A 72,089-nucleotide genomic window follows, 5' to 3' on the forward strand; every position below is an offset into this window, starting at 1 on the left:
CAGCCAAGTCAGCAGGTATGAGATATACCTGGTGTAAAACGAGAAGACAAGCAGGTGTGTGTACGTATGTGTGTCATGCTTGAATATGTGTGTGTGTGTGTGTGTGTCATGCTTGAATATATATGTGTGTGTGTCATGCTTGTGCTTGGACACCCTTATTTTCTTTCAGGTTAACCTGCTCTTGTACCACCCCCCTCCACACCCCCATTCATCCATGTTAATCATTGTTTCCTGGTTCATGTAGAGAGCAGCAGAGCACATTATGTTATGTCTGTGTGCTAAAATGAAGTGCTAATGGATTTGACGGGGACCAAGAGAGAGAGAGAGAGAGAGAGAGAGTGCAAGCTGTGTTTGAAGCAACCAGTTTGTTTGCCCTCTCAGCTGCCTTTTGTATGAGGCATTTCGTTTGTCTTTGTGGAAGATAAAAACATTACAACTCGCCAGTGTCATCCGCAGACACGCAACACTGGGAACATCTGTGTGTAGGCCACAATAGCTGGGGGAAATCAGTTGTGTGTTTAAAGAAAAAAACTGGAACACAATGCAATAGCCTGACGTCAAGGAATAGGTAACCATCCAGGCACAATACGATTTCCTACATTCGCAATGGAAATGGTTTGCTTCCTGGTTTGCGTAAGGCTTGTTGTCATATCACCCATTTTATTCATTGGGTCTCCACTGTGTGCTGTGTAAGTTAGTACTTAAACATTTTCCTGTCTTTCCGATTCAATGTAAGAAATCTTTGATTTAAAGTTGTCTAGCTTTAAAGCATGAGCCTAAAGTCAACATACCGAGAGCAAAACACAAATCAAAAGAAAAGGAAAACAAATAGTCTGCTTCTTAACAGTGAGCACCGTTTCGCCCCCAGGGCATGTACACACAAGAGTTCGGGCACGGAGAGCAAGTTGCAAATGCATCTACTTGATCTCTAATTTAATCCCGATGAAGGTGGTGAAAGGGTGTCTGTGTAGCTTGGCGGGGCGGAAGGGCACCACGAGCGAAGACGATGATGATGATGCACCACCAGAGAACGCAGAGAGAGAGAGAGAGAGAGAGAGAGCTGGAAGGGATGGATCAGCGCCATGGGGTAATCCCCATATCAGCGGCACCTCATGAGCTCATGAGCAAGCGCCGCGACGCCCCTCTCATCACCCTTCAACCCCCTTATGGCTGACACCCAACACTAACAGGGCAAACAGGGGTTGCACAGGGATGAGTCTGTACGCTAACTTGCATGTGGGTGGTAGGGTGGTGTAGCTTCGATGTGTCAATTATTTACCTTAGAGACCTGCCTCAGTGTGTATTGATAGGTATGAATGAATGGTACTATTTTACCAACAGAAAAGAGAGCCATACGGTACAAGGCATGAACATATTGGAGCTAGTTGGATGAAGAAGACTAATCTCATAAAATTAGCACATACTGATAAGACATCTGCCTAAATTAATTCACACTTTCCATCTAATAAATGGACAGCAAAAATGATATTGACAATGATACATAGAGGCAGTGGTAAGGGGCCTCCACTGTCCTCAATGACCTGTCAAGGCTAAAGGACAAAGTGATGAGGAGGAATGTAAAGGATGCTGCTGTGAGAGACGTCCTTATAGACAGCTACTCACCTGGAACTGCCATTCGTCCAAGAGAGGACACTTAGACGTCTGCCTCGAGGCTTGCAATGGAAAGTTTGGTGCATAAGAAGGGAATATTTATTATTTAATTTTTCAGTTTTTGATTTGTTAAAAAAGTTTGAAATATCCAATAAATGTCGTTCCACTTCATGATTGTGTCCCACATGTTGTTGATTCTTCACAAAAACATACAGTTTTATATCTTTATGTTTGAAGCCTGAAATGTGGCAAAAGGTCGCAAAGTTCAAGGGGGCCGAATACTTTCGCAAGGCACTGTATTTGCAAAATAATTTCATTGGAAATGTCTCTGTCGTTCGAACACTAGAATGTCCTAATCCCTCAACAGGTAATTAGCGAATAACAAGATCATCATCATCATTAATCATGTCTTGGCATTAAAGCTGATAATGGTCTCCAAGTTCTCAGTGACGCACATATAAAAATAGTTTACAGCTATTTTATCACAACATCAGTGCCCTCCACAGGTATCATAGCACTGCCATATCTCAGAGATCTTCAGCATCTAAACATGATAGGTAGTGACATCAGCCGTTGGCATCATGAATCATGCGAGTCAGAGAAAACCATGTGATTTGAGTGTAGTAGGGTCAGGTGATTGTTGCCGCTGCGTTGTGAGTGACACAACTCTAAACAAATGCAAGTGCCAGGAAATGGATGTCAGGGACGCATAAGCAAAAGTGGAGCCAAAAGTTGAAAACCAACCACTGTGAAATCCTATAGCATTCAACCTGATGGTGCCTGTGAAAAACTGTGTGACGTTCCCATAGAGCCCCACAGTCGAGGTGTCATAATACCCATGAAACCTAGCGGTCACAGGGAAATGGTTCCAATCATTTTTACACCATTCATTTTTTCGATAGGTGATTTTAGAAACACGTAAAATAAAAGCTGTATTTCATGTAGGCTTACCCTGGCGCAACGTTTTAATAACCGTGTATATCTCTCTAGGACAAGCTGACTTTTATCAATATATTCATCTCTATTTTCTCTCAAAAATGGTAATTAGCGTCAAAGTAGACATCATGCAAAACTACAAATCCCTGCAAGCTCCTGCACGTATTCTCTAGCTGACACCTTTGCCAACAAGTATTGTGTCAATGTAAAACTTGCACAAGACAGTTCACAGAAGTGTCAATTTAAAGAAATGCAGCAAATGTATTCATTGCTACATTTAGCCAACATTAGATGGTAAGAATGTCTGGATTAACTTTTGCCTCGATTTGGTAATCTCATCCAGATCCGCATGGCATTTCTAGCTCTTTATGATATCCACATTAGCAGCTAATTAGCATTTCATTTTTGGGGGGTAAATACAGGCCAATATATTGATAAAAGTCACCTTGTCCTAGAGAGATTTACACAGTTATCAAAACGTCAAGCCAAGGTAAGCCTACACGAAACCCAGACCTCATTTTAAGTGTTTCTTAAACACCCTATGGAAAAAAATGAAGGGTGTAAAAATGATTGGAACCATTTCCCTGTTTGACTGCTAGGTTTTATGGGTATTATGACTCATACTCATCGCTGCGGGAAATTGTCTTGTCACTCTTGCTGCGGGTGATTCTCTGATCCACCTCTACACAGACGACACCATTCTGTATACATCTGGCTCTTCTTTGGACACTGTATTAACAAATGAGCTTCAATGCCATACTTCACTCCAGCCGTGGCCTCCAACTACTCTTAAATGCTAGTAAAACGAAATGCATGCTTTTCAACCGATCGCTGCCCGCACCAGCCCGCCTGACTAGCATCACTACTCTGGACGGTTCTGACTTGTGTCTGGCTAGACTGTAAACTCTCCTTCCAGACTCATATTAAACATCTCCAATCCAAAATTAAATCTAGAATCGGATTCCTATTTCGCAACAAAGCCTCCTTCACTCACGCTGCCAAACATACCCTCGTAAAACTGACCATCCTACCGATCCTCGACTTTGGCAATGTCATTTACAAAATAGCCTCCAACACTCTACTCAGCAAACTGGATGCAGTCTATCACAGTGCCATCCGTTTTGTCACCAAAGCCCCATATACCACCCACCACTGCGACCTGTAGACTCTCGTCGGCTGGCCCTCGCTACATATTCGTCGCCAGACCCACTGGCTCCAGGTCATCTATTAGTCTTTGCTAGGTAAAGCTCCGCCTTATCTCAGCTCACTGGTCACCATAACAACACTCACCTGTAGCACGCGCTCCAGCAGCTATATCTCACTGGTCATACCCAAAGCCAACACCTTCTTTGGCCACCTTTCCTTCCAGTTCTGTGCTGCAAATGACTGGAACAAATTGCAGAAATCACAGAAGTTGGAGACTTATATCTCCCTCACTAACTTTAAGCATCAGCTATCTGAGCAGCTTACCGATCGCTGCAGCTGTACACAGCCCATCTGTAAATAGCCCATCCAATCTACCTACCTCATCCCCATATTGTTTTTATTTACTTTTTTGCACACCAGTATTTCTACTTGCACATTATCATCTGCACATCTATCACTCCAGTGTTAAATTTGATAAATTGTAATTACTTCACTACTATGCCCTATTTATTGCCTTACCTCCTCACACCATTTGCACACACTATAGACTTTTTCTATTGGGTTATTGACTGTACGTTTGTTTATTCCATGTGTAACTATGTTTTGTTTTTTGTGTCATACTGCTTTGCTTTATCTTGGCCAGGTCGCAGTTGTAAATGAGAACTTGTTCTCAACTGGCCTATTTGGTTAAATAAAGGTTACATTTTAAAAATATATATATAAAAATAAAATACTTCTAATTACTAAAGAAAATATACTTTTTACTTACATACATAAGGGACTCACTAAATACAAATGCTTTGTTTGTAAATTATGTATGCGTGTTGGAGTGCGCCCCTGGCTATCTGTAAATAAAAAATGTCATAAAAATTGTTCCATCTGGTTTGCTTAATATAAGAAATTTGAAATTATTTATACTTTTACTTTTGATACTCAAGCATATATATTTTAGCAATTACATTTAGTTTTGATACTTAAGTATATATAAAACCAAATAGTTTTAGACTTTTACTCAAGTAGTATTTTACTGAGTGACTTTCACTTTTACTTGAATGATTTTCTATTAAGGTATCTTTACTTTTACTCAAGTATGACAATTGAGTACTTTTTCCACAATTGTCTATATGTCATAACTGTGTCAATCTAGAAATGATATGAATCGGCTTGGGGTGAATGTCATCTGTTTTAACATAGGTAGCCTATGTTATGCAGTCGTGTCACTTCCTATAGGAAATATATCCCGTTGGTGATTGCCGTAAACATTGTTTTATTCAATTATATTCTTATATTCTAAACCCCATACATCAGAAAAGGGTACTCTTACCACACTCTCATCATTTCATAAAATGTTGATAAACTTTATTTTATTAGCATATAAAGACCTTTTTGAGACTTCATCCCATACTGTCTTAATGAAAGTAACTGGTGTTTCAGATCGAAAGATGAATAGAAAGAAAAAATACAGTATTTGTGAAGTTGAGTATATGGTTCAATAGAGTACCACTGTATTTTAAAATATTTAAAAAAAAACGTTATTTAACTAGGCAAATCAGTTCATTAAGAACAAATTCTTATTTACAACGATGGCAAGTAGGCAAAAATATAAGTAGTAGAGTAAAGTACAGATACCCAAAAAAACTACTTAAGTAGTACTTTAAAGTATTTTTACTTAAGTACTTCAAACCACTGTCCATAGAAGCAAAAAATAAAAAATTTAAAAGTGTACTTTTCTTGCAACAACTGAATTATTTTTGTAAGTTACTCTTCTGTTCGTTGATGCTTTTTAGAAAAAGGGTCCTGAATCAGATGTAATCTCCGTCTGTGCACTGGAGAAGTATAAAATGTCTGTTTTCAGATCGGATGATAACTTCCCAGATCTAAAGTTAAGATAAAACCCAGTCCTGGCATTGGATAGGCATGTGACATGGAGGACAATTCTCCCAAATATGTAAACTGAAGAAGTCCTCTGGTGCCCAATGAAAAAGAGTGCCTCGTCTCCCCCTGCAATTGCATAATGCAAATACTGACATGCTTTGGTAGCTATAGATTAATTAGCACCACTGTCTTGTATCTGAGATTGTTGAACTTGGACACTAAAGCAGAGACTGGCTCCGTTCCAGAGGGACACCAAGCCAACCTGAAAATAGTGCCGAAACAGTCCCTCCAATTCTTTTGAAATCAAAAACCTTGATAAACCTGATGGATATAATGCCCGCAAGTCCATACAGGAGCACAAGAGCAAATTAAGAAACCGTTCCACAAAGAAGATCCAAAATGGCTGTTCCTTATTTGGAACCTACGCTAGTTTAGGTCTTGGAAAGTTTGTATACAGTTGCATTCTTTACTATCTCCAGACATTGCTGATGCATTCAGAACACATGGTTGTTTAGATGATGTAAAGAAACTGATACTTTATCAAAGCTACCAGCATGAGTTTTTTCCTCCCTCCATTTTGGCTCTGGTCCCACCAGTGTGAGAGGTGCCTACGTGCAGTTCTTCTGCAGTAGTGGTGTGAACTGGCAGTCAATATGAGGCTGACCAGGAGATTAGACTTTCAACAGGTCTAACCTGTACAGTTCGGCATCAGTAGCTTCTGCATTCAAAATAAACTTTTGGCGACCATATCGCTTCATGCACATTCTGCGCAGTGTGAGTAATGATCCTGCTAGCAGACCACAGACAAATGCAGACGAGGTATTGTGACAACCCGGTTCACGCCCCGGTGAAGCTTTTCCAGGTTGATAGAGAGGTTGGCGCCAAACTTGGGGAAACTGTACCAAAAGTACCAACAAGATACACAGTAGTTAAAGATGCAGTCCGGGATCTTAAGCACTTAACGATTCATAAGGGATGACGTATTACACAATTGTGCAACATTTTTGGGGACTATTTTCAAAACAACTACTTGCTGAAATTATAAAAAACTCTGGAGCATCACTTTAATGTGAACTCAGATACTGCCCCGCTAGCACAGCCCATTTGGTTCCTTGGAAGTTCTGGGAACATACGTTTTTGGTTTCCCATTGGTTCTGGGAACGATGTCATCAGTTTCCTGACCAGTTAAACATTTTGAGAACGGAAGTGAACTTTTAGACTGTTCTAGGAATGTACATTTTTAGGTTGCAGGTCGTTCTGAGAACGTTTTACTATGGTCCCGAAAGTTTTCCTGGGAGGTTTTAAGAATGAAAACTGTAGGTTATTTAGAGGGTTTCAAATAACTTCCTTAACACTTTCACTGAATGTTTCAATAAGACTTTTTAATAACAATGCTAGCTTAGGTTAATTGTTTTAAACTCCAAGCACAGATATGACACATGTAAATTAATTTTCTTAGGCATTAATCATGCAAACATGTTTCTTTTTTATTGTGGCACGACATCAGTAAGATTCTAACCTATGATTTTCTGTTCTCTATCCATGGAATTAGGCCACTGCGCCACCAGGATACTCACTCAAAGCTGTTCATTTTAGTCTATTAGGGTGGCAGGTAGCCTAGTGGTTAGAGCGTTGGGCCAGTAACCGAAAGGTTCCTAGATCGAATCCCCAAGTTGACAAGGTAAAAATCTGTCATTCTGCCACCGAACAAGGCAGTTAACCCACTGTTCCTAGGCTGTCATTGTAAATAAGAATTTGTTCTTAACCGACTTACCTAGTTCAATTATAAATAAAATAGACCCCATTTCAAAGGAAAGACGCACTCATTAAGATCAGGTGTGATGACCAACACACTTTAGAAGATAGAGAGTTTTGTTGATGCAGAGAACAGAATGCATATGTTTATATAAAACAAAACTCTCTAAACAACATTCTTAGAATGTTACTGTTTTCTTGTGTTTTTTATGTAATGTTTTCTTAATGTTCTGAGAACATGACTTTAAATAGAACCATGTGGAAACCTACTACAAATGAACTATTTGAGAACATTCCCAATGTCAAACAAGTTGGAGAACATTCCTAGAACATGACAATTAAAGAAAAAATGTAACCCATTTTGAACTATTTGGCAACATCCTGTTAAAATTATGAAATACCAAACAAATAATGTTGTTTGGTTAAGTTCTTTAAATGTGCTGAGAATGATCCAAAGCCAATAAACTATCCTGCACCATTCCCAGAATGTTGTGGGAAGGTTGTATGAAAAATAACCTTAGGACAAGCACGCTCTCACCAAGCTCTGAGAAACATGTGATTCTCAGAACTTTATGTGCTGGCTGGTTGTATACTTCCAAAAATCTGAACAAGATATACAGTAGTTAATGTGAATTCATGAAACAAATGAAAGATAGAATTGTTTTAGTTTGTTGATAGTCAGCAGATAAATGCATCACTGCCTCTGAATAGTTTGATGGACACTGAAGCTTGTGCGTTCCCAGAGATGTATGATTCAAACAATGATTATGTTATTTACAAAAAAGGCAAAGAAAACACTTACAGGGAACTATTTTGAATGATGGCATGACAGCCACTTGCTTCCACTGAAAACCTGACACACAGGAAATACCCCTGTGCTCCTGGAACTATTGGGTAATATTTTGGTTTGGCACTCCAGGGGTGCATCTCAATGATCTAAAATGGTTTCCTTTCCTTGTATCCTTTCCATTTGCACTGATATGAAAAGACATTGAAAAATGAAAGCAACTCCCCAGTAAGCAATAGATAGCCTATCCATCCAGCATATTGCTTTCACATACCCTGCTTTCAGATCAGTGCTGATGAGGGATAGAAGACGAGAAGAGGGGACAGCTTTAGTCTATTGATATACTGTACACACTGCGTTTCATACTGCTGTGTCCTGTTAGGATTTTCTGCTGTAGCTAGCTGCCTGAGAGGACACCAGCGCCCCCCAGCCTCGAACCCTACCCTCAGGATAGCTCAGCTCAGTCAACTAATTCTGAGACGGCCCGATGCAGTGGGGTGATAAGGCCAAAGAGGACACCTTTCCGTGAGAATCCTTATCTGAGAAGGAAGCGAAAGCCAAAAATGTACTGTCTTCTTTAAGAGGCATGAAGCTGCTGGTTTAAGCCACCGCCTCCCAGATAGACATCTTAAAGTCAGGATATTGTGCATCGTTCCCGATAAGCAATCTGCCAGCTGCCATGCACCATGGATTCCACTAGGCTCATTTGATTTCTCCCCGTCTTGCACCCTCCCTCTCAGACCTCCTTCTGTTTTTGATCATCACCAAGTGGCCCACAAAGGAAAACAGCCATTAGTGCAGAGCCACATCTGAGTCACAGGCAAGAGGGAGGATGCATTTCATCCCAATATGGTGATTTATTTATATGCATTGACAGAAAATAATTTGCATGATGAAAAATAGAGATTTGCTGATTAAGCCTTGCCACGTTTCATCAACATTACAAGCGGGAAGATAAAAAAAAACCTGCAAAACAATCCCCTTGTTTTGTAATGGATACCCTTAGACTAGGTTGGGCCGTTATAGACTGCTCTTAGATTTAGGACACAAAAGGCTGTACTGGGTGTATGGATGAGGACTGTGTGATTCGTCTGGGTAAGTTCTCCAGCCATAGGGGCCATTAAGAACTCCAAGATGAAGGGAGAGCACAGATACCAGCTGTGCAGGGGGACTCCAACTAAAAGACAAGAAACAACAGAATCAGATACAGGCAATAAACCTGATAGAATATGTCCATACTGTAACTCCATGTAAATTGTAAATTCACTGAATATGTTAACACTGTGGTAGATTTTCTAAATAAACAGGGGCTTATAACCACCCTAAAGGTGTAAAAGGAGTCCATTGAATAATGTTATTTTTCCCATGCACAATAGACCATACAATTGATCCCACAATAAGAGCCACTTCTATGGAACTGGGCTTTGATATGTTTTGTTGATTTGCACAGTTGCTTAGATGATGTTTTCCTGCGTGGCCCCTTGCACACGTCAGTCTCCACATTATCCCTGCCGACCCACAGATAGCTGATTGCCAGAGATACCTTGGCTGATTTCAGCTCGAAGGCCTTTGATGGACCCGTTGTGATGGTTTCTCCCCTATTGTGATAAGCATCCGTTGTGATCTTCTTCTTGTTGTTCATTCTGATGAAAGTCGACGTCGATGCCTAATGCACAGTCAGAAGGATGAAAGCTGTCTAGGAGGACGGTAGTGTGATGGTAGGGTGTACAGGGGAAGTTGTATAGACGGCAGTAGGGTGGACAGGGGAAGTTGTATATCGACGGTAGTATGGTGGACAGGGGAAGTTGTATAGACGGCAGTAGGGTGGACAGGGGAAGTTGTATAGACGGCAGTAGGGTGGACAGGGGAAGTTGTATAGACGGCAGTAGGGTGGACAGGGGAAGTTGTATATCGACGGTAGTAGGGTGGACAGGGGAAGTTGTATAGACGGCAGTAGGGTGGACAGGGGAAGTTGTATATCGACGGTAGTAGGGTGGACAGGGGAAGTTGTATATCGACGGTAGTAGGGTGGACAGGGGAAGTTGTATATCGACGGTAGTATGGTGGACAGGGGAAGTTGTATAGACGGCAGTAGGGTGTACAGGGGAAGTTGTATATCGACGGTAGTATGGTGGACAGGGGAAGTTGTATAGATGGCAGTAGGGTGTACAGGGGAAGTTGTATATCGACGGTAGTATGGTGGACAGGGGAAGTTGTATATCGACGGTAGTAGGGTGGACAGGGGAAGTTGTATATCGACGGTAGTAGGGTGGACAGGGGAAGTTGTATATCGACGGTAGTAGGGTGGACAGGGGAAGTTGTATATCGACGGTAGTATGGTGGACAGGGGAAGTTGTATAGACGGCAGTAGGGTGGACAGGGGAAGTTGTATATCGACGGTAGTAGGGTGGACAGGGGAAGTTGTATATCGACGGTAGTAGGGTGGACAGGGGAAGTTGTATATCGACGGTAGTAGGGTGGACAGGGGAAGTTGTATATCGACGGTAGTAGGGTGGACAGGGGAAGTTGTATATTGACGGTAGTAGGGTGGACAGGGGAAGTTGTATATTGACGGTAGTAGGGTGGACAGGGGAAGTTGTATATTGACGGTAGTATGGTGGACAGGGGAAGTTGTATATCGACGGTAGTAGGGTGGACAGGGGAAGTTGTCTATCGACGGTAGTAGGGTGGACAGGGGAAGTTGTATATCGACGGTAGTAGGGTGGACAGGGGAAGTTGTATATCGACGGTAGTAGGGTGGACAGGGGAAGTTGTATATCGACGGTAGTAGGGTGGACAGGGGAAGTTGTATATCGACGGTAGTAGGAAATACAGGGGGACAAGGTGAAGCGATGGTTACAGTTCAGAATGAGGACGTGGTATAACATAAAGGTTCTCAACCTTGAACCTTTCTGAGAAAGACCCACTCAGAATCTGTGTAAGTCGCGGGTCCCCTTTAACAGTCTTTACCCTTTAATATGCTATATAACCACTTTTTTGTAAGAAATGGTAGTTGAATCCAACAATGTTTTCCATAGAAAAAAATGAAGCATGGCTCAAGGTTTTTCTTAAAAGTAGCATGTCGAACAAGTAATTTTTTCAGCATAAATTGCGAAACTTTTTGCCTTGCTCCCAATATTTTTATTTATTTGTTTGTATCCGGGCTAACAGATTACTTAAAAAAACATAGCTCATTTTTTCTTGTCCTTGCCATTTCATTACCACTTAAAAGGACACCGTGACTCCATATCTACAGTGAGGGAAAAAAAGTATTTGATCCCCTGCTGATTTTGTACATTTTCCCACTGACAAAGAAATGATCAGTCTATACTTTTAATGGTAGGTTTATTTGAACAGTGAGAGACAGAATAATAACAACAAAATCCAGAAAAACGCATGTCAAAAATGTTATACATTTATTGGATTCTTTTTTTTGTTCAAATACTGTTCAAATAAACCTACCATTAAAAGTATAGACTGATCATTTCTTTGTCAGTGGGCAAACGTACAAAATCACCAGGGGATCAAATACTTTTCCCCCTCACTGTATTAACACAAATCAAGCTGTAAATGATGCCCTTATGTCACAATACACTGTCCCAACTCAAACATACAATGGTCTTTGAGAGAAACGTCTTAAAAAAGACTAGAAAAAAACAGGGGTGAAACTGTAAGGTCCGGCAGAGCGTCCCGGCAAAATAAAAAGTGGGGGTAGCCTACGCCGTACCGGTAAAACATGAGCCTATAACAATAATTAAAACAAAAGGACACTGTAGGATATTACAACATTATTTATCATTATCATGTCAGCCACATGAAACATTTGCGAATGGACTTAAACAGGTGGTAGCCTATACGCTCCAAAATGTGGTGTGGTTAGATGAGAACACTGAAGATTTTCCAAGGCAGAGCCCAGCTAGCACATTTGGTTAATTGGAAGGTATGCGAACGTATCTTTTTGGTTTCCCATTGGTTCTGCGAACGAAGCCATAACTTTTCTGATCTGTAAAACTGAACGTTTTTTCAATGTTCTGAGAACGGAAGTGAAAATTGTACCTGTTCTGGTAATGTAAATGTTTAGGTTGCAGGGAGGTTCTGAGAACATTTTACTGTGGTTCCCTGAAAGTTTTCCTGGGAGCTTTTTTTATTAACACAGAACAGAAATGATAGGTTATTTTAAGGTAATTATATAACATTCTGAGAACGTTTCAATAAGATTTTAAATAATTTCTATAGACTCCCCTTTTTTTCTACTGTGTTATTGACTTGTTAATTGTTTACTCCATGTGTAACTCTGTGTTGTCTGTTCACACTGCTATGCTTTATCTTGGCCAGGTCGCAGTTGCAAATGAGAACTTGTTCTCAACTAGCCTACCTGGTTAAATAAAGGTGAAATAAAATCAAATCAAATGAAAAAGTAATAATTTCTAGCTTAGTTGAACTGTTTTGAACTCCAAGTACAGATAGGACACATTAATTTGCTTTGGAAATAATCATACAAACACATTTCTTTATTATGGCACACTTCAGTGAAATTGAAAACTATAATCTTCTGTTCTCTATCCATGGAATTAGTCCACCATGCTAGCATGCCATGTTTTTTAAACTCATGCAAAGCTGTTCATTTTAGTCTATTCATACAGATCCATGTCAAAGGATATAAGGCCAACACACTTAACAAGACCGAGGATAAAGAGAGTTTTGTTGATGCTGAGAACGGAATGTATATGTTTTTAAACAACATTCTTAGAATGAACGTTACTAATGTTGGGTTTTGAGAACATGACTTTAAATAGAACCATGAGGAAACCTGTAGGAAACATTATGCTGAAGTACTGAAATTCCCACAGAAGAACGTTCTCTGAACTATTTGAGAACATTCCCAATGTCAAACCAGTTGGAGAAGGTTCCTAGAACATTACGAAAATTGAAATGAAATGTAACCACGTTTGAACTTGTATGAAACGTTCTGTTAAAGTATTGAAATACCAAGAAGAAAAAAAGTTCCTTAAATATGCTGAAAATGTACCAAAGCTAAGAAAACTATCCTGCACCATTCCCAGAAAGTTGTGGGAAGGTTGTATGCAAAATAACCATAGGACAACCATGCTCTCACCATGCTCTGAGAAACATATGGTTCTCAGAACATTATGTGCTGGCTGGGAGATGACTGTCAGAGACTGATGCACATGGACAGCAGTAGACACATCAATTCAGGCTACAAGTGTAGGCATAATGACAATCGCTAATATGTCCTTACACTTTTTAGTGTTTGTTTCATCAAATGGCAGGTGCACAGAGTACATTTTGTCTGCTGGAATTCATTTTTGAGTGGACAAATATGCGCGGGTAGCCTACATCTCAATGGGTACAGACCTCAGTTCAACGTCTAGTTTAGATTTACATTTGGTTGAGTTTTCAAATAATGTGAATTCAAAGTGAAACCAACAAAACATTTCACCATGTCATTGGATTTAGGTGTGTGTGTGTGTGTGGAGGGGGCATGAAATGCTTTTATGTTGACGACTTTTTGCAAATCCTATCAGTTCTTACTACTTGGCCCACAGAGATCCTTTTAAAATTATAGGTTTTCTAGATGTAATTCTAATTGGCCTTTAAAAAATATTCACAAGCACATACACACATAGGAGGTTCTGTACCGGGAAGAAATTAAATCTACTTTTGGCCCTGATAACAAGTAATACAAACGTACATCTGTAAAGAGACCAATATTAGTCCACAAAAGGGCATTGAACATTAAAACAGTGTGCGGAAAGTATTCTTACAGAAAAGTCGGTCCCCACTGTTTCCACGTTATTTCAACCAAAAAATGTGATGATGTTGAATCAACGTGAAAAACTGTTTGGATTTTAAAAAAGCCATCAGCATAAGGGAATTTCATATTTTTTCCAACAAACTTTTAACCTAAATCCCATGACATGGTGACATTTTTTTGTGAGATCTTTTGATAACTCAACCAAATGTAAATCAAAAGTAGACGTTGAACTGACGTCTGTGCCCAGTGGATCCTCAGTGTTGCGCGTAAACAAGCACAGGAGCCTTTTAAGAGTCTGTGACCACTCCTAGGTCCTCCAGCAAGTGTTTAGAGGACGGGTGTAATGAGGGAGAAAAAAAGAAAATAACCAGAGATACCCATACAAACACGGGAGGGGAAAGTATTCAGTGCAAACTATGTGCTGATTACTGCTGAGCTCAACCAACGGACCTTAATTCTACCCTTTGTAATGTGAGACGCATCATAAACACTGCCAAACTCAGCAGGATTAGGCACACCTGGCTACTGATATTTACCTCAGCCTGTCACTTAGTACCTGCCTGGCTGACACTACTAAAGCTAAATGTCAATGAACTCTGGGCAATGTGATTAATTTTGTGATTAAGTTTCATTCAGACATTTTTTAAAGTCATTAGATTTCAGTTATTGTATTGTTTAAAGGCCCGGTGCAGTCAAACAATGTGATTTATATATAGTTTCACACTAGAGGTTGGAATAATAGTGTGAAATTGCGTAAATTATGATAATGCCTTTTTAGTATATGAGGTGTTTGAAAAGACTGCCTAAAATTTCTGCCTGTTTTGGTGGGATGGAGTTTTAGCCTCCCTGGTGACATCACCTGGTGTTAAATTAGTTAATAGACCAATAAGAAAGAGTTCCAAACCTCTCTGCCGATAACAGCTAGTTCTCAGTTTTCCTCTCCCCACTCAGACCACTTCCAGACAGTCCTAGCTAAGTTCTTGCTTGAGAAATTGCTATTTTCTGTCAAAAAAATTACCATTTGAATTGAAAACGATTACATCTAGTGCATCTAATTTACAGATTCAGAGCTGAAAAAGGAGACACCATTGAAGTATCCCCCGAGTGGCACAGCAGTCTAAGGCACTGCATCTCAGTGCAAGAGGCGACACTTCAGTCCCTGGTTCAAATCTAGGCTGAATCTCATCTGGCTGGGATTGATTGGGAGTCTCATAGAGGGACGCACAATTGGCCCAGTGTTGTCCGGAGTTGGACGTAATTGTGAATTTGTTCTCAACTGACTTGCCTAGTTAAATAAATACAGATATTCAGGAATAAATGTTTCCGAGGTCAGAAAGCAGAAATGAAAATCTATCCCAAAACATCACTTCTTCTGCACACAATAGCCTTCTCAGTTTGTCCTTACAAAACATATCTAAAATTGTAGCGAGAGGTATAGTAAATCCAATGTTTGATAAACAATGACTGTGTGAACCAGTGACACATAGCTACTACAGTCACAGCCATGTTAGATATGGGGGTTTAGAGGTCAAATGGAAAACGCCTTGGGATACAGACCTTGAGAGCTCTATTCCCACGGGTGTGTGTTGAAAACCCACTAGGATCAGCGCTTTTGGATCCAGTCTGACACGCACTCACAAACACACATATTCACTGACACAGTCATACACACAAAAAGCCCCACGCAGCTGTGGAAGGCCCACTACTACAGGCAGGTGGAGGAACTGGGTGAATAGATAAGCATCGGGCGGGGGCTATTCTTCACCACTGGTGTGTGCTGTCAACTGCAAGCAGAGGCCTTTGAGCGCTGTAGAGTGTGAAGTGCTTGTCACTGAGCCCTGAGAGTGCTTCCCGTGTGGGTAATAACACGTATCTCAGGTGTTACCCTCTGCAGGGGTGATCTTTACCCCTTTACCCCAAAAAACAGCCCCCCCAATCTCCCTCTCAAGTCAAAACCTTTACTTTCTTTCATCTTTTTGGGGGGTTTCAGCATGTGAAAATGTGGTAAGCTTACACTTAAGTTCTTGCCACATATGGAGATTAAAGTGGGAGAAATGTCCACCTATTCCAAACAATCTCATTGTTAATGTTTTTGTCAACCATCTTTATTTTACTTGATGTCCCTCAGACCATTACATTTGAAAGTGCCAACATTGGGAAAGTTGTTTTTTGGGGACAATTGTTCATTTTTATTATGATCCGTCCTGTTATTCACTGAGATGGTGGATAGATTACCTGTTTTTGGGGTACTGCTAGTCAAACACTTCTTGCGGAATATGCGCTAGGCTATAGGCTGTAAAATGCAGACACCTTCTCACTGCATGGCTTTTGTTGGGGAAACAAACGTGGTCCATTTCATGCTTGAAGATGTTGACTTATTATGAACCAAACACTGTTTGCTTTGCTTAAGGTGCTGTACCTTTTTCTTGAAAGTCATCCAGGTCAGTGACCACCTTGCCCCGCTGGGTGTCAAGTGCCGTTGGAATCACTCCGTCTCCTCTCCTAAGCAAGTGCAAAAATCACCTACGGCAAAACATCATTACTTTTACTGTGACAGTAAATAAATACCCCACCAGATTTCCACTAGTCTAATTATTTATGGTAATGTGTGATGCCTTTTTAAAAATAAGAAACAAGAGTTAACCAATTAAATAAATCCAAATTAATTTAGTGTAAGTAAGTTTTATTCACCATTAGAATACTTTAATCAAATTAGCAATACAAACACTACTAAAAACCATTTTCACAGACTGTTCCTTTCCCTATTTGTTGTCCAATCCAGATTTTTACAAGCTACAGTGAATTTACATGTGAGTTCTTCTGCTCCTTTGAGCATGGAAACAAAAAAGGGAATTGTATGTTCCATGTAAGTCATGCTAAGGTTATGTTGTGTGTGTGGCCCTTAAAACCCCAGTGTCTCATGGAGGTGCCCAGGAAAAGTATGCCCCTATGAAACCCAATCCTCACATCTGCAGGATATCCCCCCCTTGACTGTAATGGTTAATGAATACCAATGCAAAACCAAATCATGTTGAACATTTCCCCGATTGATGGATTACTCCTGCATAGAGAAAAAGCAGATGAAAACGTGCTCATCCTTTTATTCACCCCATGCAGCTCCGGTGTTTGCCAAATTGCATGCTGGTTAATAGAGTGTTATGGAGGCACCAGGCTTATCAGAAGACAGGTTAATCAACTGTTTAAGTAATCTAATATATGTTATTAGTTAGTACATATGTAGGATCTTAATTTGAGCCAATTTGTTATAGAAAGAAAATAATCCTGCAGCAACAGGAAATGTGAATTATTACGTGGATTATAAATAATGGACATTTTTGTAGGGGTTGCTACATTTTCTTTAAGGGAAAATCAAGTGTGAAATGTCAAAGTGTAAATTACAAACGGAAGCCTTTTTAAACCTCAAATACACTACATGTTTTCAATTTCCTGCATTGCAGTAAAGTTATCCTGCAACAGGGTGATCAAATTAAGATCCTACAGCTGTAGCACTAGGTAGAATTTACAGGTGTATGCTTGCCAAGTTGTCATTTAAAAACCAAGGTAATAATATATTTAAGAGAGAATAGTTTTTGACTGCACCTGTTTAGATTTGAACAAAACTTTCTATATATATTTGCCCATTGTAGAAGTGGTCAGAAATGAATGCCCAAACATAATAGATAAAGATGCTCAATGGTGACCCATTTTACATACCATGAGACATCCATGTCTTCATCCCTGGAAAAGATGAACTGTTGAGTTTTATATTATTTAAAAGCTTACAAACAAGGTTGTCAAACTATTTTATAATTCCATTAAAAAAATATTTTAAAATCAAAATGGACATTTTTTACCTCAAACGTAAATTATCTAAAAACATGTAAACTAAAACACGCATATGTTGTAGCTTATGTCGTAGTTTAGACCCTATTTAATATAATCTGAGGTGTTTGTGTTGTGCCCACCATCAGTTGAGACACAGCATACTCTTCAATATAGGGTGGGTGTCATGTTTGGGCTGATAAATGTACTAAAATGGGGATACAATTTAAAATTTCAACATTCAAATGGTAGCACAAAGAGGGTTGGAGACCCACACATCAGAGAATGTTGACATGAATGGGAATATAGGAGTCGTTTTACATTTTTACTGTCAATCTTCCATAGGAATGATAGAAATATAGATCATCGATTTTTATTCAATTTGAATAATGTCCCAGCTAAATTGTAGTGGTCTGAAGGCATATATTTATTTGATTGAGGTCCATTTATATTTATTTGATTGAGGTCCATTTATATTTATTTGATTGAGGTCCATTTATATTTATTTGATTGAGGTCCATTTATATTTATTTGATTGAGGTCCATTTATATTTATTTGATTGAAATGACACCCACCCTTTATTGAAGAGTATGCTGTGTCTCAGCTGATCGAGGGCACAACACAAACACCTCAGATGATGTAAAATAGTGCCTAAACTACAACATATACCAGGGGTGTCAAACTCATTCCATGGAGGGCCTAGTGTCTGCTGGTTTTAGTTTTTCCATTCAATGAAGAAGAGCAGGTGAGAGAGTTCCTTGCTAATTAGTGACCTTATTTCATCAATCAAGTACCAGGGAGGAGCGAAAACCCGCAGACACTCGGCCCTCTATGGAATGAGTTTTTTCACGTGACATGTGAACCCCCAAAAAATCGGAGTTTATGCTTTTTTAGATAATTGACGTTTAAGGTTAAGACAACCCTGTTTGTAAGCTTTTAAATAATATAAAACTCAACAGTTTATATTTTCCAGTGATGAAGACATTGATGTCTGATGGTAGGGTGGGGTATGCAAAATGGGTCAACTTTGAGTAGCTCTATCCCGTAAATGTTTTGGCATTCAGGTCCAAAAAGTTACTTTCTGACCACTTCTACCATGGGCAAATATGTATGGATTGTTTTGTCCACATCGAACGGATTGAAATCAAATGCAACGACCCAAATAAGTATTTAAACTTTTCTTGAAATCCAGGATATATTTAGTTATTATAGATGTTTAAATTCGATTACATTTTTCACTTTGTTTCAGGCATATAAGACGGAAATAATATACAAGTGAATAGAAAAGCTTACATAGACGCCCTTATCAGAGGTGTTGTTTCATGGGGAGTGAGGGAAGACTTCTCCTAGGGGGAAAAAATAATTTTAGGGGAGTTATACACTGCTAATAAATGTTACAAAGGTATCATAATACTCAATAATAGCTCTGCGCAGGTATATTGTGCCAAAAGGAATAAATTATCAACAGTAGGCTAAAATATTTTTAGGTGAGGATGACCCATGACCATCTCTCCCAAGAAGTGTTATTACAACAACCTCATTAAATCAACAGTTTGAACAGCATTCATCAATTACAAACACTGAGACACTGAAGTGTTTCCAATGCGGAGTTACGACAATTCTTCCAATGTCGCCTTGACCGGAGAACCACTATAGAGGGGGACTATACACTGAGTGTAAAAAACATTAGGAACACCTTCCTTATATTGAGTTGAAGCCTCTTCAGGCCTCAGAATAGCCTCATTTCGTCGGGGCATGGACTACAAGTTGTCAAAAGCGTTTCACAGGGATGCTGGCCCATGTTACCTCCAATGCTTCCTACAGTTGTGTTAAGTTGGCTGGATGTCCTTTGGGTGGTGGACCCTTCTTGATACACACGAGAAACTGTTGTGAATGAAAAACCCAGCAGCCTTGTAGTTCTTGACACACTCAAACCGGTGTGCCAGGCACCTTCTACCATACCCCGTTCAAAGGCACTTAAATATTTTGTCTTGTCCATTCACCCTCTGAATGGCACACACACAATCCATGTCTAAATTGTGCCAAGGCTTAAAAATCCCTCTTTAACCTGTCTCCTCCCCTTCATCTACAGTACACTAATCAAAGTGACTTCAATAAGGGATCAGAGCTTTCACCTGGATTCACCTGGTCAGTCTATGGCATGGAAAGAGCAGGTGTTCCTAATGTGTTGTACACTCAGTGTATGTCCACTGCACCTGAGTCTTATGATAAAAAGGCAGACACTCCATCTCCAACCACTAGTCAAATAAAGGATGAAACTTCAATCAGTAGAGTGCTGCTGGTAGTCAGCTGGTGCTTCTTACTCAGAGAGCTCAGTCCATGCTAAAATCACTTAAGAGGATGGGGATGTTAAAAAATCCATTTCCCTGTGCCTTTCCTCCTTGTCCCTTTTGACTGGTCTGTCTGAAGTGTTACTTTGGACACTGAGTGCCTCAGCCTGAGAGAATTGGGTCCCTTGCTGCCACTGTCAGAGCCGTGTTACTCTGTTTTGCTATGATAGGTGAAAAAAACAATGGAATAGTGGACAAATTGATCAATATAATGTGACTGAAAATTAATGCTTTTCTAGAGGTACGTTTTGAAAATAATTATAGGAGGGTCAACATTTTCTTTGTTAGATTAGACATTTTAAATTATTTATATTGGATCAGGAAACTGGCTCCTGTATTCCTTGTATTGGAAAACGTTACTGTGAATTTCAATTTGTGTATCACAAACCCTTGTGGATTGAGAAACAAACAACCGGTATACATTATCTCAGTACAGTTCCACTTCATGCCATACGACTGAATAATTATTTGGGTCCAAGCACAATGACCAATGATGTGATTTTGACAAAATAGTTGTTTAAAGCTTAGAGCCCTTAATTGAAACAAAAACAAAGTCGTCACCCCACCTTCGTTTCGGGTAAAAGCTGAGGAATGGGCCTGGAGAAATGTAACCACTTTCAAATTCATATACAATCTATGATATCAAAATTAAAGTGTATGTTTACATTGGTATTGTTTAAAAACAAGCTTAGGTTGGGTTTTGATGAGGTACGACATTTGAACTAAGCACATGAGGCATTTATAAGTTATATTCTTCAAGAATCCATGGGTAGGCCTACCTATCATTAATTTAGAAGCCAAAAAATGATGTAGCAACTAAAGATTCTAAGGACTCGGCTATTGCGATGAGCGAGGTGCAATACCTCGCTTTCACACAGTATCTGCGCATGTGCATGGATTCGCTTTACGCTGTAGGGCGTGGTGGGTACTGCACCAAAACAGCTGAGAAGTTTTGCCTTGTGCGTCAACGTTCTTTAGTTGTTGGTGCATTGCCGCGTTGAAAACAACTGGGAACTCGGAAATCTCTGACTTCCGACTTCAGTGTGTTCAAGACACATAGAACTCAGGAAAAAACGAGCACCAACTGGGAAAAATCGTTTTCAGCGTTTACTACAATTAGGAAGCTGTGTTTTAAAATTTAGAAAAGTAAATCATTGCTTTCAAAACGGTTTTCGAAAAACATGTGAAAAATAAGGTGCATGTCTGCATATCAGATAAATAATTTTTCAAATAAAAAATATACACTTACTGTAGCAGTTTTGCACAGATCCACAAGCGGCATGCCTACACTTCCTCCCCAGTTACACTTACACACAGGTGTTCGGAGAATGTTAGATCGCTAATTAGCAGAGGTGGCAGCCACTGAGGAGGTCTACATGCCCACTAATAATTCGATATCGAACTGACTATGGCAGTAGGCAGATTATGCAATAGTCATGTAAATGCCTTTCTCTTTCTGAGCAATCTTTAGAATGATTAAAACAGTAAACGCCTTAAATCGGTGTTCCAGCAGTGTATTTGATCTGCGCATGTGCTAGCCTCCCTCTTTAGCTGTGTTCGGAACAGCTGAATGTATGCGTTTTAGAAGTCATTTTCACACGCAAACTTTATATGTCCGAACTCCGAAACAAATATACTTAAGAAAAATAACATTTTCGCTGTGGTAGAATGTTTAATTTGATTGGTGATTTTCTGCATTTATCAGGTTGCCTGATTTCAGAGGTGTCCGTGTAAACAGGATTACTGGGGAAATTGTTATTCTTGCAAAGCATTTAAACGTTTTAAATGGAACTATTATATTAATCTGACAATCATCACATTATTGTGTGGAGGAAACCGCACTCTGTCCTCCATCTGTATTCAGTAAACAAGCCATGTAAACATGGAGATATGACCCTGTGGGAAGACTAACATTATAAAAGTAGTTTAACCTTTTGTTGAAAAAAATTTTATTGCTGATCTGAAATATGTTCCTTATGTTTCCAAAAACGTACAGAAAATGATGTTAATGTTTAGAGCCAGTGTTAGGGATTTTAACAAAACTCCCCAGGTCAGGAGATAATGTAATCAATATGCGCTAAAGAAGTTAGCCTCTAATGCAGTAGCATCTTTCTAAAGCTCCAACGGTCACTGACGTCATGATTTGACCTCGTTTTTTCCCTAGTTCCCAGTTGTCATGAAAGCACCAATTGACCCACTGGAAACTCGAAAGAAAAGGAACTCCGACTGGGAAGAAATTGTTTTGAGCAGTCAATTCAATTCAAGGGCTTTATTGGCATGGGAAACATGTGTTAACATTGCCAAAGCAAGTGAGGTATCCAACTCGGAATTCCAATTCGGATATTCGGGCATCTTTCTAGAGGTCTGACCTGAAGATCACTGGCGTCATGATTTTACCTCGTTTTTTTCTCCAGAGTTCCAAGTTGTCTTGAAAATGCCGATATAAATTAAACAGCGTCTATGCGTGTAATTGTAAAACACGGCCTTCTATATTCTTATTAAAAATAATTCAAACGTCGGGAACGAACTACACTTTTGTGCGAAATGGCTGGCAAACACTTACCTGAGGGAACTGAAGGCGCAGAGATAAGCCTGAAAGGTTGCCTAGGTATGCTGCTCTGTGTGTGACATAATATGTAAAGAATAATAGCGCCATCTGGTGGCAGCGGGGCCATGGTGAGGACTATTTTACTGGTATTTGGTTGACTACTTGTGTACTGTGTGCCATGCTAACGCAAATATAGAAGCCTGTGGTTTCGTCGGCCCCTGGTTAGCCTTGGTGGTAGGCCTCGACTCTGAAGACACACTCAGGCACGCGACAATAAGTCCCACAAACCATTGCGTTTCCACCTGTCATCCTTGGTCTGTGTACGTTGCCAAGGAGAAGCGCCACACACCTTATCGGAACACTAAGGACGCCACTTGCATTTTATCTCAAGAAACTTCAGCGCTATCTACAAGCTCAGAAAACAGTGGGAGGAACAACACCCTAAAATGGTGAGTTCCGAGAAAATATTTTAAAAAGACAGGCAGCCAAGAAGAAACGTTTTGGCCAAGAAAGAGGGACAGTTGAGAGGACTGTTATTATGGGCATATGTCAACACATGTCCACACATGACAGAACATATAACGTTACTGTTGTGTAGGTTCATTCTAAGCCAAAAATAGGCCTGTATAATAGGCTATAATAATTAAGAGACAGAAGTTTGTCAAATATAATATTATTCAAGGCCTGAATATTCTTTAATCTTAGAAATGTGAAACACTTGGTATCAGCATAGCTTCAATTTAAGGTTAGGTTCTAATATAATTTGAGTTTTATTCATTTGAAATGCAAGGCATCTTGACATATTGGGCCTGTGTCCAATTTTATCATGTCAGTGACAGTAGTTTTTTACCCAGGAAATACTGTCTCCTAATTAAAAACTCTAATTCCATTGTGGTTGTTAGGTTATCCTAGCACTTTTGGTATCATAAAACGTGTGCATATTTCAGCTTCATCATCGACCTTCAGGAGCTTCTTAATGTCATGTGCCTTTAATACATCTTTGTAATTCCTCCTAAACCCCTCTCTAACAGATTACAATACTGCGAAAGCTTAGTGGACTCCAGCAATCTGTTACAGAGGCCCTTCCTTGCTCACCATTCCCTGCCTATTTTAGAGGCATATGGTTTTAAGAAAGGGAGTTTTGCTATAGACTGGAGCAAGCAATTAAAATCATAGAGAAGATAGAACATAATACTTTTATGCAGTTTTCTCTGTTTTCAGTTATTTTATAAAGTGATTTAGGGCAGACTTTTGTCTACTACAAGAAGAGTGCAAAGTATTTTCAAAATATTATTTTCATATTTGATGGAGAGTAGTCTCTTTCCTGTCTTGAAATTCAATTGAGTGGACCAGTCTTATTTAATCCTAGAGAATAATCTAATTCCGTGGCTTTGAATCAACTAGCCTAAATACAGACAGTATACACATATAGTGGTATTATTATTTACCCTAGATGTGCCCATTTTGTTGTTCAAATATGGCTGTTTAGAAAGCTGTTGGCGATATGACTATTCAAATTTCCACCAAATGGCTTCGTCAATCCTACATTGTCTAATTCAGATAAGAAATCTGGTTTGAGATGTCCATTTTAGTCTCCTTTATTGAACAAACTCTAGATTGAGGTAGACTTATATAGCCTCTCTGTCATTTTAGTCTTTTGATAATGGTTTGCTATATTTAGACTATATTGTATCGTCCCCTCAGAATATAACACAAAGCAACTGGGGTCATAGCCTACATGGGCAATGCTGTGTCTCTGTCGTAAGCATGACATGACATGTTTACCTTAAACAAACCTCTGTACTATAGCAGCCAACACTCTGATTACTGTTGCTGTGCCCCTTGAAATCCAATTGCCAGTCATGCAGGGTTGGGAGCTTGGGATAGAGTGAGTGCTGGTAAGTGAGCATGGTGGTGATGTAATGCCCTATTTATATCCCAGTAGACCTAATCACCGGCAGGCCACGCCTGGCCACGGATTTGTCATGTCCCTGGGTAGTGTGACGACGGCGTCAGCTCAGGCTCAAGCCCTGCTGTCACACACTTAATCCACCTCCTCAACCTCTTTCTCAAGAAGAGAGGACGTTCTCTACTTCTTTACTTTCATTTAACAGCCCTTTCATTGAGATATTTAGGACTATAATTTGGGAGCTTCCACTACTGAAAGTCCTATTTTGTCGTTGTCTTATGATTTCCTGTAGGCGACTGGTTACCTTAAAGTTGACAGTATTGTATTTTTTCCTGTGTTGTTGAAGATATGCCAGCATCAGGAAGGAGTGTAACATTTGGCTGACCTCCAGTGTGGCGATCAGGAGAGAGCAATGGTACCGTTCCTGTGTGACCTGTTGTGAATCCCACCAATGAAGAACATCACATATTGACATAGTGAGCAAGAAAGAGAGGACTGGTAGAACTATCATTTAGGAGAGAGAAGCACCCTGCAACTCCCCCAAGCTGATGATTCTGAGACAATGAATCGCTACACGCAGCTGAAGCAGTTGGGAGATGGCACTTATGGCAGCGTGCTGATGGGGAAAAGCAACGAGTCGGGAGAACTGGTGGCCATCAAGAGGTACGTATAGTCCTACACTGGTGGCCATCAACAGGTATGTATAGTCCTACACTGGTGGCCATCAACAGGTACATATAGTCCTACACTGGTGGCCATCAACAGGTACGTATAGTCCTACACTGGTGGCCATCAACAGGTACGTATAGTCCTACACTGGTGGCCATCAACAGGTACGTATAGTCCTACACTGGTGGCCATCAACAGGTACGTATAGTCCTACACTGGTGGCCATCAAGAGGTACGTATAGTCCTACACTGGTGGCCATCAACAGGTACATATAGTCCTACACTGGTGGCCATCAACAGGTACATATAGTCCTACACTGGTGGCCTTCAACAGGTACGTATAGTCCTACACTGGTGGCCATCAACAGGTACATATAGTCCTACACTGGTGGCCGTCAAGAGGTACGTATAGTCCTACACTGGTGGCCATCAACAGGTACGTATAGTCCTACACTGGTGGCCATCAACAGGTACGTGTGTATAGTACTAATAAACTAGTCAAGGGTCTGGGTCGTTTGTTTACTCACATGGCTTTGTTCTGAGAGGCTAAAGGTGTCAGTATGCTTCAGTTTGGCTTCAGCTAGGCGAAACCGAATGAGTGTGCTCACATACTCCCTTAAAAGACTTTCGCTTGAAAAACAAGAAAAAAGCAGCAATAGTACTGTTTGTCAATTTTGAAACGACATAGCCAGTATACACTTCCTTAAAATAGTCAGAATTAATCTAATATAACTCAAGAAATCTTTCATTAATTTTGACATTTTTGCAGAGGAGATCTTAGTCCTGTAACTTTACATTAGATGTATGGTGCAGTATTTCTCAATTCAAAAATGTGCATGAAAACGAGTCGTCTCTTGTTGAAAGACTTCATTGAAGAATCCTTACTGTTGACCTATCATTGACGAAGGGGTGTCGACTTTGGCTACCGACTTCGGCTTGCCTCGAGAAAAAATGTGTGCCCGAACATCTGAAAAACCCTTATACCGAAGTCCAAAACTAACAAAAACATCACAAAATGTCACAAACTCTTCCATACTGTTTCGGGAGGGAGGCATGCAGACTCCTTAAGTGTTCTCACAAGCGGCCATTTTGAAGCACATAAGTGCACTACCATCCTAAAATACACCTTCATGAGTCATGATGACTGAAACACCATGCCTGGCACAACGTAGTAACAAGGAAGTGTATATTCAGCCGACAGAAAGGGAAGGGTTAAGCATAGGGATCAATATTGGTTAAGTTCCGGATTAATGTTAGGCTTAAGGTTAGGTTTAAGGTAACCACACTCCGGAACCATACACAATTCTCTGGCTGTATAATGCCTAACTACAAACAAATCCGGCTGAAGTCTCACTTTAGGCTTCCCCATGACTAAGGCAAGCCAGCTTACAACTCTGCCTTTCATCATGGAGGGTAGGTTGAATAATGGATACGGGGGGGGGGGGGGGTGAACGCTTCGTTACCATGCAAAGTGATAGCCATGGTGACGGTGAAAGGAGTGAAAGTAGTCTGCAGTGTTGTGTTGCTGCGGAGAGAGGCATTGGCGGATGCACGGGAGGAGGAGGAGTGTGATATCTGCAGGTCCCAGTGTCCAGTTACATAATATCAGATGGGAGTGTCAGAATAAAGGTCCTCGACGGATTAGGTTGTACTAGAGTGTCAGTTATACCAAGTGGTGGACCTACTATCTACCAAGCATAGCAACATGTATTAGCTGACACGTAATGGACACCTCCAATGTTAATTGGGAATAAGGTTTAATTTCATGTACAGTACATCTGTAAATGACGCCCCGACGATGCACTAACGCCTTGTTTTACAGTCCTTTTTCAGTTAGTGTTTACCTAGCATTTATTGAAAAGATGTGGTCACTATATAGATAGATACACTTTTGGCACTTTAACTGAAAGAATTAGGCCTAATAATAATTAATATCTTAGCATTACAAATTTAGTAGTGGTGCTTGTAGAGATTACAAAGAAACTGAAATGTAAAGATTAGGATATTCTTATGTTATATATTAGTGTGGGATTTCTATGTAAATAGTGGGCTGCAGAGTAAATAATAAATATAGTATGTTCCTGTAGAGTGAGAAAATGGTATTGAAACTGTAAACACCATGTCGTTTGTCTCGTTTTACAGAATGAAGAGGAAGTTTTATTCGTGGGAAGAGTGCATGAATCTGAGAGAAGTAAAGGTAAAGATTGGTACACAACACATGATTAACAGAATGTTTTAGGTACATTTCATGTTTCATACAGGATGGTATCAGCACTAACTGGAAGTGCTTACAATTATCACTAACAACAATGACATCCGTGTCTTGCTTATGGAATTTAATGATTACATTTCAGTTGATATTTTATGATGATTATATTCTAGAGAATGTTTGTCACTATATTTCATTTAAAGACATAATCATACTTCATCATCTTGGTCCATCCCATGATGTATTTCCACAGTCCCTGAAGAAGCTGAATCATGCCAACGTGGTGAAGTTAAAGGAAGTCATCAGAGAAAACGACCACCTGTACTTTGTCTTTGAATACATGAAAGAAAATCTCTATCAGCTCATGAAGGACAGGTAAGGGCATTTCATTTCAAACGACAAAACCTTGAAACCCTGAAAATGGTTTAATAGATAATGCTTGTTGGGGAAGTAATTTATTTAAGAGTGGGAATCAACAGGATTGTGTTCATTTGGCACCAAACTGAAGAAAATAGAAAAAGCTGTATTTTTGTTTTCCGTTACAAAACGTTTAAAAATGTTTTTCATTCCGCGCCATTATGAACACAACCCAACATTTATTTGAAGTTTCATATAGAGTCTTATCAGTTGACAATTCTATCAATTCTTCATTTGCAGAAATAAATTGTTCCCTGAATCAGCGATCAGAAACATAAGCTTTCAGATATTACAAGGCCTATCATTTATCCATAAACATGGTAGGTCTCCCGCATACGAACCACTTGACTCTGTCCTCTGACACACCAAGGACAACTGGGGCTACAGAGGTCTCTGCTGTCACGGGCACTCCCATCATTCATAGAGTTGGCTATTGTCTGTAAACACTGACAAATATTTAGCCTTTCACACGCTAGCTAGCTAGCACCTGGCTGGCTGTCACCCTTGGTTAGACCTCCGTTGTCTTGCTGTTTCGGTGAACGGACATGTGGATACCTCACTTGTGCAACCCAGCGTTGAAAAGCACTTTAAACTTTGAGGTAAACAGGTTTCTAGTCCATCTGGCCTGTTAGAGAGTGAGTGACTTGGCAAGAGTTGTTCTTTTCTCACACCACGCTAACTCAGTCTGTGTTTGTCCAACACGGCCACAGTTTCCACTTGTCCTATGGGCTGCATGCATCCTGGGAGCTGTTTCCCTATCTCATCTCTCTCTCTTCTTATTTTGTCTCTTTTCTCCTCCCTCCTTTCTTTTTTTCCTCTTGTGTGCCTTTCCTTTGCGCTGCCAGGGAAAATAAGATGTTCACTGAGAATGAAATTAGGAACATCATGTTCCAAGTGCTGTCTGGTATGGCATTTGTGCACAAGCATGGTAAGATGCTTTGTCCTCCTGCTGCTCTTTTGTCTATTGTTTGCGTGACATTGCTTTTTGTAAATTAGCATACTACTCCATGTCGCAAAACCCCATATGATGCATATTAAAGGGATGGTTCACTCCATTGTCTTGGGATTAAAGGGATGGTTGGTTCAAAGTTAGTCTGATATTTTCCTCAAAAGTGGTCTCAAGTCAAGCAAATTCCTTATTGTATGCTTGTTGTGTGTAGATCCCAGTATATTAGAATCCATCTATAGATGTCAATCCCAAATAAATGTACTGAACTATCAATTTAAAGCCATTTGAATCTATTTTGACTGAATGATTCATGTAAAACTAAAATCCATAACAGTAATCAAGTATGAAATGTGGTCTTCACCTAAACACTCCATGGTCAATATAAATATTTAAAACGTCCTTCTGGATGACCTGTGAAGAGGTTGAGCTGAGTGTTCTCCGTGACCCCTTGCATAGGATTCTTCCACCGGGATATGAAACCTGAAAACCTGCTCTGCATGGGCCCAGAGCTAGTCAAGATAGCCGACTTTGGATTGGCCAGAGAGATCCGCTCCCGCCCCCCATACACGGACTACGTGTCCACAAGATGGTGAGGTACCCTCCATAGTCGGGACTTTTGGTCCCCTCTTATTTTAAACAATGCATAACGAATTTGAAATAACGCTGCGTTGTCGTCGTGTCCAGGTATCGCGCCCCAGAGGTGCTGCTCAGGTCGTCCATCTACAGCTCTCCCATAGACATGTGGGCAGTGGGCTGCATCATGGCTGAGCTCTACACACTTAGGCCTCTATTCCCCGGGAACAGCGAGGTGGACGAGATCTTCAAGATCTGCCAGGTTCTGGGGACAGTCAAGAAAGTAAGAGAGGGAAGAGCAACCAATCCTCTGTCTACAGAGAGATATAGTACTGGTGTGTTATAGTTTAAATGATGGCCTGGTGAAAATGTGTGTGTTGGAAGTAATCCAGTAAACTAGCTATTCATGCTCATTTAAACTGATTAGAATAATACTGTTTTCTATTGACATTTGTGTAATGGAATCTGTTTCTAATCCAAATCTATTACAATTAGCTCTAATGGGTTTGAATACTTGACATACTGTATTGCTTCCAATATACACAGATATTTTGAAGCATTGAGAGAGTTAATGAAACGTCATACAGTATTATTTCTCTAAATTAACTTTCCTCTCCTGTTCTACCAGTCTGACTGGCCAGAGGGATACCAGCTGGCCTCGGCCATGAACTTCCGCTTCCCTCAGTGTGTGCCCACCCACCTGAAGACCCTCATCCCCAACGCCAGCACAGAGGCCATCACCCTGATGAAGGACCTGCTCATGTGGGACCCTAAGAAAAGACCCACGGCCGTGCAGGTATTCAGTCATCACAGTGCTGTAGCCTGCTCCCAGATCTGTTTCAACTCCTATATGTAACTGATGGGGCATGATAAAAACTCATTCCTTAGCTTGAAATGTCTCTCCACGCCACCGAATTTCTAGCTATTTGGTGGCATAGCTGGCTAAGATGTTCCAGTGTCTGTGTTAGCTGGTGAGGGGGGAAGAGGTACGGTTAAGCAGCACCGTAATGCCTGTTACATAGTCGTTGGCTAGGTGTGCAGTGAGTCATGCCCACTAAGACTGATTACCCCAAGAGCCTCATGGGGCTCTTCTGTGTGCTGCTTACGCAATGCCTGTTTATGGCTGGTCAACATATGTCCTTTATGTTCTGGAGTCATTAATGATAAGTAATTCATCCTATTCATATCCCCATTCTGTGTTCTAGGCTCTGCGGTACCCTTACTTCCAGGTGGGTCAGGTGTTGGGGCCTCGGCCCGGGAGTGAGATACGCAAGGCCACGGTGAGGACTCAATCCCGAGGCTCATCAGAGCCCAAAGGTGAGCTGCAGTCCTCTTCAGGAGACTCCTCTGCCCGGACGTCTCAGGGCAACCACCCCAAAGCTTCCAGCAGACACCACCAGGCCCCCCAACAGCCCCTCGAGCAGACAGACCATCAGATTGACCAGACATCTCCACATGACCAAGTCATTAACTCCAACACGGTGGGTGGCAGGACTGTGTCCATACAAAGAGATCTGAGGAAACATGGAATAGCTGCTAAACATGTTAAAAACAGTAGCAGTTATATAACAATTGTAACATTATTATGCAGTCCCCCCTTGAAATCAAACTCAGAGACATCTGGGTATCTATTTGGACTTTGACATACACAGTTGAAGTCGGAAGTTTGCATACACTTAGGTTGGAGTCATTAAAACTAGTTTTTCAACCACTCCACAAATGTATTGTTAAACAAACTATAGTTTTGGCAAGTCGGTTAGGACATCTACTTTGTGCATGACACAAGTCATTTTCCCAACAATTGTTTCCAGACAGATTATTTAACTTACAATTCACTGCATCACAATTCCAGTTTAGATACACTAAGTTGACTGTGCCTTTAAACAGCTTGTAAAATTCCCGAAATGATGTCATGGCTTTAGAAGCTTCTGATAGACTAATTGACATAATTTGAGTCAATTGGAGGTGTTCCTGTGGATGTATTTCAAGGCCTACCTTCAAACTCAGTGCCTCTTTGCTTGACATCATGGGGAAATCAAAAGAAACCAGCCAAGACCTCAGAAAAACAAATGTAGACCTCCACAAGTCTGGTTCATCCTTGGGAGCAATTTCCAAATGCCTAAAGGTACCACGTTCATCTGTACAAACAATAATACGTAAGTATAAACACCATGGGACCATGCGGCCGTCATACCGCTCAGGAAGGAGACGCGTTCTGTCTCCTAGAGATGAACGTACTTTGGTGCGAAAAGTGCAAATCAATCCCAGAACAACAGCAAAGGACCTTGTGAAGATGCTGGAGGAAACAGGTACAAAAGTATCTATATCCACAGTAAAACGAGTAACATAACCTGAAAGGCCGCTCAGCAAGGAAGAAGCCACTGCTCCAAAACCACAATAAAAATAGCCAGACTCCGGTTTGCAACTGCACATGGGGACAAAGATTGTACTTTTTGGAGAAATGTCCTCTGGTCTGATGAAACACAAATTAAGTGTTTGACCATAATGACCATTGTTATGTTTGGAGGGAAAATGGGGAGGCTTGCAAGCCGAAGAACACCATCCCAACCGTGAAGGACGGGGGTGGCAGCATCATGTTGTGGGGATGCTTTGCTGCAGGAGGGACTGATGCACTACACAAAATAGATGGCATCATGAGGGAGGAAAATTATGTGGATATATTGAAGCAACATCTCAAGACATCAGTCAGGATGTTAAAGCTTGGTTGCAAATGAGTCTTCCAAATGGACAATGACCCCAAGCATACTTCCAAAGTTGTGGCAAAATGGCTGAAGGACAACAAAGTCAGGGTATTGGAGTGGCCATCACAAAGCCTTAACCTCAATCCCATAGAAAATGTGTGGGCAGAACTGAAAAAGCAGGTGCGAGCAAGGAGGCCTAGAAACCTGACTCAGTTACACCAGCTCTGTCAGGAGGAATGGGCCAAAAATCACCCAACTTATCATGGGAGGCTTGTGGAAGGCTTCCCAAAATGTTTGACCCAAGTTAAACAATTTAAAGGCAATGCTATCAAATACTAATTGAGTGCATGTAAACTTCTGACCCACTGGGAATGTGATGAAAGAAATAAAAGCTGAAATAAATCATTCTCTCTACTTTTATTCTGACATTTCACATTCTTAAAATAAAGTGGTGTTTCTAACTGACCTAAGACAGGGCATTTGTACTATGATTAAATGTCAGTAATTGTGAAAAACTGAGTTTAAATGTATTTGGCTAAGGTGTATGTAAACTTCCGACTTCAACTGTAACTGAATGACTTATGTCCTATGAAATGTATTGCGTTTGGCAGAAGCCATCTGTCGTGGTGGGGACTGGGAGTGAGAACAATGCAGCGGTGGGTGTGAAGAGCGGGCGGAGGCGCTGGGGCCAGACAGTGGTAAAGGCAACAGAGAGCTGGGATGAGTCAGAACCTTCTGAGACCTCTGTGTCCCACTCCAAGAAACCCAGCCTTGGATCAGAGGAGGAGAAGGGCCCTAAGGACCATAGTAATGCGCAGTAAGATCAATGATTATATTACAGCAGGGGACCATTCTCCCCTTCCTCCCTGCATAGATGTCTCCTTGTATTGATTTACCTGTAACCTTATGTTTACATTTCATGTATTATGGCACAAACCAATTACCTTTCTGTGACGACCGTTATACTATTTGTGCAAACGATGAGAAAGAAAAGTGGCCTTTACAGTTAGCTACCCTGTTATAGGTTGATTTACCTGTAGGAGGTTCATATTCAATCTAACTGAACTATTTCATTGGCTGAGATGAATCATCTGAGTTGTTCCTACTGTTTGATTTTCTGCCTTTCTTATCTATCAGATCCAAAGAGCAAAAACCGATATACTCCTTCAGCACTGTTACTAAGTTACCAAGCAATATTAAGAAGGGCCAAATGGACTCCAGTCTCCCGGGCTCCTCAGCAAGACAACATTACCTTAGTCAATCAAGATATCTGCCTGGTAAGACCAACTGAAAATGTGCTTATTTGTTTGTTTGTTTTAAACAAGAAGAATGTGAGATAAGCAAGTCATTTGTAGGAGGTATATTTTCTCATGTATCAACTGGTCCTCTTATGTCAGTTTCAGCCATCCACATTTTCAGACCCAGCTCTTCTTTCCTTACAGGGTTGATCGGCAAGAACTCTGTTGACAAGGAGCCCAGTGGGCCGACACTCCGAGATCTGTGGGACAACTCCACCAATGTCAACAGTAAACCCCTCGGCCCCATTGGACCTGGTTTGTCCGTCACCAGAGTCAACGCAGGTAACCCTTTGTCGCTTTATATTACATGCTTGCCCTCCTACTCTTATGCCCCCATATCACAAAGGGCCTACACGTCATATGCTTTAGTTCTACAATGCTCATTTCCTGATTCACCCTGATCTTTTAGTGTTGGCTCGGTACAAAAAAGGCAACTGTTTGGAGTATGCTACTGTGCTTAAGCGTCTGGGCCACTTTGGAGACGGGAGCCTCCATTATTCATTTGTCATGTAGACAGACACACAATATGTGCCTCTGTGCTCTCTCTGCCCCCCACTTTCCTTATTCATGAGATTAGAGGATTATTAAGACAGTTGCTTAGGATCAAGTGTCTCCAAGCCCACCCTCCCACCCTGCATCTTGAGTTTATGGACTGGATGGCCCAATTTCTCACAGAAATCTACAGTAGCCTTCCTCATCTTCGTCTCTATTTCTGACTTATATTTCACTGTGCTTCTCTAATGACTCGATAAATTGTTGCATCATTTCACCAATTTCTCTCCTTTCCGCTCGCTCTTTTCCCTCTGCTTTCATGTGTGTATTGTCTTATCCCCCTGTCATTAACTGTGGGAGCAGAAGACACTGATAACCCTTCTGATAAATCTACGGATAAATCTGTTCTAAAAGAAAGAATACCTGATTCAGCTAAAGGTACTTTACTTGTAAAGGCTTTTAGAATTGAATGTTCATGTCTTTGTATGTTCATGGATTCCTGCTGTTGACCTCTGCTGACCTCTAGCTAAGATCTGTAGTAAAAAATTAATTGAAGTGGTTTATTATTAAGTATAATCATTAGCAATAATGCCCAATTTTCATAAACATTTAGTAACATGTTGTTACGTATCTGCTTTATGGTGGATATACTAAAGTGAAATAAGTGTTTCTGCTTATGCAACCATTTTCCTAATACTGTGGGTGTGGGTTAACATGTTGATGAGCCCAGCCAATTATGACACAGCAGGAGAGGGAGCCCAAACACACAGTGCTACACGAGAACCACGCTCCAGATTACTAAATAGATTAAGGTTGCTGGAACCATGGTCATTTTTATGACCGAACTCTAAATAACAAATGAACTGCTGCTAAAGATGTACAAGTGAAGCGTTATTTGTTATGAATAAAGTTTGTCTGTATTAAATCATTGTTATGAATAACATATGTCAACATTTAAATCAATTCGTTTTTTTGTCTTTCAGGAAACTTTGTCAGTACAAAGTACAATCTGTCTGGAGGTTATGTTCCCTCCTTTCAGAAGAAAGAGGTTGGCTCTGTGGGTCAAAGGATCCAGCTTGCTCCTCTTGCCGGCCAGCACACAAGTAAGATCCTATAGTTACCATTTTAATTGGCACAAAAATGCTCTGGTCTTTGGACTAAATGGCACAGCAGACACAGATAAGGCCACTTGGAAGGGATTTATACCATTACATGCTTTCTCTTTTTCTGACATTTCGTCATTCTTTACTCATTTTCTATTATTATTATTATTGCATTAAACTCATCTCTTGCTGTCCCTCTCAGTTGATCTTGCTACTCCTGATAACAAAAATGTCAAACCAAAACCTTCAAAGACAAAGTCCACTTCCACCACGCCCATGAGTGAAAACACTGAAGGTAATGCAGTGTTTCAGTCCCAGGCTAATAATATCAAATACGCCACTTAGCAGAGGCTTTTATCCAGAGCAAATTATACTACAATGAGTGCATACAGTTTATGTGTATGTATGCGATCCCTCTGGGAATTGAACCCACTACCTTGGTGTTGTTACCATCACGCTCTTAATACCGACCCACACAGGTACTGATGTAGGTGCCATTTGAAGTCTATTTATTTATAGCAATCATCTGTTAGTCAATAGCCTGCCCTTAAACCTGATAAGAAGCCTGTGATTCTTTGTTAGGCCACAGTTGGAAAGGGAGCCCGAATACGCACCGTGAACCGGGGATCTGCATTGCTAAAGATCTGAAGCACTTAATCAACATTTACATTAATCTACATTACATTAGCTAGAGCCATTTTGATGCATTGTTATGAGCACTTATTGGGCTCAAAGTGACCAGATGGTCTCCCAGGGATATCTGTCTCAAGTAGACAAGGGAGACGGTTACATTGAGGCTGGGGTAGACACGCTGTATCCCTGTCCAGAAACAACCCCCTCATACCAGTAGACACTATATCCCTGTCCAGAAACAACTCCCTCATACCAGTAGACACTATATCCCTGTCCAGAAACAACTCCCTCATACCAGTAGACACTATATCTCTGTTCAGAAACAACCTCCTCATGCCAGGGCACTTGCCTAGATCTGAAAGGATTGGACAGGTATAAAAAATATCTGTTGCTCCACCTTGCCAACTGATAAATTGCATAGAATATTGCATATACCTGCACAATACTCTGATCTACACACGTGCCTATATGGGTGGTAGGGGTGTTGTTTCAGGATTGTACCTGGGTGTCTGTTAATAGAGGAAGTCCTGTAAATATGGAATAGTAAATTCAGCACATGGAGGTGTCACTCACTCAGATCTTTTTTCTTTTCAGATTACGACGGCTGGAAAAGGAGGGCGGACAAGCCTCAAATGAAAGGCCAGGACTACTCTGCCCTGGGGAAAACCTCTGGCAACCTTCTGACTAGAGGTCCACCTGTACAGCCAGTCCATGGGAGGGTAGACTGGGCATCCAAGTATGGAGGCAATCGGTAGTGCATCAAGAGATGCTATTAAACCAACTCACAGGTTTAGCCAGTCTTTGCGCTAAGGAAAACCTTTTGTTGCTCTGCTCTGAATTTTACTACCCTCGGTGAATGTACTTCTGAAAGACCTCAATACATTATTACAACTAAGTAGCACATGTACTGGGATGTTCAAGGAGATATATGTTTGTTTTATACTGGCATCATTGGGTAATGTATGAAGGAAAGACATACGCCAGGAGGCCTGATCCCTGTACCTTCAACAGAAGACCCGGCGTCATCTATCGCAGTGTTTTCCAACTCCAGTCCTTCAGTAACCTCAACAGTACATACTGTCGTTGTAGCCCCGGACAAACATACCTGATTCAACTTGAATCAGGTGTGCTAGTCTTGGGCCACAACAAATATGTACTTGAGGACCAGAGTTGGGAAACACTGATCTACTGTATGGTAATTGATGATAGACTGGCTGATAGGGATACTTTAGAGCTGCTCTAAAGATAACCATGTATCAAAACCCATTGGGTGTTGTCTGGATGGAGTCTGATGCTGAAAAATGACATTCGTCTTACAATCGGTTTTATGATATGATTAGAACCAATAATGGTGGATTTTGTATTTTAGATTTTTATAATGTTATATTGTTTCTATTTTTTAACATTTGTTTACATTACTCAACTCCAATGAAATTATACAAGGAAATGTTTCCTATCACTCATTGTAATCTCTTGAATAGCCACTTACTGTATCAGTGGCTAAAGAAGTGTTGACTTCAGTTATGTATTATGACAATCCACGCTTAAGATGCAGCTATTAAACACTGGCCATTTTTTAAAACCTTTTACACAACTTAACGGTTCATTCATGTAATGACAATCTGTGTAACAATATGAACAAAAACACATGCCATCCTTGTAATTTTATAAACAAGATCAAATCAGTGTTCAATTATACATTTTTACAAAATAACATTCACATATGTCTGATGACCGGTTGTGCCTGAATAATACAAGACAATGGAAAAGAAAGAGGATAATGATTTTTACATCAGTGTCTGAAAGTGTTCACATCAGTGTATTATGACTCCTGGGGCTTCTGCAGCAGCATTCCAACACTGAGCTTTCCCACCATAAGGATACTAGAGAAAGTAGAGAAAATAAACGTTAAGTGCTGTAAGATCATGTACTGTATCATCTACATGCATACCTATGACCTATTCCTGAAATGAAGGAGTTGGTCATCTCAGCTACCTTGCTGCTGCCATCATTCCAGCAGGCATAATCTTCCTGGAGCCGTAGAATCTCTTTCCCATCACACCTGCCAGGGCTCCTGATGTGACTGTGATACAGGGGGAAATGACTCTCAGTACAGTATAGTAGGCCTATTGTAGACATACTCAATAGGGGACCATCATGCTCTCCCAGAAGCTTGGCTGGTGCGTAAAACCCGCAAATTCAGACAAACCAAATGTGTAATGGGTCCACACTCAAAAAGATGTTGCACGTCTGTGTATGCTATCCCCGACGCAGTGAAAATTACAATTGAAAAGTGAAGTAAGCTTTATGTAACATCTTTTTGAGTGAGGAACCATTACATCTTTTGTCTATTGTAAACCTAATCATCATGAGTATCTAGTTAGCGGTGATCAAATGAGGTCTGGGCGATGGGAGGCCTGTTGCAAGTGTAACCGATGTGAAATGGCTAGCTAGTTAGCGTGTTTCAGTCGGTGACGTCACTCGTTCTGAGACCTGAAGTAGTTGTTCCCTTTGCTATGCAAGGGTCATGGCTTTTGTGGCGCGATGGGTAACTGTTGTCGGTGTGTGCAGAGGGTCCCTGATTCGGGGCGAGGAGAGGGAAGGAAGCTATACTGTTACATGAATGTGAAAGCATGCTTGTGTAAGGGCCAACACCTAAGTTCACCAACCTAGTGACACCCAAATATTTTTGGGATCTTGTGATATCTGGTAGGCACCAACCCCAGCTAGGCCCCCAAATAGAAGACCTGCTGCCAAAGAGGGGACACTGCCTGGAGACACAAAAATAAGTACAGGGTGAGTGGTAACTTGGTTACCAGTTCATTATCAAGTATGGGCAAGCACAAGAGTAGAAATATGATAGAATAAATTAAACTCACCTGTAAATGGCTGCATAACTATATAATTGAGTAAACCCGGATGGCACAATAATAAACTTACCTGCTTTGACATAGCCCATCGCTCCCCCGGATGCAATGAGGGCTGCATACCCATATCCAGCCCAATCAGTCATCTAGATTAGGACACATAACGAAGTAATGAGGGAGAACGTTACTATCGCCATTCCCCACACACCCACTGCAGAACAATTGGCAGTGGGCACGTGCAGACGATACAAATGTAGCAAATTAGTAATAGAAGATTAAACGATCATTTTTTTGCGCTGTGCCTGTCATTTTTTTTTACATAGTTGCAAAACACAAATGACTGTACATACAGTATGAATGTGGTAAAAAAAAAAAAAAGTGGGCAAATAAATGGGATCTGCAGCTAAACTGTTCTTCCATACAATAGCCTATCCTAGTTTAAATGAATTCCTCAGGGGAACACCGTGGTTCATTTCCCCAACGTTGATCACTTTCTTCGGTACATTTTGTGTGTCGGTTGGGTAACTAGTAGGCTAAGCCAGTCCCACAAGAGTAAGTCAGAGCAACATAACCTAGCATCAATGTTACGAGAGCAGTATACCACAGTAGCCTACATGCATACTAGAAACTCGACTAGCATGTATGTTTGCTACCGACATTAATGTATATGCAGATACGTTATCAAACTCTGAAAACATTTGGATACTAAAACACTCGTTTGTGTACAACCTTGCTGCTTTCGATACGTCCTTTACCGCTGCTTCGTAGTGACAACCGAGCCACCAATGATGGCGCACACACAACGTAAATCGTAGCAATGACGCATTGCCAAATAACTGATGGGAAGTGAAGTTTTTCTCAACATGGCAGCCAGTATACCATCAGCTGTCTGGCACACAACTAGAACTCGTAATCCCATTTAACCAAACCCAAAACGTTTTAAAAGTGACAACATAGAGAATTATAGAAGTCTCTGGTTGCCAAAAGGCCGATTTAGCATGGGCAGCGCCATTGAAGGCATCCACCATGCTTCCGCCATTTTAAAGTAGTCAAAGTAATCAACTGGGTGAAGATTCCTGTGGGTTGTAGCCTCAATAGAGCTGCCCATGCTGTCACAGCCGCTATAATGGCACAGATATAAAGATGATGCTGCGTTCACATGCTAGTCAGAACTAGGAAACGCTGAAATCTACAACTTGCAAACTGGTTGTAGTTATACACGTGCCACGTCAAGTGGATAGCAAGTCGAACATTTCTGAGTCCCGACTAGCATGTGAACGTAGCATAAGTCCTCTTCTATCTCTATGACTGACACCCTTTCAAAATGGGAGCGTTTTAGTTGTAAAGGCTAAAGCAACCGATGGTAGATGAATGTGGAGGAGTGAAGTCGGGGGAGGTTTTCCAACAGCAAGGCTCAGATCCAACATGGCAGTGTTGCCATTGTTGATAAAGGTTTTTTATTTATAATGTCGAAATAAACATGTCTCCAACCCCAATATCACACACTCACAAACTGAAATCAAACAAGATGTGTGTGCATTGTGCAATCAATTAGTGAGAGAGCCTCAAACATCACATTCATTTCTAGGCCTACATTTATGAAAAGTAATACATTCATTAAATGGCATTGTTAAATACAAGTGGTGGGCCTAATGTGTCACAATACATTCACTGAAAATAAGGTTCCACATATATCTTTACTATCAGTTGTTTTTCATCAATTAATTACAGTGACTTTTAACAGAGCTCGTGTGACTTTAATGCTATTGGGCGCATTCCGGCAGATCACTTTTGTCAAGTCGGTGAAATTGGTCGGACTACTGCATTTGCGCCCACCCATAGTGAAGAGAGAGAAATGTGCCGTTTTATAATGCTATTCTACACATTTTGTCATAAGGCTAAGAGAAAATGTTGCAGTTTAAAAGAAAATTTCCTGCAATTCTACACTTTTTGCCATGGGGCAGGTATTTGTTGTTGTTTGTGGTTTTATAGTTCATCTCTTGCTTTTGTTCATATTTTGCCATTAGGCTGATAAAACATTTTGCCGTTTCAAAGCAAATTTCCTGCTATTCTAAATATTTTCCCATGAGGTTGAGAGACAATTTTGCAGTTTTAAAGCAAATTTCCTGCAATTCCACACATTTTGCTGTCATATGCTATCTGGGAACACTGCGTGCCCCTTCGGTAATCCGGCCCTGGTCAGTCACCACCTTTCAAAGTGTGTTGCTTTATGGGGATAAAAATAGTCCGATTTGCATCTACTGCAAGTTTCTGCAGTTGCTCTTCAATGACATCCTGCAGCCATTGCCTGCATTGTGGGAGGCTTTATTGTCAACAAATCATTTTTATTGTATTTTTATCTCACACGAACATGACCAAAGACATGATTGAAACATGAACCAACTTTGCTGTGAATCATGAAGTGGATACATAAGGCCTAATACTGACAAGAATATCCTCTGTCAGAGATACGGCCAATATGAGTTGAATTTGAGTGTTTGTAAGGTGTTTTAGATTGACATATTTTCAGAATGGAGCACTATAGCCAACTAGATCTTCTGCCAAAACAGAATAGGTCTATCAAGTACCTAAGTAAGTGAAATATGTAATAACTGTCCAGGTGAATTGACTACATTTTAGTTTGGGAGTGATATGGTCCCTTTAAATTGTATAATTTCAGCCACAAGATGGCGCAAGAGGATCAATTAAGATTTATGCCTGTTGACGTCTGTGTCCAGATTGGGCCAAATCTGAGATGATTATCATTATGAAGGATTTTAGGTTGAGATCAAAGGGTTCATTTGAAAGAATAGTGTGTTCGATTCCAGTATAACGCATAAATCACTCTTATAGGTTATTGATATAACATAAAGTTAATTTTGGCATATAGATAAAAAAATAAAAAATGTATTATCCGTGCAGTGATATGAAAACTCATGTTGCGAACTGTACTGCACAGACCTGGTAGGCTTTTGGCTTACTATTTCTTCCTGTATTTCCATTTGAGTACATTTGGTTTCAATTACAGTTGAATTTGAAACTTTTTTGCCTTTCTGCAGCGCTTTTCTTTCTTTTAGAACTTGATGGCGCCAGACCACAGTTTATTCTTCTGGGGATCATAATTTGAAAACCAACGATTGTTTCATCACTTGAAACGCATAGGGTAGGCCTACACAACCAGAAATCCAGAATGCATAACATTATGTGAGAGGCCTCTCTATAGATTTGCGGAGGAATATAATATAGGCAAATTCTGTGTAAATGATGTTTTACTCCTGGATAATGGTAAATACCTTGCAGCGGGGTGATTTTATAGTGCTTCAAACCATTAGATATTTCTTTACTTAGCTATACGGATTTGCGTTTCATCACTCCTAACTTGTTAAATAATGAATAAAGTAATGCGCCAAAGTTTGGACAAATAAGAATTACGCACGAGGATGCGTTTCTCTAGCCTATGTAATATTTTATGACATGTCGTGTTTTGAAGTAGACCATTTATTTAGCGTAGGACTAATAATTCAATAAACATCTGAAATACTACTACTATTACTACTAATAATAATAATACATGTTAGATGTTATTGGCAAAATGCATTGCGCATTATCCTTGCTAAATTGTGAGATATATCAATGCCCAAAAGGTGCAACCAGTCGTTTCAGTATCGTTGCCTATTAAACATCTTGTACGGTTTTATGATGCTTAACTGAAATTGTGCCTGGGGCTCCTGGCAGGGGTGGAAGTGGTTGAAACCAAGCCTTAGACAAACAGGTTGGATATTCACATGGAAACGGATCCTGTCCAGAACTCTTTAACACACTTGCTCGCGTTCCCTGTGCACAGTACTGCAGTAAGCTACACCTTGTTGCTCTGAATATATGTTTTAGATTGTTCTATATTTTATCTGTATTCCTGCCTGCACTTTTATTCTTTTCAAATCGATTTTCTTTGAAGACAAACATTGAGGGAATATTAAAGTTTCCCAAATATAGTACAAATATGTATAGAATACAAGTTTATAGACCGCACAGTTGCCAAACACTACAGTCAAATGCAAGAGAAAAACAAATATGTAGTCTAAAATATTTCAATATTTGCCCAATTGTGTGACTGTAATTCAACTGAACTGAGCTGCAGGAAAAGGCCTGTTGTTTAAAATAGGCTATATATCTAGACTATATATCTTATATAGCACTGTTGAATTTGAAATGGAATACTTATCGTTATGGTTTATTTGTCATATTTATATCAACTAAATAATACATCATAATTCAAGCCAGATATATCTTTCCATCCTGAAATTGACAGTGCTGTGCAACCATGTTGTGGAGCGTCGACATGTGTCCCGTTAGAATTAGAAAGAAAATACTTTTCGACCATCATTACCATTAACACCTCGGTGAGCGCACGTGTTGCTCTTTTTATTTTTTGGTGTGCCTGGTGAAGAGCTGAGCTCATTCATTTCTGGCCTGAGGCGTCTTCATAAGTATGTATTAGAAATAAACAGATGATAAATAAACCATGACCCCAATACACGTAAGGGAACCTGGTAGATTGTGTTTAAGTAATGATGTTACAGTTAACCTTCAGATTTTATCTTGACACAGTTTAATTTTTAATGTGAATAAATATTTTATAATCAACTGATATTGATATGATGTTGATATTCAATAATATATAGATTTTTCATTTACTTTTGTATTTTACATATATAAATGGTATGCAAATTATATTGTTATATTGTTCTATTCACAACAGTTAGCCCATGGATGAAAAAAAATCAGATTCTGTGCGAAAGTTTCGTCCACACACTTTCCAGCCATATGTTCATTCACAATTGAACGCAGTAAGCCCCAAAAGCATATTCACAAAAGAGCATTACCTCAACTTCAGGTAGGTTAACACATCCGGTCTATTGCGCATGTGCCACCAGGTGGCCCAGAGGGTTTTTATGGCCAGGTGAGCTGATCTCGTTCACCACAAGTAAAAGCAAAAATTGGCTTATGGACGGAAGCCTCAATGAGATAACACGACGTGTGATCTACCATATCCAGGCAAATTGAAGAAACAATGATGTCAATAATGGGCAAAATGGGGGATTGGCAGGTATGTGCTGTTTATTTCAAGACAAAGAACGTGTAGGCTAGTTGTGTAATATATGTCGAATATATGGCCACAATTGGTAAATGCATTGCCATCAACTTTTCATTGTAGAATTAGTAGGCAAGCACTATATTTAGCCTAAATATTATACAGTTATTCAATAGTTTTAATTATTTTTACTTTGACAAGTGTTCTTTTTTCTCGCAAAAGTCGATAATGTTCCTATTTACGCCTGATTAACAATAGCGCATTGGCTCTCGTAATAACTTGGGGAAAGCAGGTTTAACTTGCATAGAAGGCTACATCACTTTATATATCATGCAATTTAAGACTATAGAAAACCGTTCCTTATATAGAAGCAAATAATAGCCTATAGAATATCCTTTAGGGTATAAAATGTATTGTTTTGCTATAGGCTAGTGTTTATTGAAATGTGAATAAAATCAATAAAATAGCACAAATCATACATAGTATGCTCCAACTTATCATTATAGATGTTAATTCGTCTATGATATGATAAATTACATCTCATACTAAAGTTATAGCTCGCCCGGAAGTTGTGGTTCTTGTCATCTAAAATGTCAAAACAAATCTCTCCGATGTAGGCCTATTACTTTGGAGGGGTATGTTGGCCTAATGCAATTGATTTTTAAAGAATAATTTCATGTCGACTGTAAAACAGAACTTTCTAACGCGGTGAAACTGGAGTCGGTGAAACAATCCAAGCCTTGGTGAGATTGAGCCTTTTCGTTTCACTCTCCAAAAGCACACAACCTCTAATATCCACACAGCAGCATATAGAAACACATACAGACCCACACACTCCACGATTTATTTTTTAAGGCACCTTTACCCCGCTGATAGTTGTCATTGTGATCTAGATTCATGGGCCCTCTCATTAATAACAACCGGTTGTAAAGGTACCCCACCAAAAATGTAAATCTGAACTAGGAGAGGCCAACGCCTAGGAATTGGCGACCTGGTTCTTGACCCGCCCAAATACTTCAGACCCTCATTCACATTAAACAAGCTATGTTGTTGTGTTGATTATTTACATTACAAAAACGGCGCTCTTACATGTCGTCAATGGAGCTGTATACCTACTTTAGATTGTTTCTTCTTTTGCATGACAGTGACAGAATAGCTTTTCATGGTCTCAACTCTCAATACGTCTAAAACAACAGTTTACGAAAATCAGTTTGGCAACAAAGTATGAAGAGAGCACTAGATAGAGTATTTGCGTGTGGCACGCTCTTCAGAGCAAGTTAACCATCCTAAAATGTAAGAACATACATATTGTACCATAGGCCCATATAGGGTGTGAGATGATGGAACTTGTTTTTATGAAGCTGTTACATAAACAGTTGTTTTTATGAAACCACATTTCCTAAAACGAATATGCACGACAAAGGAAGCAAATTAATACATAACATGTATTATCCAATTATTTGTTTTATCATAGCCATCAAATGAACGTTCACACCCCCAGGTGCAGGGTATGTTGTTGCCTTTTTGTCATAGAGAATGCTTATAAAATGTACGCTCAATTCCTGCTGTATATTCTCATTGAATGTGGGAGAAGTAAATACATGTGAAATCTCGCTCCAGTGTTACCTGTGTTGTCCATTGGTGTTGGGCAGATGGGAATCAAGCGGCTGTTGATATGCTAATGAGGGAATGCGAATGTTATTACAGTGGTGCGCGAGCCTTTTACTTTCACCATTAGAGGGAGATCTCAGAGCGCAGACAGCCAAGCTCAACTAAAATAGTTTCCGCTAGAGCACAATTCACTGTGTAAAACAAGGAAAGGCGCTCTCAATATCCACCACAACTCATGAAAATGCTTTGGAAATTAACTGATAATATAAAATATGAAGATTGCGAGGTAAGAGGCTCATATTTGATTTATTGCTGTTTTCATGTAATTAATGGGGTATACTGCTTTATTTTCATTTTGTCAATCTCTAATTGTTTTGACAGTTGTCTGTGAACATATTTAATTCATTGAAGGATATACAGATGCATATTGGTTTATTTCGTATGTTAGATATTTTGCTATTTTGCTATGGGGTCATGCAATTTTTAATTGTGTAGAAAAATACATTTTACACAGTTTCAATATTAACAGTGAAAATAAAGTAATAGCAATTATAATAATACATTTTCACATCAAGAAATGAAAGTAATACATGGCAAACCCATAGGAAAACATTTATATATTTATACCATTTTAAACGTAATTGTATAAAATAGGATTTCAAAACTCACTGCTGAAACATGCTAAATGTACATAGAATGTAAGAGAATGTACATATGGAGACATACCCAAAATGCATGTGTTGACTGTATCATCGAAAAAGAAGTATGTTTAAAATAATGTGTTTAAATAATAGGATGCCTATCCCTTACATTATTATAAAATAAATCGGTGCATTTTGAGCCCTTAGTGGTGTGTGTGCACTGCACACGCTGTGTGATTGTTATTATAGAATAGAAAGTTTGGCAGTCATATCAGGGAGTTGTTTAGGAGTGGTGCAGCCAGTTGAACGTGTTTTAACCGCGTCTGGAGAATACGCATGCAAAGAGCAGCGAAGAAACGGATTTCGCCGCCCGTGTTTGAATTTGTGATTCTCTCATTCAAGTTTAGTTTACGGTTAGGCTAATAGACCTGTTTCTGTTTTTATCGAAATCAGTGTTAACTACCGTGTTTTCATAATGGTTACTCTTTTGCTGTTTTGTCAAAATGGTCGCGTGCAAATAGGTTAGAAGTGGAAAGTGGATGTCTTAAGCTTGCGTATCCGTATAATAACTTTTGAATATATTTGCTCGGAGTGAAAGTTCGGCTGGCGTAGTTTGAATTCAAATAACCGTGGATTAATTCATTCGAGAGACTGGGGAAGGGCCATGGAAAGCAAGGCGTCGGAAACTGAAGTGAAAAACAAAGGGACATGGCGAGCAGACAACCGCCCTCTGAACAGTAAAAATGTGCCAGCCGAGATGCCCTCAGCGTTTGCTGGATTTTCACACGAATCAGAGGTGCACATTGTTTCCGTCCATGGCTCTTCCTCTATCTCTGGTCCCCCCTTCATTCTGCCTTTCTTTCACTTGTGCTTGCCTTCGAACCTTTTAAAATGTTCCCCCCTCTCTCTGATTCGTCAGACGCAAGAGAATGTCCCTCTTTTTGTCTCCCTCTCTCTCTCCCCTCCTCACTCACTCCCTCTTTCTCTCCCCATCTCTGATTAGATAGATATACTGATTCCTCATTCAATGGACGTCATTTAGTGCAGACTCTGCCTTGAGTTGCTTCCTCGCTTCACGCTCGATTTCCGACCATTCTTCCCTTATTAAGAATTCGTGTAATATTAATAGTCATGAATATCTGCTATTAGGAGTCCAAGGAAAGAAGCAGCTCTTTGCTAATATGAGCTCAGTCGAGGGAACAGCACAGTGATAGAGACAGAAGACGGAACAGGGATACAGGAAACTTTAAACATAAATCCGCAAGATCAAACATTGCATTTTAGAATCGAATGAAGGGCAGTGGGAATTTAACCAAATTCTGATGGATTATCGTTCTTCGGTGGTGCTTATCTGAACATTGGGCTCCGTGATCTTTCAATAGTGTTGTTGCTGGCATTATTTTGTTTGCTCGTACATTTTCGTTGTTTTATCAACGTTTTTCTTCTGAAAATTCTCTTTTGAATCGCTCGAAAATCTTCGCAGATGTTAGTGCACAGCTTTTCCGCGATGGTAAGTTGGACTCGGTGGCAAAGACAGTTATAGCCTACTTCGTGCAGCATTCAGACTCCGATTATTGCCTTTTTTAGTCAAATAGTTTTGCAAACTATCATACAAAAAAGAAAAAATAATGCAATATTGCTCTCACATTTAATTTCAGTAGGCCTATCTAAATATTTCAACTGTAATCATTTTCCCCCTGAAAATGATCAAATAGGCCTACGGGTGTGTTATTAGCCAACAGTAATTATCACTGTTATTATTGTTAGCATTATTATTATTATTAGGCTATTATTGCTGCGTTCAACAGATAAATGCTGTTGATTTTATTTCAACCAACGACTTTGAATAGACATTCAATTATGGTAGGTGACAGTCCATAAAAGCCCAGGTGAAAACGGGTAAAATGGAGGGTTGGTGTATAGGTTTAATTTCTCCGATTCTTTTTTCCTGCAGGATCGTCACGACGGTACCAGCAATGGGACAGCCAGGCTACCTCAACTGGGAGGCGTGGGCCAGTCTCCATATAGCGCCCCTCCACTCTCCCATACCCCAAACTCCGACTTCCAGCCACCGTACTTTCCTCCGCCCTACCAGCCAATCTACCCCCAGTCTCAGGACCCATACTCGCACGTCAACGACCCCTACTCCCTCAACTCCCTGCACGCTCAGCCGCAGCCACAACACCCTGGCTGGCCGGGCCAGAGGCAAAGTCAGGAGAGCAGTTTGCTGCACCAGCACCGTGGCTTGCCCCATCAGCTCTGTAGGGAGTACCGTAGAGAAGTGCTCCTGCCGTCGGGCCACGGAATCGATACGGGACTCTCAGATTCTATCCCAATCCATGGAATACCTCACTCTTTAGAAGATGTTCAGGTAATTCAGCATTATTTGGTAATTATATTATTATTACTATTACATTTTTACTATTACATTGTTGTTGTTGTTATTATAATAATTGTTGTTGTTATTATTTTTCTTATTATTATTTTGAAATTATTATTAGGCCTACACACGTAGCCTTCTATAGCCTAAGTGTTTGTTGCTGTAAATTGGCAGCTCTGTATGAAATGTCACGGCCTTACATGTATTGACTCAGTGCATGGCATGCAATTTTATAAATGCAGAAATGGTCAAAGATTATGGCCATAACCATTGCATTGAATTGACAGAGCCCTTTTTATGTAAATGTTCCAACAGACATTACATTTTACAAACGGCTCTCGAGTGAAACACTGTATAAAAGCCTATTTGCATGGATTATTCAGTCTATATTCTCAAGCTGTGTTTGCACTTTATTAGCTGTATTATTTTGTTGACCCCCTCCCTCCACGGAAAAGATGCATAGTGTTATAAACACTTGCCTTAAGCAAACAGATCAAAGCTGAAGCTCTGAGAACTATAATATGATCTGCAACCCCTCTCACAAAATGGATGGTATACCGCGCTTGTTGATTAATATTCCCTGTCATTTTTGGACATGATTCTGGATATCCTCCCTTCATCTTTAATTTAATTGTGCTCATTGAAAATACTCAAGTCCCGATATGAGCGGGAGGCTGAGAGCAATAATAAAATGTCCACTCGGGAGTTTTGCACATGCAGGCACACTATGAGCACCATGTTTTAGATTAAGTTCCATCGCTCTGCAGGTAATACGAATACATCAAATAAGTAAAGGCCTGTACAATGACGCGTTTTTTTCTAAAACAAATGCCTAATCCCCAATTAGCGTGCACGACGTGTAATACCACCTTTATTCCGAATACAATTTGGATTCATAGTTATTCGTAAGTATCCACTCTGCGGATGGAATGAGGTCACGATTATTGGGCGACAGAGCTTCATTATTTAAGTCTGATATGCATGACGCGCACTGCCCAACAGCTATAGCCAATATCACCCTCATTGAAAATAATAACAGGCCCATCATATATTTGGATTGTGGGCTACATGCCAGTCTTTTGCAAACAGCATGACATGTAAAATTAATTTCATTGTATTCCATATTAAATAGTGTATTTTGCATCTGTGTGTTGCAGCATGTTGAGGATCAAGGAATTCACATCCCAGATCAGACTGTAATTAAAAAAGGTAAGCAATTTCCTTCGAGATGCCATGTATGTTTCCACAAGCTGCACACCACACCACCCCTCTGCTCCGGAGCTTGTGCGGTAGTCAGCGCCTCACTGAACCAAGTGGATTAATGCGCAGTGTTTTTTATTACGTGAGCTCGAGTGCATCAAACTAACTGCATGCACCTTTTCATCAATTAATGCCAATGTCAGCATTTCAGAGTAGGCATAGTCAGATGCGAATATGCCCTATATAGGCTATGCTGTTTAGGCTATTGGTTTTAATGTGTTGACGCATCTTTTCGCTATATATCGTAAATATAGGCCCGTTCGGGAGCAAATCTAAAATGGCAGTTGGTAATGCTCTATGTATTAAGTATCAGGATGATACCAGATCCTGCATCAAAGGTGGAAAAAAATATACGCTGCAAAAATAGGCAAGGTCTTTAAACCATTTATAGAGTCTCATTCCATCAGTGTTTGGCTTCGGTTGATTATGGAATAATGCGTTCAGTGTTGCATTATCATATATGGGCCTAGCATAATTGCGTGTGAATTCGATTGTTTACTCCTACAAGACCATTTCTGGCGTGCTAGGCCTACTTCATGGTCAGGTTGAACGTTACCCCTCTCGCCATGTGGAGTCTTTTGTCAGTTCAAATTAGATGCGCAGGGGATACATCTTGAGAGATGCTCTTTCCGCATCAACATGATAATTGGCTCTTATATTAGTAATCTCAAGAGTTCGTTTAACTCCTATCGTCTCTATTAGCCTCCCCTGGGCTATTAATGTCACAAGTGATCTATCCAAAAGCGCTAGTCCCTTTGTCTCCGGTTACAGCACACAAAACGGTAACCCCTGCAAAGTGAAATCACACGCGCGACTGTATTTTTGGGGAGACCATGGATATTTGAAAAAAGGCTTCTCTTCGCGTGCTGTGTGTGTGTGTTTTAAGTATTGCAACATGTGTGCGCGCGCGTCTGCAAAAGCGTGCGATGTTTCAGAGCTCAAATTGCATAGATAGCCTACCCTGAACAAATATTGGGCCTATACGAGGCCTACAATATGGTAGAACATTTTGCAATGGTTAGGCCTTTGTGCGTAGGCCTAATAACCAAAATAAGAAAACAATAAATATGCCTATATTATCATTATTAATGTTTATTATTCGTGTTAATATTATTATTATTATTTGGCTTGTCATACCCTATGCCAATTGTTTTAATTGTGTGTAGGCCTCTACACCCACACCACGTTTGATATGAATGTCATCTGATTAATGGTCTACATTGAATACGGTTCACAGAAATTGTTCTCCTTCTTCCCTAGGTCCAGTTTCTTTATCCAAGAACAACAACGTCTCCGCCATTCCGATAAATAAGGATGGTCTTTTTGGCGGTGTGGTAAACCCCAACGAGGTGTTCTGCTCTGTTCCGGGTCGCCTGTCTCTGCTCAGCTCCACATCAAAATACAAGGTCACGGTGGCGGAAGTGCAGAGACGCCTTTCGCCGCCTGAGTGCCTCAACGCGTCACTGCTGGGCGGGGTGCTGAGAAGGTGAGCCGGACTTTAATGTCGCTCCTCATTCTTTATCCCAGGTATAATTAAAATCGACCAAGCGTGATACCTCCTGCATTTAAAACAGCCCGAAAGGCAGACTGTTAAATTCCGTATTAACTTTACACTCACAATGTAGCCCACAAATGAATGTAGGCCTTTTGGCCTTACCCTCAACCCTGTAAGCCTAGTTTACGCACATCATATTTCGGCCTACACCAACAACAGTAAACTAGTTCAGTGTTTAGTCTATAGATTCCAACCTCGACACAAAGCCAGTATTTTGGGTATACACTGTGCATTCAAATAAAGTAGTTTCAGTGATTTGAAAATACATAGCCTATATTGACACACACATAGGCCTGTAGACACCGATAGTGTTATAGAAGTGTATGGAATGAAGACGATGCTATTATGGCATTGTTGTTTTTTAAATCAAGATAGCTACCTAATCTTTGATTCAATAATATGATTAATAACATACTTATTAATTCAGACCTTTTTGGATCAGATAGTGTGTAACAATGATGGTAAAAAAATAAAATAAAATAAAAACATACCATTTTACAAATTAGCCTATTCATACATTTTTCTGTTCTTGTCACAGGGCCAAGTCTAAGAATGGCGGAAGGTCCCTCAGAGAGAAATTGGATAAAATCGGATTAAATCTACCTGCAGGTAGACGCAAAGCCGCAAACGTTACCCTGCTGACGTCACTAGTCGAAGGTAAATTGCATTGTAAATGATCTGAGTTCCGGTTCCCGGGATAGCAGGTGCTTTGAACGGTTTCAGGGGGGACATTCGAAATCAGTATATGCGCTCATCCATGTAATTTGGACTGACTTTGCCTTGCAAACCAGTCATGCATGAAGGATATATGTGTGTTTTTGAGAGAGAGGATGATGGTATTAATTTAAAAGGCTTTTCGCAACATTGGCCTGTGTATGTAGCCTTCGTGTGTGCAATCCTCTCGTGAAAGTGGTCCTAGAATAGACTACTACAGTGTGAGGTGGGTTCGGTAAGCCTGGCTGGCCTAGTTTGTACCAGATGAACTAGGCTCCTTGTTGAAGCAGGGTTATGGGCATTTGCTTATTTATTGTCTAGCGTGAGTTTGGAGCTGTTTCACCTCTGGCAGAGGTGGATCGATTGATTTATTAACCCTATAGTGGCTTGTTATCATGATCATTATTATAAGGCCTATATTAGGCTAGTAGTAGTAGTAGTCGTAGTAATAATCATAGTTATAGTAATAGTAGTAGTAATAGGAGTAATAGTAGTAATAGTAGTCGTAGTAATAATCATAGTTGTAGTAGTAGTAGTAGTAGTAATCATTGTTATAGTAGTATTAGTAGTAGTAATAATCATAGTTATAGTAACAGTAGTAATAGTAGTAATAATCATAGTTATAGTAGTATTAGTAGTAGTAATAATCATAGTAGTAATAATCATAGTAGTATTAGTAGTAGTAATAATCATAGTTATAGTAACAGTAGTAATAGTAGTAATAATCATAGTTATAGTAGTATTAGTAGTAGTAATAATCATAGTAATAGTAGTAATAGTAGTAATAATCATAGTAATAGTAGTAATAATCATGGTTATAGTAATAGTAGTAAAAGTAGTAATAATCATAGTTATAGTAATAGTAGTAATAGTAGTAATAATCATAGTTATAGTAATAGTAGTAATAGTAGTAATAATCATAGTAATAGTAGTAATAATCATAGTTATAGTAATACTAGTAGTAGTAGGACCACTAGCCAACAGCTACAGCTACAGCTACTGTTATTAGACTTCTATTATTCACACATGCAGGGACACTTTCTGTTTCTCTGTGATTGAAGTGGAAGTGACCTATGGAAGATCTATATGTTGTGAGACTATTAAATAATAAATTAGGTAATTGTGGCACACTATGAGGATGCCATTGCTATTGAATAAATCCATTTTGCTTGCAAAGTTGAACCTTATTATTCAGTGCGGTGGTATTTGGTGAGCTGTGGATTTTAAAGGTGAAAGCCTGGGACGGTTCATTGGTTCCTGTTAATCATTACAGCCGTGGAGCGAATGCAATATTCATTGTACTTCATTGAAATTGGGTGCTGTATGGTAATGAGGTTGAAGAAATATATGATTCTTTGCGATAAAGTGTGTGTGTGTGGGGGGGATATGAAGACACTCGGTTATTTAGTGAAGAGACACTGCGTTTTTCTGAAGTGCTGTTATTGTTTATGATCCGCTCCATTTTATGGAAACGAGTTTACTGGACTTGAGCTTTGATGCTAATTGGCGCATGCGTTCTTCCGGAGTTGAGGCTTATGGCAGGAAGCCCCGCAGTAAAAACCCAACTGTTTCAGGAAATTAAAACCAAAGACTTGAAAAAATCTACAAAAAAAGGCAGACCTCAATGGAATGAACCTATAATTCTCATGGCTAAAGTTTGTAGGAGCGAGATTTGCATATAGCCTTTTAAAATTGCTTTCGTTGTATGATCTGCTGGACGTTCAATAATGTTTAGGGATGGCTAAGCAATGACATGGTGATATGCATGACGCTACTTATGGCATTTTATATTGCTTCCCTGATATTTAACTCTTCTCACGGAATGGGGGCCTGACTCTTATTGATAACAGGTAGCCTAGCGGTTATGGGCGAAAGGTTGCTGGTTCGAATTCCCGGGCAGACAAGGTGAAAAATATGTAGATGTTCTCTTGAGCAAGGCACTAAACCCAAATGTCTCTCTGCTTAACAGCGTCTGCTAAATGACAACAAGAAAAATAAAATAATCCATCATGTGATGGAAGGTACAAGTGCTAGCCTATACCCTACTGATTTGGAATTTGATGCAAAGACAAGGCCTTCTCTTTGGCAGAGGACGTTCATTAGATGAATCATGTGTTAAATGGAAGCGTTAATTGGTCTATATTTAATGTCCAATTTAGAGCAATATAGTATACTCAATCCATTCTTTCCTTCTCAGGCGAAGCCGTGCATCTTGCCAGAGATTTTGGTTACGTATGCGAGACTGAGTTTCCAGCCAAGGCAGTAGCTGAATATACAAACCGTCAGCATTCCGACCCAAACGAACAAGTCCAGAGGAAAAACATGTTATTGGCAACGAAGTAAGTGTTATATATTCACATTTCATATGTAAAAAAAATGTGATTCTCGGGTTTACATCGACAGTGTTTGCAAACACAAATGGATGGTCGTGGTCAATTCTATAAATTCGTTTTTTATATTTTTTTGTAGGCTTTTTGATAGGCCTATATATTTCACATGCATTTCTAAAGTGTTGATTTATGGACTCGTTATTTGTGTTACATTGTAGTAGGCTATTGAATGGATGTGACATTAAAACTGACAAAAAAAATATTGGATACAAATTAATCGACTAATGTCCAATTATTTGTCCTTCTAATAAGCCAAATAGGTCATCAAGTGATGTTATGCACACGACAAAATGCCACAATGAACAAACACTTCTTGAATTCGACACTTTCAACTAATATTAGACATACTGAATTTGATATCCATGCTCTGTATTCGATTCATGCCAAGCATTTTGGCGTTGCGTAAGCATTGAATAAAACACGTGCACGAATAGCCTATCTGAGACTATCCAATGTGGAGTTTACTGTAATTGGTCGATTGAACAGGCCTCAGATTCACCCATTTGCAACCATTTTGTTTGCTGTGATTGGGATTGCATTGAAACATCGTTGGTTTTACTCCAACGTCAACCTTTCCCCACTGCATTTTAACATTTAGACATAGTACGACACTATACTTATACGTCCCTTTGAACAAATATGCGATAGGCCACATTCTAATGTTGTAGTACTAACTACATAAAATTAATAGGATCTTTGAACATGTCTTGTATAGGCCTATACGTCATATTAGGGGCAGACTGGCATTATGATTGTAATTAACATATATATTGTCTCCCCATTTTAGGCAAATCTGCAAAGAATTCACAGACCTGCTTTCCCAGGACCGTACGCCCTTGGGGAATTCTCGACCACAACCTATTCTTGAGCCAGGGATTCAGAGTTGCTTGACCCATTTCAGTCTCATTTCTCACGGATTCGGGACCCCAGCCATGTGCGCGGCCCTCACCGCTCTCCAGAACTATCTGACCGAGGCGATTAAAGCCATGGACAAAATGTACCTGAACAACAACAGTCACTCAGACAGCGGCACTAAAGGCGGAGACAAAGACGAGAAGCACAGAAAGTGATTCCCACCTGAAAGCCCAATATAAATATTATAAATACATATAAATACTATTGATCAAGTTAACGTGCCACTTCCTGATCTCGCGATGATTTTACATGTTTGTTTTTAATACCATTCAACTTTGGATTCACGGGAAGTGATGCGCAAGATCCCCACAATAATTAAAAAGAAAAAAATGCTGAAAGGCGCAAAGAACAGATCCAGAGAGGGAAAGATCTCTGCCACATCTATGACTTTTTATGTACTCCCTCTTTTTATGAGCTGCAACGGACTGAAATCGAGCGACCCTTATATCTCTCAATTTACGATTGTAGCCATGTGACAAAAAGAAGCTAAAAGAGGATGAATTATTATCAGTATTGTGAATAATAAACTTGAAAAAAATCCACAGAGTTCCATGTCATGACTTCAGTTGTAGACTCTCACTCCAAGCGACCAACTTGAACTTTGAATTTCAACACGATTCACGGTTATATAAGGGAATCTGTGTTCATGTATGTATATATTTATTTATGTGTAATTTAATGGGAATTGTAAATATGGTGCGTCTGTTGAAACTTCTTTTTTATTTATCTGGTGCCTCCTGTTTTAGTGGGTTTAAATATTCGGTTAGTTCTTCATGTGGTTTTATGGTTATTAGAAAACAGAAGTTTGGGGTATTTTTTCTCTGGGATATTTCAATTCAGCCCTCTTGTAGCATGTTGAGGCGACATTGAAGCAAGTAAACAAATTTAATAGAAATAAACCTCCATTTCTCTCTAGCTATATCATCCTTATTCCATTCAGTTTTTTAATTGAAAAGTGCATAATCGAGACCCCGAAGAGAACTGTTTTGTGTTTCTACTTTCTTGTTTTTATACAAGCTTTTATGTGTTGTGCCAATCAGAATACGTTTCACTTGTTCTTCCCTTGAAGCACCATAAAAGCAATAAATGGATATTGTCTTTTGATTCTTTTTTTTATGTTCGAAGTAATTCTAAGCATTTGGGACCATCTGATATCTTGTATGTCCAATGTCCAAATTGGAGGCGGTTTTAGCTGTATTGTATAGACTTGTGCTGGCAATAGTTCCCATGCCTGTCAATGTATTATAGTCCTTTGTTGCCCAGAAAAAAATAAACATTTGATACGCTTCATGTTGATTTTTATTCATATATTTTCATTTTTTATTCAGTGGTTCAGACGCCCGGGTGTATTTTCGTTCTTGGCCATATTTTCTATTCAGCACGGTTACAGTAATTGAGTTTAACTCTCCCCTGACGAGTGTTCCTTGCAATAAGCAGCTGAACCCATTGTTTCCCTCAAGTATAATAAAACAACTTATACTTTCAACTCATAGTTCAGAGCACAGGATCATTCAAAACCGGAGCCGAGCTTTTTTACCATGCCAAATGACACAGAAAACAATGAATTATTTGGTGTTTGAAGTGTGTATAGCGCCAGCCCTCAAGCAAAACCGTTCTTTAAAATCAGTGAGATCTATATGGCTGTGTTGAAGGTTATTACATTTGCTTTTCCCTACTACTCTATTGTTTTCTTTATTTCGTTTTTGTTAAAGCTTTTTTAAGGCATGCATCAAATATTTGTTATTACTAGCCTGTCTGTAATTATTGGTGTTGTTTGACAGCATTCAGTTGGAATCAAATGTGGGAAACCTATTTAAACTGCATTCAGTTAAATGATATGACAAATACGTTTGCCTGTGGATATCTCTTATATTTGCTCACATCTCTACCCATAGGCTTCGTTGTAGTCATGTCGATGCAAATGATCACGTATGCTTCTAACACACCTGCTGTAGCCTTGTTTGGCGTGCCTAAAGCCACGGGGACGATGCATTACATAAGCGAATTCAAATGGAGTTTTGATTGTGTATTGATGGCATGCACCTCGAAATCAATCTCTACTGAAGCATGGTGGAGTGGAGTCGGTGGATGTATATGCATATCCTGTGTCTGTGCTCTGTTCTATTTTCCACTCTCTGGTTCTATTCGAGAGCGTTGTGGCATGGGGATGTTGTGACATCGAGATAGATGTAGGCCTACTGAGCAACTTTTCTTCAACCCCCACCCCCTTTTCTTTTACATTTTCCAAAATAGCGGTTATTTATTATCTGCATATTTTAAGCCCAGACGGTCTGTTTTATTCCGAAGCAGTTGTTTTCAAATAAGGTGAATGAAGCCTAACTGTACATGTCCTTGGCATAATTGCGGTGCAGTGCTGTAGCAGGTGAAGCGAGCCATTGTCTGTCAGGGCTGTTTTTGTTGGCTGCATCTCAGATTGTGTGTGGGATCCTAACCCCAGGCACAATAGCTCACTCATAAAGAGGAATACCCGGCTGCTCCTTCCATTAAAAAAAAGCATAAATAGTCACTTTAAAGGAAACAATCGTATTAAATAGCATTCACTGGTATTAGGAAGCCCCTCACGTGTGTCATTAATGCTAATGTTATTTAATAAATGTATCGGGGTAAATGAAAGCGTTTTTTGAGAGCGAGACGAAAGCATTATACATGTCTATCACAATGGCAGCTATCGAAAGCACGTGAAGGCTATAGGCCTATCAAGGAACGAACATGCAATGCCATTGCCCCCATTTCTGAAGAGAAAAAAAACACATTTTCTTTGGTTTGTTTACTTTGATACAAACCTGTAATTTACATAGGCTACTGTTTTAATACGACATTTTTAATTTTGCCATAATTTGATCTTAAACAGGTAGAACTAGTTTTACATAATGCCTTACAGCTAAAGTAATTTGCAATAACGAAGAGGCCTGAAATTTGAAGAGCCAGTCAGCAATACCCAACTGAATTTGGCTAATTCAATCCGTAACCCCTGGTTTCAGCTACATCAATTACACTTGATTCCACTATAATAATTAATACGTGCGTCTGTTGTGTACTGTTCCCCGAGATGTTATTAAATAGCCTATTCTTAAATGTTAGGCTACAATTTACTTTTAAAAAAATCTGATCTTCCCATGCATCAGCATACCCTTGATTGCATACACACGAATATGCAGAGATGCATGCGCTCAGGCACGCATAGCCTACACTCCACACGCATCATTATCTGATCCTAGTCCGAAACTATTTTGATGAGATGTTGTTGGGAGCTTTGGTTGGTGAGCTGATTTCACTACACCACGATCCGTTCTTCAAAATAGACAAGACCAAACTCACAACATCCAACATTTTTACTGGCAATACAATACTTTGAACCGGCAGATTTGGCAATAGACTAAAGACTGTTACTAGTGGCTATATATAGCGTTGGTTTGATGTGCAGTGCTGGGTCAATTCCATTTCGATACCAGTCAATGCATGAAATAACAGAAATGTAATTAATTGACCCTTCAAGTGTGAATGGCCCCAAATACAAAGTCAATGGTTAACAAAAATGAAAAATGATGAAATAGACTAACACAATAATAGAAATTGCATTTAATGCCATTGCATCAGAATGGCTAGCTAACTAAAAAAATGTTGTTTTTTTAAAATTAGTCACGTGCAACTATAGCTTTGAACCATGCACTTTCCATAAAGATGGAATACTAGATACGTTTTTGTCATGTGCTGTGTACACAAGTAACCTTATAATATTGACCTCCGGACTGAAAACCGGTTGTGTCAAGCATGCATACAGTGTAACCTTCCATCTGCAACATGCAAACGATGTATAGGCTATTTGGAGAGTATACCATGTAAATATTTTTTTTTATTGTATTCAAGCTCATTTTTGTTCCTGCATGGACACATCTGTTTACCAAATTGCTAATTTCTTTATATCTTATTAATGACGAATTGAAAACTGCAGGACATTCTACAAGTAGAGAAATATGTGTTCTATGCATATAGGGTTCACTCAAATGACAATTGAAACGCGGACCGGTGCAATCGAATTATGTGACTCTATAAATTTGCAATGAAGCGCAAAATAGCTAATTGTCGTCAAGTCTGACATCAACCCTCATTTCGGTCTCGACACCCTTCCACTGACCTCACCCCACTGTGCGAGCCGGGGCTCAAAAGCCACGAAAGGTCAACGACTCCACCAAATCGTTCTTGATTACTTGGGACATCGGGTAATCGATTAGAAAACATTAACTGAATAAACAAAAAGACTCACAAGTAAGCTGAGAAGTCGATAATTCCAACGCAATATGGGTCATTCCAAAATAATGCTAGGTGTTGGATGAGTCTTGGGATGACAACTTTGGAACCACACACACCCACATAACATCTGAAGTATATATATATATATAGGCCTAGGCTATATGTGCACAGGCTACCACTGATTTCTTCTTTAATGTGAAGGGAAGAAATCTCACCCAGAATTTGATTATCCAATTAATTTATGTACACAAAATTGTCAGAGATAACATCAATTTAACATCAAAAGACAGTATTTCGACTAGATGGCCTTATCTTGGCTTATAAACATTCATGTTGTTTTCAGACCAATAATGGCCTAATAAGCCTACATGATACTGATTACGTTTTGTTAAGTTTAAAATAATATCATGTTTATATGGTGTCATCTGGGCATGTATTTACTTTGTATCTTAAAAAATGTTAGTGGTGTGATGACTGCTCATGCTCATCACAATTCATAGGCTGCAAGGTTGTTTTCCGATCATTTCCATCACCTGTCAAAAGCGGAGGTCGACTCATTTCATGGGTTTGTGTCTCCCAAATATACAAAAAGAGGGGATTAAAAATGTTGTTAATGTTTCCCTTGTCGGTTTATATAGTTTATATTCTAGTTTTCAGACTCTCTGTCTCTCTCTCTCCCCGCATCTCTGAAGGCAGCCGGGGGGAGTGTCGCCCCGGGCCAAACATATGCTTCTTTCCATTGCACTAATCCAAATTCAGCGTGGAGGAATAATTGCTCGAGTGGCCATGGCTTCGCGGGGCTTTGTCCCTCGCTGGCTCCCGTCAGCCCGGCACACGCCATTTCAATCAAACGCCTTTTGAGGGCTGTCTCTTTTCTATCAAACCTTAGACCTCGAAAATGATGCGAACATTTAACCAAACGGCTTCACGCTCCATAAACAACACCCCAAAAGACTATTCATTTGTTTATTAATTTATTAATCTATCCATTTATTTATTTATTGGTCTCATGCAGTCTGTTCCCCTTTAGTTATTGTGTCATTATGTTGGTCATTCGATCACATGACGTTCGTCACAGATTTTTGGGGACCCGTAGAATGACTTGTCTGTGTAGGTCACCTAGTTGGTGAACTTGGTAAAATTGAGGAGTGGTAGGCCTATCTATTTTATTGCGCATCTTAATTATGCATTATACATATAGAAACCTATCCCACAATGTATATTTATTTGGTCAATGGAAAAATTGAATTTTATCACACTCAATGAAATTAGATAACACACACGAAATTCCATCAATTTGCCTCATAAAGTTCTGGCTTCAGGAGCATCAGCTATTGGGTTATAAGTAAATATTAACAAAACATTAGAAAAATCTATGAATGGTTTGTATTGAGAAACAGTTTTTTACCCAAACGAACAGTTGCACCAAGACTTGGAGTGTGCAATCTGAAGATATACAACTTTTGAAAAGGACCAAAGCCTTAAGCGATGCTGACCCCATAACATGCTTTGGGGTTCTCGTTGGTTTATACCATGGTAACACATGTCCAAAACAAGTGGAAGTCTTTCTCATGCTCAAAACTGCTTGCTAAAATGATACCATATGATCGAAGTTGGTGTTATTGGTGTAATAATATTAATAACAATAATATCAGGCAAAATTACCTAATAATAATAGAATAATGTTTACATGTGTTAGATATTTTTCATACCAAAAAACGTATATGCCTATATCTAAATCAAAGTAATAGCCTATTGGAGTATTTTTTATGGAGTGAAAAATCACATTTCATTGCGAAGCAAACTTATTTTAGACTATAATATTACCATAGTGACATTACTACGAAAGTATATAAATACAAAAATAACTATTAATGCTTTATAACTATTACACCCGGTTTGTTGAACATATTGACAATTTACAGCAGCAACCTCCGCCTACATCTATTAATTGAGATACATGAATTCACAAGAGAACTAGGTTATTCGATAAGCACTCTCTATTGCCTATTTTTCTGTGAGGAATTTATGGCATAGCCTTCAATGTGAACGAGTCCAGCAAATTCGAAAAGATAATGACAAAATGCATCATATGTTTTGTTACAGTTTAAAGGCTCCTTGTACTGTGTATTGTACGAAGCTGCCCTTGTTTGAAGCTCACACCCCCCAGCCTTATTTTCTGTGAATCAACGATGAAAAATTACTTGAGTAAAATGGACCATTTGCTAGAAAATCGCATATTTTCACGGATAAGGAATGGAATAAGAGAGAGAGTGGAAGAGAGGGGAGAGACGCTGATGTCTGACTGAATTAATAGACATGATTATTTCACACCAAAGAAGAACACTATTTCATCTAAGCTGCTATCGGTTCCATCACAAAGGGTCACCGCGCAGCTGTGGCGAACCCAGCGTTATTATGAAGTTTGATGATAGGATCCCGTTTGCTATCCTAGTACCTTGCTCGAGGCAAGCAATAGCTCGAGGCAACGCCAGTGCCGCCCGGTGATAAAGGACTTACTCTGTGCGCAAAGAAAGAGAGCAGCTTTCACTTGAGACTAATCAACTCGCAGGCTTGGCCTATACTGCTTTTCGGTTTTTCCTCCCTCTATCCTTTTTTCATAATACAGCTAACTTTTGGCTTATTGCACATTTCCTGGATATTTCCTTATTTATCCTGCTAAAGAAAGGAGTGGATTTGAGTGATATAGAAATGATGTAAGGGTGCATTTGCTCACAAATCGTTAGAATCCACAACAATTGTTTTAAAATACATTTGTTAAGAAATACAATAATGAAATAGTGCAGTTGTTAAGCAAGTTACAAGACACACGAATACTTGATGGTAGGAACGGAACCATTCTGTCTACAGCTCATTTGAGCATCTGCCTTTAAGGTTGATGGTTTAAACTTTATCCAGTAAGGTAGGCCTATATCACTTTTACAAAGTAATTTCCACTCTAAATGCCAATAAGAAGTGTATATTGATGCATTGCACTGATGTTTTCCCCAATTGTCTTTTTCCACTTTTCCAATGTATTTTATTTCCTGCTGTTTGGAACATTTTTATAAATGTTTGTGTGTCTGTGTTGAGCCAAAGATGAATTCCCACTTTAATCTGAATGGACACTAAAGCTGTGAATTGCAATGCACTGACACTCCAAATGTCTCTCTACCTGGGCTGTCTGAAGCGGTGGACTCTAAGCCCCAGGTGTTGCAGTGTGTGTGTGTGTGTGTGTGTGTGTGTGTGTGTGTGTGTGTGTGTCTAGCCCTCCCATGTGTATGTTGTGAAGACTGAACTATGCTGTCTAAATAGAACCTGTTCACATTAACACCTTCACATTAACACCATATTCATCATCATCATCACCACTATCCTCATCAACATCATCATCATGCTGATCATCCTTCTCATGGTCATCATTATTAATCCTGTCTGTACAGATAAAGATGCTATGGCCGTCTAGTTCCCTATAGGCGGAGGATGTGGTCCTGTGTGGCTCAGTTGGTAGAGCATGGCAACGCCAGTGTTGTGGATTCGATTCCTATGTGGGATCAGTAGGAAAATGCATGCACTCACTACTGTAAGTCGCTCTGGATAAGAGCTTCTGCTAAATGACAAAAAGTGTAAATAAAAAAAAAATTGATGCCCAGAAGAAGTGAGTTTAGCTCTAGGACAGAATAGCTTATGTCTGACTAAAAGTTGAAAAGAGGCCTGAGTGAGTCACTTGGATAGTAACGTTTGATAACCTACTCCTAAAAATCCCTTACGATAATAAGAAATGTACTTATAACACATTTCAATTGTTTATGACTTGATATAAATATTGCCTGAAATGTAATTTTCAGTACACAGGAAAGGGGTAGATCATGTGTAATAACTTTTTATGATGAATTGCTACATTATTAACTTATTAGAGGAAACCTATAGGGGAGGGGAGATTGCTTCGACCTCTCGAGTGTGAGAAGAAACAGTTAGATCTAACCACAGGCTAAACACTTCCAACAGGACTTGACATTGCAGAACAATTTCCCAATTACCTTTTGACATGCATATTGACACAAACGTGCAAAACTGTAATTTTCTCTCTGAATTTGTTAGCTTGAGGGGATCGCTTTCATGCCAGTGAATTGTCAGATGTATTTCTTCCTTGCTCCTTGCTCCTTGCTTCCTTGCTGTGACAGTCAGAGTTCACTGACAACCATTGCTAAAGGGAGAGGCCATTTTCAAAATGGCGGAGATTTATTTTTGCAAAAAACAGACAACTTTGATTTTCCCATTCTTTAGATGGAGGAACATCATGTCAATACTATTTGGAGTGAAACATTGAATATGACTGTAGGGTAATCAAGGTAACGAAAAAAATAGCATTTACCATGTAAACAGAAAGGGTAATCACAATGAATCATCAAATTGGATGTGTGTATTGTGTTTCGGTATTAAGAAATGTTGTTGTGTGCTAATAGTGTGCTGTATTCTCTGTCCTGAAAAAGGAAGTAAGCTTATGCAACATCTTTTTGAGTGCGGACCATTTTCTTTGTCTGTTTCACCCCTACCCAATAAACTTCCCAAACTTCATAAACAATTGTTGTCACAAACACGTGCTGTTGTCTCAGTCAATCATGCACTATCCAACCTAGTCTGCCAGTTGACATTGAAATGCCATGGCCATCGAGACATCATCCTGTCTTTGACATAGCCAGGCAGTGAGAGGAGAGGGAGCTCTCTAGCCGTGTCATCACAAACTTGTCATCCCATCCGGGTTGATTGGCACGTGCTAACCCAGTTCACGGCAGCTAGCATTGACGGAAGAGGGTTTCCCTGATTCCCTAACAGACCCAGGAGCCTCATGACAGGATCCTCAGCAAAGTGGGTCAGTTGGGCCTCGTCTGGCTCTTAGGGCCCCCTGCTTCGGCTCCAGCCCCATACCCAGCTTCAGCCCCATTCCCAGCCCATGCAGCCTCATACTCAGCCCTTGCCCACACATGCTCCAGTCACAGCCCACACCTCCAGCATTATGCCCTGAGTGAGAGGCTGGAGGTAGCCTAGTAGTTATAGCGCGTGACCTGACCTGACAAGGTAAAAATCTGTCATTCTGCCCCAGAACAAGGCAGTTAACCCACTGTTCCCTGGTAGGCCGTCATTGTAAACAAGAATTTGTTCTTAACTGACTTGCCTAGTCAAATAAAGATTAAAAAATAAAAATGTCGCCACGCTCCTCAAAGTGTGAGGTGGGCTGTTGGTGTGCACAATCTGTCACCAAAACCTGTTTTCTACTGGTTGGTGGAAGGTATTGAGTGGAGAAAGGAGCTGAGTGGGTATGGTCTGATGCTAGCTAGCTAAACCAGGAAGTACTCATGTTGTGAGTGGGACTGGTGGACTAGTGTCAATCATTCAGTCAATTCAATCCTTCAGTTAGTTAGAAAGGGTTCAAACTGTTCATGGTACGTGAAACTAGATAAGAGGTGAAAATGTACGTTTGGAACTGGTCACAGAAGGTCAAATGCTGGTCTCCACAGCATACTATACATTCACAACCACGTAGACAGTATCTGACGACAGTCTGACTACTTCTGCAGCCTTGAGTTTCCGTGGTTGTCCTCATTCACATACTGTCACCCCTCTCATCACACGGTGGCCACATATCTCATACCACACCACAGCTTCCAACCACATTCACCACAGCCTGCATTAACATTCACCACAGCCTCCAACCACATTCACCACAGCCTCCAACCACATTCACCACAGCCTCCAACCACATTCACCACAGCCTGCATTAACATTCACCACAGCCTCCAATCACATTCACCGCAGCCCCCAACCACATTCACCACAGCCTCCAACCACATTCACCACAGCCTCCAACCACATTCAAAAGTCGTTGCGGCGAAATGAGCAAAATGAGCCTCCACTCCTTCTAATCACCCAAATTAGCATGGCAGCCTCAACTGGTGGGGACGAAACGCCAGCATCTAGCGAGCAGCGGCACTGTGTTTAACACAAGTTCCATTAAAAGAGCCCATTACTATTACTGAGGGGAAACAGTGCCCCGGGGTTCTCAAAGTGTTGCAAAAAACCTCATTGATAATTAAGTGTTGGTTACCCCGGTATGCATCACTTCCAAACGTTGCTTACCAATCACAGGTCTCTCTCTCTCTCTCTCTTTCTCTCTGTCTCTCTCACTCTCTCTCATTTATCATAGAATCACGTGGGCCCTCTAATAAGCGTCAATTAGAGCGACGGGAGGCCGGGGTTAATTATGCCTCAACACATTTTGATTGAACGTCATTAGAATGTACAGTGTTTGGGAGGAACGATGACAAGGGGTAACGGTAGATAACACGTTCGTCTTCATGTGTGTACACCACTCACTTCCTCCCCCCCTTCCTGTCGCATTGGTAAATACTGACACGTAAAGGCCCCCATGACAAAACCACTGCTATTTATTTGATCAAGCCCTGTGGTTTTGCACGTGTTATTCAAAATGAGTGCTTTGCATGCACACAATGGCTGGTACCTTTGTGTTGAGTGTTTATGCAGACTAGATAGCAGGAAAAACCCTGTTGGATGATGAAAGACAAGCAATTGCTATTAATCATTTGTGTTGTTGATAGAATTACTCACAAGTTACCAACCCAAATGCCCCCTAATGTGGAGGCTTTTCTGTAGCCAAACAAACAGAAAAATCATTGTCTTTGCAGAGATGTGCTTTCAAGTGAAACAGATTCCACCATCAACAACATAACACAATATGTGCCTCGATACAAAAATACAGAGTCAAGGAGGGAATCATCATTCCACTGTAAACACTTGCAGTGAAAGAAACTTGAAGACAAAAAGGCACAATGACTGCTAGGTATCTTGATTGAAGCCCAGCAAATGGATAGCAATCATTATCCCAAATAATAACGCTTCGTTTGCGCGACAGCGAAGCAAAGACATAAAAGTAACTTTAAAATTAAGCTCTTGACAGCCCGTTAATGGATCGCTGTAGGCCCATCTGGTTCATTGCAAATAGAAATGGGGTTTGATTTCGTGAACTGTTACCACTGTCACTGTAAACAATAATTGTCAAACATATTTACCCGCAATCGCTTTAGCAGATGTTCCGGTTTTTGTTTTGCTCGGCTTTTGTGTATCTCCCCTCTGCAGACGTGCCACATACCCTCCCCTACCCTCCTCCCTATCCCCTCTGTACTAGAATATTGAGCAGGTATTTGCTGAAGGTGCTTCAGGGCACAGGGGGAGAGGGGTGAGGGGAGGAGAAGGAGAGATTATCTGGCCCCCTCATCAGCGGTGCTGGGCCCACTCCCCTCTACCCTCTGCCCGGGGCCTGGGGGGGGCTTGCCTCACAGCCATGCAACCTCTTTATCACCCTAATCTGTTAATTGTAGGCGCTCAATTGGCACATGGTGGATTTTTATTAGAGCTTCCCCACATTAACTAGACAGAGAATGCAGACAAGCTGGTGTGGCCCTCTGTTTCTTCTCTGTCTTTTTTTGTTAACCCCTTGATGTTTGGCCTCATAATGGAGACTGGGCCCTTTCAGTAGCTACAGAGACGCCCTCACTGTAGCCAACTGATCTGATCTCAGGTGCTCTCCATACCTTCTCCTCCTCCTCCCATTTATTCTCCTCCCTCTGTCTTTGTCGAGCTTCTTACCGTCAACCAAGCCCTTCATCTAAAGGGCTATAGCGGCCACCTTTCCCGTTCAGGCTAGTTTGTGGACTGCCCTTTTCTCTCTCTTTGTCAGGCCAGCCTGCGTCCTATCACATTATCACATTATCACACACACACACACACACACACACACACACACACACACACACACACACACACACACACACACACACACACACACACACACACACACACACACACACACACACACACACACACACACACACACACAAAAATCCGTTGCTGGGCCTTCCTGGCCAAAACAGACTGTGTTTGTTGTCAAAAGAGTGATTAAGAAAAATGACCCCTCCCTGCTTGGAGTAGCAATTAGAAAGGTCAACAGAAGTTAAACTCAGATTTTTTTTAAAAAGCTGGTGGTTTTGTTTAGCATAAATGAATCACACTATCAAACTCCAGCAAAAAGGGGTCTGTTGAAAGGGTGCAGTTAAAAAGGAGTCAACCTGTAAGCACCATAGAGTGCAGGCAGGGTCCACGTTTGTAATTCAAAGTGGAGAATTATTGGAATGCACTCTTAACCGAGAACCAAATTAGAGAACTCGTGCAAGAGGGCAAATTCAAAGGAGATTGAGCTGGGGTTAATCAGCTCTCCAATTATTTCAATGCACTCAAAGATGAGTGAGATGTGACTGCACGGTGATCATGACGAATGCAAAACGTAGCATCTTCGGTAAAAACAGAAGCAAAGTTTTTAACTGAAAAAAAATGTGGACCTGTTGGTGGCAGGACAATAGAGTGAGTGATTTATGACAGGATATTAAAGGCTCCTGCTTTCAGCCATGGCAAACATGTGTTTTTTTCTCAAATCAGTTAAAAATAAAAATCCTAGTATTTTTTGACAGAAGATATCAAGATAACAACTCTTGGTAGTCAGGAGCTCTTGGTACATAGCCTGCTCTGCAAGCACCCAAATCCGGGACAGTAACAGTCCCTCTGACCCTGTTCTGCCATTAAACAATGCACTTCACGACATGCAGATGCCGGTTTACAAAGATCTCATTGACCACTCATTGGGTGTGAATCACTCCATCTAATTCTTTTGATAAATTACACAAACTCAATCTCGAGCCAATTCTAATTTGTTATCATGCCGCTTTTTTCACACGTTCATCAAGATCAGTACATACACCTGAAATAGTCAGTAGTCAGAAAAAGAGGTCTATATTCTCTTATTAAGGTCAAATCATTCCAACATCGACCCACTTTTCATTCCCTTTCTAAGGAGAAACCCACACTCAGTCAGGGTCACACTTAAGTCGCACACAATCAAAGGCCACCTTGTGTCCAGACTCCAGCTTTCGTAATGTCCCTGCGTCAACATTCGTGTCACATTTACAGTACCGATCTTGATGAACGTGTGAAAAAAGCGGCATGATAACAAATTAGAATTGGCTCGAGATTGAGTTTGTGTAATTTATCAAAAGAATTAGATGGAGTGATTCACACCCAATGAGTGGTCAATGAGATCTTTGTAAACCGGCCGCTGCATGTCGTGAAGTGCATTGTTTAATGGCAGAACAGGGTCAGAGGGACTGTTACTGTCCCAGGATTTGGGTGCTTGCAGAGCAGGCTATGTACCAAGAGCTCCTGACTACCAAGAGTTGTTATCTTGATATCTTCAGGCCTTAGTCACAAGGACTCATGTGGTGCCTACAGCAGTCCAGACAACAAAACAGATGCATGATAATGAATCATGGATATATCTGTAACAAGTATGCCACAATCACATCGGTTAGCTCTAAGTATCAACTCAAACATATACACAGTTTCAAAAAGGCTGAGGATGACCCATTTGTTTGGATTTTAGAAGTCGGTAAAACAGCTGTTTTAGGCTCACTCTAAAGATGTTCAGTTATAATCACATGCAAATACATATGCAAAGTTGAACTAAGTCAAGATACCATTTTCTTTGCAAATGTGAGGGCAGTATATGCTGAGTTTGGTAGCAGAGTTGAATTTGGATGCCAACACAGGCATCCTCCAGAATAGTTGTAGATATCTAGCTAACATGCAGACAAGATCCACTTCCCCAGTGTTGCCCCTGTTCATCAAAGCAGTGACAGACCCAACTGAGCATCGCTGCTAACGCTAACGTAGCACGTTGAAGTAGCTTGTGTCACTTGTGTCACGTTGAAGTAGCTTGTTCTTGTGTCACTCAGGACCCGCAATCTCTGCTTGTTTGACTTGCTTGGTGGGGAGATAAACATGTCTTCACTCTGTGGGCTTAGCCTCTGTTAGCCTCTGCTAGCCTAGCGCATGGCTTTTATAGTGACTTTTCATCAGGGTAAATGGGGATACATTTTATCATAATGTTTAGGGGAGCCCTCAGCCCGGGTGTTGAATAGACCAACACAAGGCAGTACAGGGGCTTTACAACTTAAATAAGTATTTTACCCGGGGCTCTGTTTTATTACGACTACTGTTTACATCTGACAATACATCCTAAGTATTCTATTATTAAGTTTGGACAAATCATTTGCCCCGGGTTGAAGGTAGTATGCCATTGAAATGTAATCCTTCTGTTGATCTTATTACTGCCAAACCTAACAAGAAGAAATCAATTTCAGGGGGAAAGGAAAAGGGGGAGAAAAAAAACAGGAAAGGAAATTAGATAAAAAAAGACAAGGTGGTGGCAGGAAGTAAATGTATATGCTCCACTGTGAGTCTGGTTGACGCCCCAACAAGTCGACAAATAGTGCGTCGTAATTTTTCGAGACGTTAAAATATGGTGCCTCTCGACACTTTTTTCCCTTGCCCCCAAGGTGAAAGCAGACACCTCGGATTAGTTCATTGTGGAGCCCACATTGTCTTAGCACTTACTCCTCACCGTGAGAAAGTGTGCAGGAGCAGCTTGGAACGTAACACTACCTGCAGCCCTATACCGACTTCTCTGACAGACAGGCCATGAAAAACCATTTCAAGGTTTTTATACCAATTCGTCAATTGAGTTGAACTGAAATGTACTAGTCTACCATTGTTGTCGTGAATGTGCCCTTGTTATTTTAAAGCAATGTTGAGATACTCTTTCCAGACATCTCAAATATTAGCACAACTATACCTTGCTATGGACAGTTTGTTAGTATGAACCCAGACAAACGAATCCCAGATGAATTAGAGATATTTCATACAGACCAATGATATAGAAATGGATTAGACAGCATAGACCTGCAACTGAAGCAAACCTACAGCGTGAAGTAGGCCTATCTCTAACTCAGTCCGATTAGCAGAAGCACTTGGTTGTGGTGTACAGTATACTAATTTAGCTTAGTCAGCGTGCTACGAGGTCCACAAACACTAAGGGGTCACCAACCATACTATCACTGATCTCTACCACACTACCACTGAACTCAACCCCCCTTCCATGGAACTCTTCCCCACTAACACTGAACTCCACCACACTACCAAAGAACTCAACCACACTACCACTGAACTCAACCACACTACCACTGAACTCTACCTCACTACCATGCTACCACTGTACTCTGCCACACTAGCATACTACCACTGTACTCTGCCACTCTAGCATACTACCACTGTACTCTGCCACACTACCATACTACCACTGTACTCTACCCCACTACCATACTACCACTGTACTCTGCCACACTAGCATACTACCACTGTACTCTGCCACACTAGCATACTACCACTGTACTCTGCCACACTAGCACACTACCACTGTACTCTGCCACACTAGCATACTACCACTGTACTCTACCACACTAGCATACTACCACTGTACTCTGCCACACTAGCATACTACCACTGCACTCTACCCCACTACCATACTACCACTGTACTCTGCCACACTAGCATACTACCACTGTACGCTGCCACTCTAGCATACTACCACTGTACTCTGCCTAACTAGCATACTACCACTGTACTCTACCCCACTAGCCTACTACCACTGTACTCTGCCACACTACCATACTACCACTGTACTCTGCCACACTAGCATACTACCACTGCACTCTACCCCACTCCATACTACCACTGCACTCTACCCCACTACCATACTACCACTGTACTCTGCCACACTAGCCTACTACCACTGCACTCTACCCCACTACCATATTACCACTGTACTCTGCCACACTAGCATACTACCACTGCACTCTACCCCACTACCATACTACCACTGTACTCTGGCACACTAGCACTGAACTTCACCCAACCACCACTACACACTAACACATTACAACTGAACTCTACCACACTACCACTGAACTCTACCCCACTACCACTGCACTCTACCACACTACCACTGAACTCTACCACACTACCACTGCACTCTACCGCACAACAAATGTACTCTACCACACTACAAATGTACTCTACCACACTACAAATGTACTCTACCACAATACCACTGAACTCTACCCCACCACCACTGCACTCTACCACACTACCACTGAACTCTAAACCACTACCACTAAACTCTATCACACTACCACTGAACTCTACCCCACTACCACATTACCACTGAACTCCACCCCACTACGACTGATCTCTACCAAACTACAACTGCACTCCACCACACAACCACTGAAATCTACCCCACTACCACTCAACTTTACCACACTACGACTGAACTATAGCCCACTACCACTGAACTCCACCACACTACTACTGAACTCTACCCGACTTCCACTGAACTCTACCACACTACCACTGAACTCTACCACACTACCACTGAACTATACCCAAATACTACTCAACTCTACGGCACCACCACCGCACTCTACCACACTACCACTAAACTCTACCACACTACCACTGAACTCTACCCGACTAGCACAGAACTCTACCACACTAGCACTATACTCTACCCACTACCAAACTACCATTGAACTCTACTACACTATCACTGATCTCTACCACACTACCACTGAACTATACCATACAATACTACCACTGTACTCTACCACACTACCACTGTACTCCACCAACACTACCACAGAACTCTACCACACTATCACTGATCTCTACCACAATACCACTCAACTATACCATACAATACTACCACTGTACTCTACCACACTACCACTGTACTCCACCAACACTACCACAGAACTCTACCACACTATCACTGTACTCTACCACACTACCACTGAACTTTACCACAC

At 40.4% G+C, this 72,089-nt stretch overlaps 3 protein-coding genes and 1 long non-coding RNA gene across 17 annotated transcripts; 2 read left to right on the forward strand and 2 right to left on the reverse strand.

Moving 5' to 3' along the window:
- Window positions 1-8,938: 8,938 nt before the first annotated feature.
- LOC115131093 (uncharacterized) lies at window positions 8,939-21,665 on the reverse strand. The gene is made up of 4 exons (XR_003863884.2): window positions 21,310-21,665; window positions 19,003-19,055; window positions 16,306-16,409; window positions 8,939-9,287 (listed from the first exon to the last, which is right to left on the reverse strand). It is a non-coding gene; the product is annotated as an uncharacterized LOC115131093 (long non-coding RNA).
- A 940-nt stretch (window positions 21,666-22,605) lies between these two features.
- mak (male germ cell-associated kinase) lies at window positions 22,606-37,161 on the forward strand. Of its 7 annotated transcripts, none has more exons than XM_029661115.2 (16): window positions 22,607-23,057; window positions 24,864-25,180; window positions 27,329-27,383; window positions 27,649-27,770; window positions 28,053-28,132; window positions 29,218-29,350; window positions 29,446-29,617; window positions 29,963-30,130; window positions 30,540-30,815; window positions 32,648-32,853; window positions 33,174-33,313; window positions 33,479-33,616; window positions 34,190-34,264; window positions 34,810-34,929; window positions 35,132-35,224; window positions 36,157-37,161. In XM_029661115.2, the coding sequence occupies exons 2-16, from the start codon at window positions 25,080-25,082 to the stop codon at window positions 36,315-36,317; spliced, it is 2,040 nt and encodes a 679-aa protein (XP_029516975.1). In that variant the 5' UTR covers window positions 22,607-23,057; window positions 24,864-25,079; the 3' UTR covers window positions 36,318-37,161. The 7 variants fall into 7 exon arrangements, with proteins under 7 accessions (XP_029516977.1, XP_029516975.1, XP_029516974.1 ...); XM_029661114.2 differs by lacking the exon at window positions 28,053-28,132 and adding an exon at window positions 28,658-28,740; XM_029661117.2 differs by lacking the exons at window positions 28,053-28,132; window positions 35,132-35,224 and adding an exon at window positions 28,658-28,740 and having other exon boundaries at window positions 22,606-23,057.
- A 50-nt stretch (window positions 37,162-37,211) lies between these two features.
- tmem14ca (transmembrane protein 14Ca) lies at window positions 37,212-39,264 on the reverse strand. Its single transcript, XM_029661121.2, has 5 exons — window positions 39,159-39,264; window positions 38,503-38,575; window positions 38,232-38,333; window positions 37,558-37,645; window positions 37,212-37,445 (listed from the first exon to the last, which is right to left on the reverse strand). The coding sequence occupies exons 2-5, from the start codon at window positions 38,573-38,575 to the stop codon at window positions 37,385-37,387; spliced, it is 324 nt and encodes a 107-aa protein (XP_029516981.1). The 5' UTR covers window positions 39,159-39,264; the 3' UTR covers window positions 37,212-37,384.
- Window positions 39,265-43,396: 4,132 nt separating this feature from the next.
- Window positions 43,397-56,277, forward strand: LOC115130214 (transcription factor AP-2-alpha). 8 transcript variants are annotated; one of them, XM_029661123.2, is made up of 7 exons: window positions 43,397-43,536; window positions 47,728-48,162; window positions 49,311-49,362; window positions 50,674-50,899; window positions 51,507-51,625; window positions 53,880-54,021; window positions 54,860-56,277. In XM_029661123.2, exons 1-7 carry the CDS (start codon window positions 43,501-43,503, stop codon window positions 55,140-55,142), a joined length of 1,293 nt encoding a protein of 430 aa, XP_029516983.1. In that variant the 5' UTR covers window positions 43,397-43,500; the 3' UTR covers window positions 55,143-56,277. The 8 variants fall into 8 exon arrangements, with proteins under 8 accessions (XP_029516983.1, XP_029516986.1, XP_029516982.1 ...); XM_029661126.2 differs by having other exon boundaries at window positions 47,728-48,144; XM_029661122.2 differs by lacking the exon at window positions 43,397-43,536 and adding an exon at window positions 45,119-45,418.
- Window positions 56,278-72,089: the final 15,812 nt, after the last annotated feature.

The sequence above is a fragment of the Oncorhynchus nerka genome, linkage group LG6, assembly GCF_034236695.1.
Source record: "Oncorhynchus nerka isolate Pitt River linkage group LG6, Oner_Uvic_2.0, whole genome shotgun sequence".
NCBI classification, from domain to species: Eukaryota; Metazoa; Chordata; class Actinopteri; order Salmoniformes; family Salmonidae; genus Oncorhynchus; species Oncorhynchus nerka.

Bases quoted from the DNA above. Each gene is read 5' to 3' on its own strand.
- mak (XM_029661114.2), top strand. From the start codon at position 25,080: ATGAATCGCTACACGCAGCTGAAGCAGTTGGGAGATGGCACTTATGGC. The intron at 33,617-34,189 runs GTAACCCTTTGT...CTGTGGGAGCAG, and splicing joins CGTCACCAGAGTCAACGCAG to AAGACACTGATAACCCTTCT. The intron at 34,930-35,131 runs GTAAGATCCTAT...TGTCCCTCTCAG, and splicing joins TCTTGCCGGCCAGCACACAA to TTGATCTTGCTACTCCTGAT.
- tmem14ca (XM_029661121.2), bottom strand. From the start codon at position 38,575: ATGACTGATTGGGCTGGATATGGGTATGCAGCCCTCATTGCATCCGGG. The intron at 38,334-38,502 runs GTAAGTTTATTA...TTGTGTCTCCAG, and splicing joins GATGGGCTATGTCAAAGCAG to GCAGTGTCCCCTCTTTGGCA. The intron at 37,446-37,557 runs GTAGCTGAGATG...TACTTTCTCTAG, and splicing joins GGAATGATGGCAGCAGCAAG to TATCCTTATGGTGGGAAAGC.
- LOC115130214 (XM_065019426.1), top strand. From the start codon at position 46,438: ATGGAAAGCAAGGCGTCGGAAACTGAAGTGAAAAACAAAGGGACATGG. The intron at 46,570-47,727 runs GTGCACATTGTT...TTTTTCCTGCAG, and splicing joins GATTTTCACACGAATCAGAG to GATCGTCACGACGGTACCAG. The intron at 50,900-51,506 runs GTGAGCCGGACT...TTCTTGTCACAG, and splicing joins CTGGGCGGGGTGCTGAGAAG to GGCCAAGTCTAAGAATGGCG.